This window comes from Pogonomyrmex barbatus, unplaced genomic scaffold, assembly GCF_055798465.1.
Source record: "Pogonomyrmex barbatus isolate J1 unplaced genomic scaffold, ASM5579846v1 scaffold15, whole genome shotgun sequence".
NCBI lineage: Eukaryota > Metazoa > Arthropoda > Insecta > Hymenoptera > Formicidae > Pogonomyrmex > Pogonomyrmex barbatus.
In genome coordinates, this window is record NW_028297111.1 from 3,124,926 (window position 1) to 3,197,014 (window position 72,089).

Below are 72,089 nucleotides of genomic sequence, written 5' to 3' on the forward strand. Positions count from 1 at the left end.
ATCTATTTCAATTTTATGAAATTTCGTTTGACGCAATGGGGTATATTGCAAAGTGGAGAAATATTTTACTAAATTCGACCCGTACGTGTAATTACATCCGGGTATTTCAGTTGGAACGATTCGAAGAAGCGAACTCTGCGTATCGCCAGTTATGTAAGACTCGCAAATGTCGCAATAAACGTACATTTTATCAGGGATACCGTGCCATAGACTACAGGGTTCTGCAGTCCAGAAAGACACAGTGCGTTCACTACCGATGGTATAACCGAGTTTCAAAAACGGCGTTAATTCGTTGGAATTGGATAACTTGTGACGGTAAATTGTACCGCTATCATCGATGTTGATCTTCAATATTTGAAAAATATTAGCTGGCAGATTTATATAATGAACGAGAGTACAGTTGTCGTCACAATCGGTGCTTATACGGACATTACCACCTGAGCCTTTTCGTAGTTCGAAAGTAAAATGCGAATCGCTGCGTCTGCACTCTTTATTAATCGCGTAGATAAGATCCTCTGTATTTTCATAAACCCCTGTCTATAAGTGCAATTCTTTCACCGTAAACTTATCATCATTTTTCTCATTTTTTACGCTCTTCAAATCAACAAATCTAATCTTATTATCATTTCGACGTATGTGAAAAAGACTGGCGGGAAATTGAATTTCGCTAAGCGCGACTTCCCATTCCCCGAATAAATATACGCCGTGAGGTAATTGAGTGGTGAAAGAAAGCATGTATTTCCCGGGAAATACTTCTTACTGCTATCGCTCGGAAGAACCATAAAAAATTGCTCCTCCTCCATCTTGGAGAAAAGTTAAACTCGAAGCGGGAATCCAACTGTCGAATTTACTGGGATATCCTTTCCAGCTAATTAGCAGCTGTTTATTAGCACCGCGTCCTCTGCTTTTTATCACGCGCTCGACGATAAACTCTTCCTCCCCCAATTTTTACTGATCCGTGCTAATTCTTGTTCATAAAAAATCCCATCGATGTGTTCACCCGATAAGTCGCACAATTCGTACACGCGGGGTCTTCGCCAATGAAGAACGCGACAAACTCGAAATATTTCCTCGCTCCACTGCGTTTCATATCCTTTCTCGAAAGTGGCTTTTGCTCTACTGACACGAACGAGATCGTTAACATCGAATTTAGCCTTTTGTTCTACTACTTTCGACGCCGCCTTCTCTCTCGCGCCTCTACGCCGCTCCATATTTTCGCGTGCGATGCGAGCATTTTCTCTCGTAACGATCGCCGGTTGCATCCTGATGGACGAATGATGAGTGTGATTGTAAGCGCGCACGATGTCTTGCAACACTTCGATGTAACGCCGCGTATTTTTATGTGTAAAATAGCGTCACATTCACTCCTTTAACGTTCTATTGAAGCGTTCAACGACGGCGGCTTTGACGTTCGGATTGCGAGTTACTCGATAACGTATGCCTCTTTCTTTTAAAAAATCTTGCATCGGTCGCGTGATAAATTCTTTACCCTTGTCGGTTTGCAAGTACACGGGTACTCGACCATCGCTTCTCGAGAGAATATTTTGGAATGCGCTTGTCACGCAATTGCTCGTTTTATCCCGGTTCTACCCAGACAAATTTACTAAGTACGTCGATAATCACGAGAAGATAAGAAAATCCGTCATTGTAACTTTTGAAATTACGGAGTTCGATCAAATCGGCCTCCCACAGATCGTCGATATTCGTTACGTTGTAACGCAATCGCGGAAATTTTTGTCTCGACGGACGGTGCAGCGTGTCTTGCGCTTGGAGCCAGCGAGCTACTTCTTTACGAGAGAAATTCGGTTTAGCAGCACGCGACAAGTTATCCGATGCCGAATACCCCGCATAGTGCGCTGGATCGTAATACAAATTTTCAAGCCTGGTCATTTCAATTCACTCCAATCGAGTAAGCGTCTCTTTCTTGCCTTTTGCGAAGGTTGTAGGGATATCGTCTTTATGAAAACGCGGCGAAAGAAACAATGCGCTCGCTCTTCTTCTTCGGTCTTTCGGCGTTTTTATCTCTTTCTCGTGCGTCGTATTCTTTTCCGCGTCGTCGCCCTCGACGTCGCCGGCGTTGACGTAGAAAGTTTTCTCGGTATTTTCGGAGTGGAACTCGCTTGTGGTGATGATAATATCTTGACAAATGTGATTGCTAACAATTCCTTATTTCCTACGAGTACAGCCGTGATGTTTTTCATACGTAGTAATCGCGCAAACTGACCTCTTCCTATTGCTTTCACGGTTTTTCTCTCTCGCATCGCGTTGTTTATCAGTTCCGCGATATTCGAATCTTTTATAACGTCACCATCGATAGTCACGATTCCTTCCTCGTCTCAAGTAATTCTCGCGGGTACTGCTTTATGGATCAAATGTTTCAAAAGTAAACGCCCCTTGGCGCGAAAACTTTTCGGCACCTTTTCTAATATGTTTTCGACGCTTTGCCGTTCGCGCTTACGCAGAGACTCGCCTCGTAGTATATTACTTACTTGCCTATCAAGATGCGAAAGTTTGCTCAATGGTTGTGATTCGCGTGCTGGTTCCATCATATCCCCCTCCTACGCATCTGAATTGTTCTCATCGGCTGCGTTACGCGTCGAATCTTCCTTTTGCGCTTTATCAAAATGGAGATATCTGCAAAGTACTTCTTTATACAATTTCCATGTCTCACTTACATCGCGCGGAGTGGGAGAATTAAGAATTTTGCTCATATCGGAATCGAGCAGTGACAAAGTCGTTCCGCGTGTTTGTACAGAATTAAAATTTTCTCCATATATCGTTTCCGAATTGTGCCTCATGGAATTTTCCCTGATGCCTATTTCCGTTTGCTGCTGTTGTCGGAGACGATGCTGCATTCTTTCGAGATTTTCCGTGGAAATCAAGACCATCTTTTCTCTCTCTCTCTCTCTCTCTCTCTCTCTCTCTCTCTCTCTCTCTCTCTCTCTCTCTCTCTCTCTCTCTCTCTCTCTCTCTCTCTCTCTCTCTCTCTCTCTCTCTCTCTGCGGCAAACGAATCAAGAGGACCGATGGGAAAAAAAGTTGTAATGCAGCACGCAAAACCAGGTCATCCTTTTCGAGCCACCAATTGTCAGCGTTACTTGAGTGGCAAGAGAAAAAATGGGACACGATGTATTTGTCGAAAAAAAATGGTTTATAACGAATAAAATTCGTTAGCCTCCCGTCATGAAATTCCGTCGCGATCGATACATCATGAATTTTTCTTTGCCGCCACAGAACGTTCTCGAAGGATACATAACACGCGATGACACGCAATGACTAGTATGTCAAGTGAGAAATATATTTATTTCAGAAGAATTTTTAGAAAAACTATACGACTTCTTCTCTATTTTGATATCTTTACGGAGGTAATTTCTTATAAAGAAATAATTATTCGGGATCTACCAATAATCTACCAATAAATGTCTGATTTACTGATAATCTATCAATATTTATTTATTTATTTATTTATTTGACTATACACTTACGTATATATATGAAATTTTATGTTTCATTATATTTAAATGAGCTTATTAATATTAATAACGTATTAATTACATTAATTCGAACAATTACATTAATTAAAAATTTAGAGAAAAATGTTTAATTTAAAACTGTCTTTCTTTATTTTAAAAAATTCAATCTTTAACTTTTTATCATTTTCAATTAAACATTTCTTTCTAATTTTTTAATTGGATTAATGTAATTAATGTGTTATTAATATTAATAAAAGTCATTTAAATATAATTAAAATAAATTTAATTAACATAAGATTTTATTATATATTTATAATTTAAAGTGTCTTTATATTTCTTAACGAAAATTTTACTTCATTTTGAGTCTATATTCAGTCAGTAATAAATTCTCGTCGTATTGAAAGTATCATAAAAATTAAATGACAGACGTTGAACTTCGAAATGCGATGAAATTAGCACTGTTGAACAAGCCGTCATAAAAACTGCAGTTTTCTGGCGATAAAATGAAAATGATATTTTTTAATGGAATGGATAGTATGTCGGGTGTTCGAACGTGAGAAACCTCAACGACGTGGATTTGGACGTGGCTATAAAAATAGAAAAATAGATGACAACCGTATTAACATTCCGATGTAAATAAATGTTGATGTAAATAAATTAATTAAATTCCTGTTCTTCATTTGATCTCGCTCTAATACTAGTGAATAATGGAAACTAATTGAAGGTGAATTGAAGTTATCCTTGTGTCAACGTACAAAATTAATTTCTATCTCTATACTCGACAATGCGGAAATGCGACATTTGCATATGAAATACGTTCTAGAATATTAAACTCACATTATTATTTCAATACTCGGTATTTCGATATTAATATACATATGTTCTTCGCGAAATTGTACATTTCGTGAAAAATTATGGATTCGAATAACTACCTCTCTCTTTTGTCCTTGTGTCATCGATAAATAACTCGAGTCAAATACGCAAATTCGTACATATGCGAGCGTACGCGCAATAAATATCTGTCTGTACATTGCGCTTAGAGACGACCACGTAAACGCCATTATAAGTGCATTACGAGTCCCATCAGTGTTATAAATGCACTCACGGAGTCTAGTACTTTGTGGAAGCATAGAGTACTTAGTGCGGCGCAATTGCGAAAATGACCTCGTAGTAGCGAAAATGCCTTCTGCGTGTGCGAAATTAATATATTTATATTTACAACAATATCTACTCTGTTTTCTTTTCAAACAATGATATTATCAGGATAACACGATTGTTGTAACTACTGTAGATCGGCAGAGCAGTATTTTGAGCAAAATCGGAATTATATGAATTATACTTTATACATTAATATTTTTAATATTGTGTTTACACAATATCATTTCTATTAATTAGCGACGAAATGCATATTATATGCAATGCAAAATGCCAAAAGCTTATATGTAATATATTTATATGTTATATTATAACACAATCTCAATTGAAAATATACATTATATTTATATTAAATGATAATCTTTATATAAAAAAGTAAAAGTTTTTTCAAAAAGCAAAAAGATTTTGATAGAAATTTAATGACGCATTTAGTTATTAAGTTATTAATATATTTAAAGGTATAATAATTGCAAAAACTAAATATGATACGTAAAGATGCTAGAATCTTATCCAAAATCAAAAATAATACGTAAGATATTCCGCGTGTGTGCGCGCACGCACGTATGTGTGTAGCAACAAAATATAATTAAGTTGAAAAAATTAACTATACTAAAACTGAAAATAAAATTTTGGCAAAATTAAAGTTAAATTGCTTTAGAGTAATTTTTTTTATTTAAAGCGAAATTTTTTTCTGCCCTCTTTTTAAAAAATTTGGGTTTTATAATTTTTTTTAATATAATATAAAACTCGAAAATTGAAAAATTAATTTAAAAAATTATATACACGATTACTTATATTTTCTAAAAATTGTGTTTTAGATGCTGCATCATGGCACGACTTTAGTGCATTGGGACTGTGAGAGTGGTACCTCGAAGACAGCATTGGTATTTGCGCGTGTCGATCGCGCCTGTAGCACCTTCGTGTGGGAAAAGCCACCCTGGAGTCTCCTGAAAACGGCGCAAGTTGGTGGTACCGCTTTCACAGAGTTTTCGCTGAGCGCGAATCCGGAGGACGCGATATCAGCGGGCTTAGTTGGCAGATATATGCAGCAGCAGGCTGACTGCGCTTCTGTCACTTTAGAAGAGGGATATCTTGATGTGGGATCGGTGAAGGAGATAATGATTGGCTGTTGCGACCGCGATCGAGAGGCTGATCTCAGGAGCATCTGCAAGAGATATGGCCTACCTGGCTCCGACTGCTGCATCAGCCTCATGTATGGCTTCAATCTTCCGGATAATCGACTGATCTTCCTACTTTGTCCTCCCGCTCTTAGCAAGTACGTATTAATTATCACTATACAGTCATTAATGTAAAAAAATGTGATTCAAGCAATATTTGCAATATTTCATGTCATGCACAATTCGATTTAAAAATTAAAATTTATTTTTAATTTATATGTATATGCAAAATTGAGAATATTACATACGTGTGTTTCTTTAATTTCATTTTTTGGAAAAATAAAGAAAAATCTCAGTTTACATATCCAAGATTATTTCACGGATATTTCTTTTCAATTTATTAATTATACTTTTGTGTGTTATTTGTGCCGTACATTTTAAAGCATTTGTAAAAAAATTACTGCGTAAATTCATTGATATACTTCCTAAAGGATTGGATTGGATAACATATCATTAATAATATATTAATATGTTCATAATATATTATTACGAGCAGTGGTATATTAATAACAAAATAATAACAAACATTCCGTATATATTTTACGCGATGCTAACAATTCCTTCTAATTTATGATTTATTGCTAAATTACGTACCGTTGAGATATATAGATTATGTAATTTATGTACGTTGCTTCATTTTCAGAATATGGTATATGGGATTGTGCTGGATATTGCGAGGCCTCAAACGTCAACAACAGTTAACAGATCGTAGATCACGCTGGTTGAAAGAAAAATATCTTCAATTGTACTTTTCCTATTTGGAACAGCCGACGGAAGGTTTGGAACAGCCGACGACAGCCGATGTTATTCGCGTTTTTGGCGATCGTGACTGGTCTATGACAGAAAGTATCGGCACGCTGTCACCAACGAGCAGTAGCACTCTACGAAGATGAAATGTTAAAGGCAAAAAGACAAAATCAATTGGCAACATTCATGCTTTAACTAAGGTTCGCACGAGGCTTATCTCGTATCTTTTACAATAAAAATTACAATAAAGATTAGACTTAGAACAAATATAGTTGCGAATAAAGAAAAGAAAAATCGCACCTCACGTACAATCATTTTCAGTAAATATAACTTAAAGTTAATCTTGATGTTTAATTTAGGATTTGAGTATAAAACAGTACGATTCCTCCTCTTCGGATGGAGGATTATGTGCAACACTTTTACATCATATCGCGGGAAGCAGAGAGTCCTTAACGAGAATCCTACCAGCGTCGCCGAGAGCAAGTCGTGACCGAATCCCGCCACGTAGCCCGCCCGGTTCCGATGACGTTTCACTTCCAACTTGCCTTACTCCGCATTTCAAAGGTACATATTTCTCTCATTTACTCTCTTTCTTCTTCTTGATTTTCAGAATATTTATATTTAGATCGAAAATAAAAAATTTTGTAATTATCGTAATTATAAATATTATTTAAATATAAATCAGAAATTTAAGAGAATTTTCTCATGCAAAACAATAAGCAATCTTTATAATTTTCTTTTTTTAAAGAGCAAAAAGAAATTCTCTTTTCAGTAATATATTTTGAAGACCTTAAAATCTTAAAAGTATATTTCTAAAATAAGAAAAAAAGAAAAAAAAAAGAAAATTTCAATTTGAAAGATTCGAAGAAATCTCACATGAAAAAATTATTTTTACGATTGGTCAATTTTCTTTTTATTCTTGCAATAACGTTCGCGTAGTTTGCTGTGTGTCGCCAGGGAAAAAGATAAGAACGGATCCGATGGAATACCGGGAGGCTTGGAAGCCCCTTGGCAGGTGAAAGCGCGCACTACTTCGATCATGTACGAGATGCAATTGAACTTTGTGGAATTTATCGCACTTTTTCGATCGTTCAGCTTACGAGCCAGGAAAGATTTGCGTGATTTGTTTGGTCAATTAGCGATTACGTGTCGTAGCCAAAGTGATGGATCGTTAAGAGACTTTAATATTCGACCGGTGGTGCTCAGACAGACTAGCGATGCCACTCCACAATGAATCGGTAGGCCGATAAAATAGACTTAATGTAATCATTAAATTTTATTTTAGTAAATTTTAGTATAGACAAGCCCTATGTTTAATTATGTTAACAAAAATGCGATAAGTTTATCTTAAATATAAATATATGACTGAAAACTCAACATTAAAAATAATAATTTTGAATAAATTGGAAATGAAAAGAAAAAAAGATTCAAAATGTATTTGAATTATCAAATTTTGATAATTCAAATATATTTTTCTATATTGTTGAAAATAAAACTGTAATAATATATCATAATTATATCAATTTATATATAAATAATTGTTTTCAAGTATTGTTTAAAACATTGTTTAAAACATAAAATCAATATTCAAATACGGTAGGTTTGTTGACGAGAAACAATTCTATTGACTGTCACGAATATAAGACGGGCAGTAACTTGCAAAAGAAACAGATCTTCGATGCCATCGCAGCGGCAAGTATAGTCAATAATTGTTCCGGCGTGGACACATCGAAATCTCAAGTCATCACTTTGGCGACATTCACGAAATTCTTGGAATCCCGGCAGCAGGAAAAGTTGAGCGACGAGGAGATCAAGGCATTGGTCAAGGTAAATGTTTATGAAGTCAGAGATCAGCGAGCGAGAAAATGTGTGTTTGATTAACCGCTTCATTTTTCTCTGACAATTTTTTTTCACGTAATACAGGAGATTAATATCCCCTAATATATTTTGCACGCTAGACCGTCGTATACGGTTGATATGTTGATGCGTTCAATCTTGAATGAACTGCTAGAATAAACTGCTTTTGTGTTGAAGACGATAAACAATCCTTCCTTTCATTGCGTTATACCGAACTCGTGATTTCAATTTGCCTTATCTGGAAATAGAAGACCCAACTTCTCCGTATGCTCATACGACTGCAATCGCGATGCGCTACGCGCGTATGAATGTACGATCCGACGTAATACAATCAAGCGGACCCGTTTACTCTCATTTCAGAGGCACGAACCAGACCCGGCACTTCGCACAGTGGTGTTTGTCTTTCGAGGGTTTTGCGCGGTATATGATGGACAAGGACAATTATGCCTTTCCAAACGAGTATGCGACACCGTCCGAAACCGAGATGCAGCAGCCTCTATCGCAATATTACATTGCCAGCTCTCACAACACATATTTGACTGGGCATCAGCTCAAAGGAGAGTCCTCTGTGCAACTATATTCGCAGGTGGGCTATGACTTTCGAAAATAAATTCATGTAATGAATAAAGTTTGTAAAATCAGGACATGAAACATTCTTATTATGACATCATAGTTTGCTTTGTCGTGATTAATTTTGAACTTGATGCTTGTTATTCATTAATAATCTCTCTTATTACTTAATGAGATATAAAATAAATTATTAAGTAATTCTTTTCTTACACATATATTCTAAATATAAAAAATGTATAAGTTTAAAAAATTCATTCTTTTACTTTACAAAATGAGTAATATAAATTTTCCTTTAAAGTCGTGTTTAATTCGAATAAAATCTAATGGCATGATAACAACATAACAACCTCCAGGTTCTCTTAACTGGTTATCGCTGCGTGGAACTCGATTGTTGGGATGGTGATGATGGATCCCCGTTGATTTATCACGGCCATACTTTCACTACCAAAATACCATTCCGCTCGGTCGTGGAAGCGATTGATCGAAGCGCTTTTGTTATCTCCCCTTATCCCGTAATCCTTTCCATTGAGAACCACTGTTCGCCAAGTCAGCAAGCTCGCATGGCTCAGATCTTTCAGGTAAAAAGGTCAAATTAATTGTCTAGCAAATTATTTTTTTTATAATTACTTATTATACATACATCAAATTACAATCAAACAACTTCTCTGTTTCAGTCTGTTTTTGGTGAAAAATTGGTAACGAAGTTTCTCTTCGAGTCCGACTTTAGTGATGATCCCCAACTGCCTTCGCCTTCACAGCTGCGTTATCGAATCTTGATAAAAAATAAGAAACTGGTAGTTGATCCTGCTGGTCCCTTATCACACACGCCACTCAGTCATCGTGGAAAAATGCTCATGTCGGATCGCGCATCCTCCATGAAGCAAATGCGAACCGACGTGAGCAGCACATCGGTTGTTGAATATTTCAGCGAAGATGAAGATGATGAAGAGGACGATGATGAAGATGATAACATTGATGGTAAAAATAATATATTATTGATATTAAAGCGTGCTTGGAAAATTTTTAGTGTTTTGGAAATGTTTTATAATAATTTGAATCGATCTAAAATCGATTAAATTGCGTATGTGTCATAAACTCAAATTCAATTCAATTAAAAGTGTAAAAAGAGCATAAAAAATATTAAATTATTAATAGAGTCACTATGAAATAATTTCTATATAATTATGTCTCTAATATATCTTTCTGAAGTATTAAGCATCTAATTATTCAAATATGTTTTAATCAGTTTAATTACAACTATAGTAAGCCAAAGCATACGGTGATCATTAATTGTATCGAAACGACGATTATAAATCACTGCAGTCGAAAACGCTACTAGTCTATAATACTAATTAGATTAATTCTTTTCCAAAAAGATATCGAAGTTTGCTGTTAATAAATTTTCAATTTTTTTGAAACCAAGGTTTAAATTAAATATGCTGGAATACTATATATTGTTTTATCCTATTTCCGTTCTTTGAGTTACAATGGTAAATCCAATTTTTCTTTTTTCTACTTGTTCTACAAGAAATATAATAATCATTAGCAATTACAATCTCATTGAAGCGAATCACTTGACGTGTAATTTACAGATAACTTGATTTCAAGCTATGAGAGATACCAAGGTGGCAATCAAGTACCGCATGGTCGTTTGAAATCGGACTCAGGAGTGGATGATAAATCACAGAAACAGAGCAGTCAAAGAGCCAAAGAATTATCGGATTTAGTCATTTATTTGCAAGCAATTAAATTCCGCGGACTGAATACCACAACAGTCGTCATGGGAAAAATACGTCATCAATCACATACGGGGCCAGTTCAAAGGCACAGCATCGCTGGTATAGGACCTAGTAGCGTAGCTTCTTCATCCGGATCGCCACAATCACTCTCGACATCCGCCTCAATCGCGAGCGGCGGTAGCAACATCGATAATATTTTTAGGTCAGTTTTACATTGCAAAATATTTTCTTTATTTTCATATACATACTTTTAAACTATTATTTGTCATTACGTTTTCTTAGATCACTTAATGTTGCTCTTGCGACGTTTTACGTTTCCATTTTCAAAATTATTACATATTATAATTAGAAATGTTTAATTCTGTAAATACAAAAGACAAATGTATTTTTCTGCATTTACGTTATAGATCTACTCGCGGAATGCCGGCCTGCTTCCAATGTTCGTCTCTGAATGAGAGCACGGCGAAGAAGATTTGTAGGAAGCAACCGTTGGGCGTATTGGCTCATGCAGAGACTCAACTCATTCGAACGTATCCCGCGGGGATGCGTATTGATTCTACAAATTTTAATCCTGTAATATTTTGAGCTTTCGGAATCCAAATGGACGCATTAAATTATCAGACCGATGACGCGGGATTAAATCTGAATGCAGCCATGTTCGAGCAAAGTGGTCAATGCGGTTACGTTAAGAAACCTTCGGTAATGTGGGACAAAGGACACATGATGTACAGGTAAATTCACATTTTGCCATATGTTTCACCAATTTCCTAATTATGCGACAATAAGAACATGATATGTGTATTTTAAGAGAGAGTGTATTTAGTTTATAAATTACAACTATCCTTAAATCTTTTTTATCCATTTTATATTATAAAAATTTATCTTTACTATGAAAAGATGTCTTTATCTTGGAAAAAAAATAAAATAGAGAGTTATTTCTAAATTATTGTATATTATTTCAAACAAATTTCTTGAACAATCAAATGTTTTGACAGACGGTTCAATCCTTGGGATAAAGAATTCGACGGATTGCACTCTGCGCATTTGAGTCTGTCAATAGTCTCAGGACAATACGTTTCGGTTACAAACTTCGTCACCAGTACGTACGTCGAGGTTGAATTGGTCGGTATACCGATCGACTGCGCAAAGCACAAAACAAAAGTGATCCAGAATAATGCACTGAATCCCATTTGGAACGAAAAATTCTGCTTTCAAGTTATGTTCAAGGATCTCGCCTTTCTGCGTTTCGGTGTCATCGAAGCGAGCTCTCATCATGTAATCGCGCAATGCGTAATACCACTAAAGTGTCTACGACCTATCGACACGTACGATTACGACCCTGCAAGAACAAGCCACTAGCTCTTTCCACGCTTTTTATCTATTCTCGGTTGGAAGAAGAGAGCTTGGATTATAACACGTGTTGCCGCGATCACAAAGAGTCATCTAAGCGTCTCTCATCAAGCAAGGAACCTGAGAAATTAAGTACCGTCGATCTTGGATCTTTGGGTGGCGTCACTCTGAAGAGACGAATGTTCTTCCTGATGGTTTACCATGTGATACCAGATGAACCATATACCATCCTGAAAGTGACTCAGGAGAGTACTACGCAAGAAGTGATGCTGCAAGCATTGCAGAAGGCCGGAATTTCGCCGGATCACGTGGACGAGTACATCCTAGTAGAGGAAGTGTCCCGTGGATGGGAGAAAAGAGATAAGGAAGAACTGCCAACTCAACGTGTGTTGAATCCTACGGAACATCCTCTTCAGGCACAGGCTTTATGGAAAGGACAAGGACGTTTCCTGTTAAAACGAGTGGGCGACGATCCAAGCAGTAGAGCATGGCTCGCTTCTATCAGAAGCACGGCCGGCCACTCGAAACTCAATGATTCCAACACGAGGGACCAATCTACCCATATATGGGATGAAGTAGATACTTTTCTGGTCTGTATTTATAACGTCTCGCCGGAAATCCCTTATGCGATTTTACGCGTACCGATAAGTAGCTCAGCGCAGGACGTGCTGGCGCAAGCTCTGATAAAAGCCAGAAGAATGGAAAATCCATTTAAATTTGCTTTGGTCGAGGAGTTGGAATGGGGTGGAGCGGGTGTCGTCGGGAGCGGAAATCGTCAACTAAGGGTGTTGAGCGATGAAGAGAATGTTTACACCACGCAAGCTTTTTGGAAGACCCTAGATTTATCCTTAGAGAAAGAGAACAGGCCCAGACGAAATTTATTGCCCGCAACTCTTGATCGACTCAGCAAGGGATTTTCTGTGGGCAGATCAGTGTCTCTGCCAGGATCTAGCAAGGAGAAGGTACCCGTTTCGGAAGCATTATCAGATCCCACTTCTGAGACATCGGCTGATGATGTCGGGACGTAGACGAGAAGTTCATTCTGATGGGAAAGATACGCATGAATCTGACATATTAAACGCTGCTTTTCATTTAAAGAAGATCTCATTCAGAAAACTGATGAGCTGGAAGTCATAGTGGCAATCAAGGGCGACGTCGATATCATCGATCTTCGCCGCTCGGAGAAGCCACTTGTAAGCTTGTGATCCATTTATTATAATCAGAATCTAATCCTGATCTCATGAAACATTTTCGATATCGACGATCCTGTCGAAGTGCGACCTTAAACCGAAATAAGAGCGTGAGAGGATCAAAAGATTTCATTTTGTCGGAAGTAAATACAATACAAGCGTCATGAATGCTCGTAAAAGTTACAAATTACAGTAAATCTTGGAATTGGATAATAAGATAAATGATCAGAACAGTAAAATATCCAAAATATCGCGATATTAAAAAATATCAAACAACTCGATTTTGCTATTGATCAGACGATGACGTTATACGAGAAGAAATATGACTTTTAAAATAAAAAAAATTAGTTTCTTTAGAGTATAATTCTTTGGAAAATATAAAGGAGATATATAGAGTATAATTCTTTGGAAAATATAAAAGAACAAATTAACAGTATATATATATATATATATATATACTGTTAATTTGTTCTTTTTTTTGAAAAATATCATAAAAACGTTTTCTTTCTCTTTCTCTCTTTCTTTTTCCTGTCCTTTTTTCTGTTTTCCGTTTTCCGATCATCTTACAAGGGCATGGAATACATTAAACTTTTTTATAAATATTAACAACGGAAGATTAACAAATCTCGAAATCACGCAACTTGATAAGTACAACAAGCATCACTCGTACTCTCTCATTATCGCGTATAATTTATACTAAATGATAAGCAAGAACTAGATCAAAGTACTTGACTGCAACGGTATTTACCTAATATATAGCAGCATCTTCAAAGAACATTATGTACATAGCAGTAACAAACAATGGCTACTAATAATTGTTAATTAATTATTGTAATTAATAATTAATGTTCGACATTCCTTGGATCTCTGACTAAACCCCCTTATCAAGAGAATTATCGATGATAAAAGGACAGTGTCTATCGAGCGTTTCATCTCAATTGCAACCGTTGTAACCTTCGTTGTTGTGCCGCCGCTAGACATTATAATGAAGGATGTGCAATTACCAACAAATTCGCCTCCAAAAGCGTGGACATTGTATGGAAAAAATTACGATTTTACACAGTCCTCTTAGTAAAGAAAAATCATGATCATAAATTCACCTAATAACTTGACTTTGTTTCGAATACCTTCGATATTACAAATTTCAATATTCTGTTATGAATTATATAGATTATATAAGTTGCCTAGTTTTTTTTATATAAATTATATGAATTTTTTTATCTTTATTCAAACTCGAAAATCACAGATAAGAGGAGTGATACAACAAGTGCGTCTACGTTACATTATTTAGTTTAATAATTTTAATTAACAATTTTATTAATTATCACCATTGACACGCATAAAATATTTATTGACAATTGTTATATTGTTTATGTGTCAGTATTATTTTTTTACTGTTGGACAAAACTGATTTTGAATATTGAATATTTAATATTATCTACTAATTATTTATTTTTTTTGTGTAAAATATAAATAAAGAAGAAAATAAAAGCGTAAATATACTTATAGCATCATATATAGGAAATGCAATATAAACGCAATGTTGTTATATCTTATGATGTCCTATATGTGTCCAACAACATCCATGCTCGACAATATTTTCAATTCTGTCATCCCCTTCCTTTTCAAGAATGAGTCAAAAAAAAATGTATTAAGTACGTTTAAAAGGTGACTATCGCATTAAGAGCGGCGCGCACACGCGAAACGATTACTTCTTAATATTTTGGGACCACTCTGATTAAGACACTACCGAGGAAGCTCCCAGGAGCCAATCCTAAACATAAACGTTATCAGTATTAAGACTCTTTGTTTTCTTCGTCGTCGGTTGAGAACACGAATCGGACTGGACGAAGAAAGAGGAAGAAAAGAAGAAGCGCGAAGAATGAGAGATGGGCAGAACAACGGATTACCGAACGGAAGATTATTCTCGAGAAAATCGGACGAGAAGCCAAATGAATGCCGAAGCTCACTTTAAATGATCTATAATTCGTGTCAAAATTTAGGACAGAATTCTATTTGAAGTTTTATGTGCCACGTAATACAAAAGAAAATTTGAAGAGAGAGATTCGGATTTTATATATATATATAAAATCTATATTGAACGTATATCAAAATATGCGATATACAAAATTATAAATATCTTTTATCCTGAAATGTGATACGAATTGTATATCGTTTAAGGTGGATTTATTGCGTTACCGGGCATATCCCTATTAATTGTACATATCCGTAATTCTTTGGTAGCTGGTTACATTGATATAAAAAAATCATGCGAAATACATATGAATATGAATATGATCGTATATACGTACATACGCGTTACCAAATGGCCATCGGCCGTGCGCTGCATTTTTGCATAGTGTATTTTGGAGCCAAAGGAAGAAAGAAAAGCAAAATAATTGTTAACTATGAAGGAAAATGCGATAGATAATAAAATGTGGGACGATTAAAAGAAAGAATGAAATTGACTAATTAATATTTGTAATCGACTAATTAAGGGACGTATATTCTTGCCGGATGCAATCGGGCTGGCACCGACTTCGCACGGTGTATCAAATTTGATCGGGATACGATGATCAGGTACAGCAAAGTACAGAAAAGTCTCGTTTTGCGTATTTATGAATTTTATTACATACATAATGCATTTATCTTGCAAGCGGTCGCTGCCCGCATCTCTCGTCGACGGCTTTCTCCGGTTCATCGTCAGCAAGATCGTATCGCTATGATTGTCGGAAGAAAATTATATATGCGAGTTAACGAATGCAGCAATTAGTTAAATCGCCGAATAACAGTGACTAAATATAGTTATCAGAGTGAAAGGAACCAGGTTAGTTGTAATCGTTTCTTGCCTATTTCTCTAAAACTTTATCTGGTTCAATAATTTTTAATATACTTAATACAATAATTAATTAATTTATCGTCTTAGAAAATATATATACGGCATGAAAAATACAAATAAAAACGCTCTACCATTTAATGTATTTTCAGAATGTATATTTTTAATCTTAATTAATTATTTAAAAATATCGATTTTACTCTGTTTAATCCCGAATTAGAATTTTGCTACTAATGTCTATGACATTTTTTTGTTTTAATCTTCAATTAGTGTATAAACTTCCGAGAATATTGTCGTATGTACATGTAAAATTATACCTTTTGTAAAATTCTTCAGATATAGATTGGTTAAGATTAAAAAATTTTTTTTCATTGTTAACTTTATTGTAAAGTATTATTAAACAAGGTGCCATCAGGTGTATTTCATGCATTTCATGCAAGCCGCGTGTATGCTTGAGGAATAAGATGAAAAACGATGAAAGACTTTTAAGACAAAACGTAAAAAAAGATGTTATCGCTAAAGCAGAAAAAACTCCTTTCTTAGTGCGCGTACAGTATGCCGTAGGATTTCGTCACATTTAAATGACAATTATTACAAAATAAAAAAGAACGAGCATTATATGAGTAGCCGCTAACATTAACAGAATTCTCTTTGGCGTTATTATGTAAACATTCGAGTAGCCTCCGTTCTCGTTTCGAGAAATAAAGAAAAGCATGTACTATCTGTTAAATAAAAAGAAGCATGCGACCATATTGGAAACTTATAGCGGTTTTACCATTACAATATATTAATATTATTGACATTGTTGAGAAAAAAGATCTACATGTAAATATATAAGCATAAAGAGCATTTTTATAAATAATTGCAGTTGTTATCTCTTTAGACGAGAAACTTTTCCTCTCCGTTTTTTCAATTTTCCCTTTCCTCATATATCCATACAAATTTAAATATAAAATATATCTCTGTATAACTTAAGAGCAACCAACTAATGAAAAATTGAATTTATTATGCTAATTTGAAGTCATTTAAATTGATTATGATAATTTAAAAAATAATGTAATTCTTTTAATTTGTATCTAAAAGAATTTTATTTTAAGTAAATTTTAAGTAAATTTTGACAGTTTAATTTATTATTCCATTTCTTTTGTAAAATATATAATATATTTTATTAGATAAACGTTATTATTATTATTTTGCAGCTATTTAATTTGTTATTAAAATTTATTATTTTATTTTCATGTTTACTATTCTTGTATTTTATATCATCTATGTTATATGTATATTGTAAATGTTGACGATTATTTTATTTTATACATGTAATAAAATACAAAGACTCAAATGTTAATTATACATTTGTTTTAGCAACATTTATTTTAACTTAATTAACAAATTAAATATGTTTTCTAATATTGAATAGTAACGCTTCTATTTGTATTGCATATACACCTTTAATATTTTACAACAAAATGACAATCTATCTTATCAGCACTCAACGAGAAAGTGTATATTTAGTTACTGCTTGCGATTTAGTTCACTTCGTGTCGCTGTTCTGATAAGGTTTTACGTCGTTATCGTCACGCTTCCAATACACAATGTCCGTAAGTATATAATATTCATGAAGTATATAATATTCATATTGATAATATTTACAGAAATATAGTCAAACAATCAAATATAGAAATTTACATAATTGTTTTGCTATTCCTACTTATGATATAGAATTACACACAGTGAAAAAAAACATATGCCTATAAAGATAATCAAGTGTGGAATTATACATATAAAATATTCTAATTAGTACCTTTCTGTACCGGGAGAATAGGCTATACTAAATAAAAAATTTTTATATTTTTACATTTTTTGTAATTTTTGAAATAAGATATTAATTTATGAATGTACATGTACATCGAAGAAATAATTCAGCATTCGCGCTCATGAAATCCGAATTTCTTATATACGATTTACTTTTCCTTTCTTTGGAATATGGAGAAAAAAAGGGGAAAGATGAATGATATAAAAAGTTCAGCTAAAAAAATAGATCTTTAATTAGGAGCATAGAGAAATGTTTGAAGATTTAATTTACAAATGAGAAAGCATCCATTTATAGTCACACATCTCGCAAACATCTCGCTGCTGTCCTAGAAATCGTGAGTGCGCGGATTTTATCATCGGCTAAGCTATCGGTTAAGATGCATAATGTTTTCTCGTATACGATAGTTTTACTGGACTTCAAAAATAAATAAAAAATCTTTGACATCGAATGCATTAGGGTAATGTTTGTATTGTGAATTTTTTTCGCTTTTCAAGAGTCTTATCGGAAGTTAGATTTTTTTTGCACTCCTTGAACACTTTTGTTCGGAGATATTACACATAGAAGAATTTTCTAGTAATAATATTGTAATTAGAGAACAAAAAAAATGAACCTTTTGTCAGCTTTCTAAAATTATTAGAGGCTATATGTTTACTAATCCCTTTTTCTTTAAAATAAATATTTTAGATATATCTGTTCATATAGTTGTGAGAGGATTTTTATCATACATAAATATTTATTTTTTAAAAAGGCGATGTTAAGATCTTTTCAAGCTGTCAATCTTTTTCCGTTTTTTTTTTTTTTTGAAAGTTATAACTAATATGAATTTTGCTGTTAAATGTTTAATTAAATTTAGATTAAATTAGATTTAGATTAAATAGTCGATTCTAATATTAAATTACAACTTTATAATAATTACTTTCTTTAAATATATTTCTTACTTTAATTTAAGTTTATTACATACACAAATTTGAGTCAGACTTTTGTTTAGGAGAATTCTTGCCTTCTGCTATTATCAGACGAAATAATTATCTTACTTGTTCTTCGATTTCTTGACTGGGAAATAGTTTTAAGAAAACAAGTAACTCTATTTCAACTATTCTATAATAACTGAATAGAGAATAGAGAATTTAGAATCATTTGAAAATAAGAAAGAGAAAGATTTTTTTTCCTCAAAAAAATCGTTTATTGAATTTTTAGTTTACATAAATAATCATGGTATTACGAAAATTACTATTATAAAAATTGTAGAATCATATGTAGAAAACAATTCAATATAACTCGCTGTTTCTCTCTTTCGCTTATGAGAAATTACTAATTATAGAACACATTGTATATTACACTTATAGATATCGATCACGCTAATATGAAATCGTATATGATATGAAAGTTTGAGTTGAACTCACTAGTTATGTAACTTTTCGCAACTTTTCTCATAGTCATCAGATCATAGTGCCACATAAAATGCCAGTCATTGTCTAGTAAACACACGATAAAAATTACAAAAAATAAAAAATTTAATATTGCAATATGTATTCCTGAGCTTAGAAATACATAATAGAAATTTTTTAGATAAATCCTTCTATCTTTATATCCTGAATACAGATCCTCTTTATTCTGATTTTTCCATAAGAATAAGAATTATAATGTATAATAATAAAGCTAATGAGAATCAGCGTTGCAAACAATGCGCAAATTATATGTTTACTCTTAACTACATTTATTAATAAAAAATTCCCAATTCTTTCAACTCAAGTTTTAGTCATCTTCAATAAAAATATAATAAGGATATAAAAATATAATAAGGATATAATAAGGATCTCTAAGTCCAATCGGTGAGTCCAAGCATAAAAAATAATGATAATATCTTTTTCTCACGTCAACTGACTAAAAGAAATTATTAATTACTAGATAAATTTTAAATGTGATATGGTACATTCAAATCGTTTATAAAATAAAAACGAAAGAATAATTATAAAATAATTACGCTAAACTTGCTTTTTTTAGTATTTAGAATAAATTGAAAAGTTTGGTCAAAGTTCACAAGGACGCTCTCCCAGTATATTAAAAAAAAAATGTACAAGATCTGTTGTAATAACTGTGATGTGTGCTATGTGAGACAGATTATGAAACAACGAGATTAAAAACGAGATTGAATGAATTGCATTCATAGAAAAGCTAAAATGCATTTAGTAATTACCGAAACTGGAATAAATTGCGGTCATAAACATCGGATAACGTTAAAATTTTAGATAGTGCACGTAATCTATGTAAGCGATTGATTTCCGAAATGCTTTTCATTAAAAGAAGATTAACAGAATAATAGTTTAAATTCACAGTTTGGTACTGAATATTTACATCGCATATGCTTCCATCTTGAGCTAGAGGTTTCGGACGCTCGTTGTTGTATTAATGTAACGAGATTTATGTTGCTCTCTTAGGTATTTTTTTTCTTTCTTTTTATTGTGATCTATTTGTATCTAAGTATTGGTAAATAACAATCATTTTATAATTATTCTTTCTTTTTTTATTTCATATCACTTTTTTATTTTATATTTCGATTTAAATATATTATCTCACATTTAAAATTTACTTATTAATTAATAATTTCTTTTAGTCAATTGACGTGAGTGACATATTATCATTATTTTTTTATGCTTGAGTTCACCGATTAAACTCATTATATTTTTATTATTAAGGATAATTATATCCTTTTTATTATTAAGGATATTATATCCTTATTATATCCTTATTATATCCTTATATTTTTGTATCACTGAAGATGACTCAAACTTGAGTTGAAATGTTTGGAATTTTTTTTATTAATAAATGTAGTTAAGATGTAGTTAAGAAACATATAATTTGCACATTATTTACAAATTCTCATTAGTCTTATTATTATGCATTATTATAATATATCGAGAATCTTTCTATTAATATTAAAAATTATAAAATAATTCCAAAACAGAAAGGCAATTTGGCTTTGATAATACTAGAATAAAGACATCTAGTAGGTAAACAAGGGGGACCCTAACCCCTCGGGGCGTCAAGGGGGGTAAAGGACGGGGGGGGGGGATAGTAGAATCTCCAGGGAGTTCATATCCGGAGGAATATCCTCCTTAGTCAGTAAGGATGGTTTTCTTTCCTCAGGGGGTTCGTAACCGGGGGAGAGAAGGTGGATCCCTCTGGCGGTCGTCGAGATAAATTTATTCTCCTCGGTCGGTAAGGCGATCGCGGGATTTCCCCGGGTCGGTTTCTCCTGTCTTCGACGCCGCCGTAGCGTTTTTCCGCGCGGTCTAGCGCCTTCCGCGTAACCCTCAGGCGCGTCTTCGACGCCGCCCTAGCGTTTTTTTCCGCGCGGTCTAGGTAACTCCGGGCGCGTCTTCGACACCGCCCTAGTGTTTTCCGCGCGGTCTAGCGTCTTCCGCGTAACCCTCCGGGCGCGTCTAGCGCCTTCCGCGTAACCTCGGGCGCGTCTTCGACGCCGCCCTAGCATTTTCCGCGGGGGATCTAGCGCGTCCTGTTTCGCGGGGATGTCGTGGTTTGTTACGTCGCCTTAGCATTTTCCGCGGGACGTGGCGCTTCCCACGTCTGGGCGTTTTCCGCGGGGTCTAGCGCGTCCTGTTTTGCAGGATGCTGCGATTTGTTACGTCGCCTTAGGCGTGTTTCATGTCTAGGCGTCGTCTATGAGGATGTAACGCGTGCCGCTCGTCCTGTTTTGTAGAACGTTGCGGTTTGACGTGTCAAGGTGATTCTTTCGAGCGATACTTGTCGCCGTGTTTACGATGGCGAGAACCGTTAAAGTAGCGAATCGGTGCCAGCTATGCGAGACACGAATGATCGATGACGATGAGATGTGTTGATGCCATTCGCTGGATGACCTAACATCTTCTCCATTGCGAAACGTGACGGCGTATCCATCGGTCAATGTGACGGAGTACGTCGTGAGAGGACAATATACTTCGATTTCTAATCAGTTAAAGAGGCATGGTTGTCGATTTCCGCCTCAGCGTGAGATTTCACCTAAAAAGGTAATAGAGGCGTGTGTATGTCATCACTATCGAGGGATGGCATACAATCTGTTAACGGAGGTAATCTACGAAAAGAAGAAACCGATCGAGATTAGCAGACGACAGGAGTATATGAAGGAGTATGGTGAAGTTTCATGAAAGCGGCTATTACGATGTATTTAACGACAACAATGACGACGAAATGTTTTTTTGCGCTCATCGCAAGTATTGGAGGAAAAGCGGTACCGTTTCGTCAGCCATGTACGAGGAGGAGAGAAAAAGAAGAAAGCTTGTTGGCAACAATTAGCACAATTAAGTGTGCGTGCATATAATTATGTACTATAATCGTAATATAACTATGGATTGTATATATGAATATGTATGAGAATAAGACTAATCGCGAGAGAGACGGAGTTTTTTCCTCGTTCGTTTGCGTATCGCGAGGGGGCGAGAGGCGGATCGGCGACGCGCCGGAAGTCTTCAATTAGCGATACCGAGGGTGACGTTATATTATCGGGAACGTATGAGAGACGAGAGGTGGTAGTCGCGCGAGAAGGAAATCGTCGTACGAGTTAATAATAACGAGAGATTCAATTTGCGATATCATGGTCAACGGTATCGGAAATGTATGAGAAATGGAGGTCGTGCGAGGAAGGAATCGTCGTAGGAGTGTTAATAATGACGAGGGAGAATATTTTATTACTTCATTGTTGTATTATTTTATCAGGAACGTAAAAAGAGGAAAGAGCTATTTGTAGGATGTTGCGGTTAGACGCGTTCTGTATCTAGGCGTTTTCCGCGGGATCTAGCGCATCCTATTTTCCGCGGCGACGGGAAGGCGCGCGTTCTGATTATGTAGGATGCCGCGCGTTTTGTCATTTCGGAATGTCGCAGTTGTCGCGATTTGACGCGTTTTCGACCCTCGGAGTATATATCTACTCGTGAGAGGCAGTTGTTTCCATTGTTAGGAACGTAATATATGGAAGAAGTCGCGCTTAACGGTGATTCGTCTTCGAACGAGAGCGACGATCCGCTTTTACGCGCGTTCGATCATAACGTGACGCATCGCGATCTCGACGACGATCGTTGCGAGTTGATTATCGAGAGTGACAATAGTTTAGAGTGTTACGAGACTATCGCGCCTGGCAACGACGAGGAGTGGATCGTGGCGAGAGAAAACATTTGCTGGAACGTGGCACGTATCACTTGCAACGGGAGATCGGTACGGAGAGTCCGCGAGAGAAACTATGGATCGAAACGTTGCTTGTTCTGAGCGACAGAGCGATGATCTACGAGAGAACAGCGAGAGAGAGAAAAGTTCGAGACGTTAAATTCGTCGTTCCTACGGACGGTTGGGGTAACACTGTGTGGGAAGTTGCGATATGGAGAAGAATCGCGATCTTTTCGAACGCGCGGGGATTGAAGGGGTGTACGCCTATCGCATTTGAGAACGGGAGTGTATCGAGTGTCTCCAAATCGTAACTTTCCATACAGGTATCCTAAAAATTTTCAAAAACATCCAAGAGAAGCACATCTGTTTTCAAATATAGATCGCTGTATTCGCCGAGAGTTCTCACGTGAAAACGCTCCCATATCCTTCGCGCGTGTTCGTAATCGCTAACGCTCACAGTTTCACTAGTTAAAGAACTGTGAAAGGCTTCGATCGGCGGTCACTAACAGTTTATCAATGCTATCGATGTACTCGTACGGAAATACGCCCTTGCGCGTGAGCAACTCGAAATCCTCCGCGACGAGATCGGAAAATTCGAATCGCGAGATCCTCAATTTTTCCCGATCTAGATACGAAGCTACTTTTTCTAAACTAGTATTGAGAAACTTAAACGAATCCACGAAACATAGCTTAACACAATTTTTCCATTTTCTGTATGCCGAATCGTTGACGATTTTTGAAAACGCGATGTAATTCTTCTTAGTCAACGGTAACAAATCGACTCTACCCTCGAAAGCGTTCGCTATATCCTTAATAATGAAATGTGCATCATAACCGGATAGATTATGAAAAAAAAACGGGAATAACGAACGCGTTCTGAATAGTTCAAATTGCAGCTCGCGTGCGCGGGTCCTCTGTACCGTCCGATAAGATGACAATGATCGCGCACGCGAATATCGTACGATAAGCTCCTTCCGCACACGTGACAATTTGTCGCTTTTTGAAAAGCGCTCCGCTCGTTCGGCGTGAGCTCCGACATCGGTACGCTCGCGCACAGAACCTTCTTCACGCGACACGCGAGAGCGCGCAGCTCCTCGACGAACCACGAGACGCAGTCGTCGCCTCAGCGAGATCTATACGCGGATACGATTCCGTTGTATGTGCTACGCAAATAATATCCCACGCTAAACGCCTTGTGGTGTTAATAGATGAATCTATCGTCGAGATTCCCAGTGAACCCCCTTGATCTCTCTTTTCTAAAACGCACTCCTCTGCATACACGACGAATCGTAGTCTCCTTTCTGTCGTGATTGTGAAAAGAGAGCAACTTGTCGTCCTCGCTCGGAAGAATAACGGCGCAGTTCGCTCTTCCGCACTCGACGCTATGCGCGACCAATTTCTCGTTCAAGTAAAAATAATGTAGACATCTGAAAAATATAATTTATAATTAATACAAAATTTATCTCGCGACGAGCCTAATCTTTCTTACGCTTATCGATCGCATATGTATTTTTTTTCCTTATGCTTGTTTATTTGCGACGTTAATAATAACAAGAGATTCAATTAACAATCGAGACAGGTGCTTTATCCATATGAAATGACCGACGTTATCGCCGCGCCGCTCGTTCGACAGATAGAGCAAATTTACGTGCGTAGACTTCTTGTTCCCCGTGAGCGACAAAGGAACGATCATAATACCGTTCCTTTCCCTTTTCTCTCGAATGGCAAACATTGATAGACAAATCGTTAAGACGTTCGAATCTAGCGATGTTTCGTTATGTCATAGGAAAATCGATACCATCGAAATTCAGTTCGATATCAACGAATAGTGAGGATACGACGATGGTCTGTCCGAGTGTAGATCAACGGGATATAGAGCGGCCATCGCCCACGCGAAACACGCGTTGTCGTTTGAACGTACGTTAATCACGGCTCTCTTATATCTTATCTTCGGAGGAAGTGACGTCCAGCGTGCATAGGGTTACACTTGTTCACATCGATCATCAAATTTAATATCCGAAGTAATGCCCAACCGCTATCGCGTTCCTTAAATTCCTCCAGCGACGTCAGAACAATATTCATAACGTCTCCGTCGTACTATTCTCGTAGATCGGACATACCGAATAGCTGACAATTTCTCGTGCGAATGCTCTTAACAGCGCTCTTATTATTCGCGACGAACTCCCCGTGAAACACGGTGTTGATCTTTAAACACGCGTGCATATCGAGATCGACTCGCACTCGCTCGAGCACCGTGGCCCTCGCGTCCTCGAGAAACCGTCGGGGTTCGATGTACTCGATGTTTACCACAGCACCTGTTCGTACGCGATTCGTGAAAACCGTCTCGATATCCACCCATTCGAATCCCTTCGAACCGTCGTATCCTGCATCTAAGTAACCAAAACGTCGAGCGACTCAAAGCTCAAAGCGAATCTCGCACCCTCCAACTGCGCTACTCGAGAGACCAAAGAATTTATCGTCCCGGTAACCGATCGACTCTATTCTCACATCTATCTCTCAAGACCTCGAGACACTCGATACACTCCCGTTCTCAAATGCGATAGGCGCACACCCCTTCAACTCCCGCCGCGCGTTCGAAAAGATCGCGACTCTTCTCCATATCACAATTTCCCACACAGTGTTACACCAACCGTCCGTAGGAACGACGAATTTAACGTCTCGAACTTTTCTCTCTCTCGCTGTTCTCTCGTAGATCATCGCTCTGTCGCTCAGAACAAGCAACGTTTCGATCCACAGTTTCTCTCGCAAACTCTCCGTATCGATCTCCCGTTGCAAGTGATACGTGGCCACGTTCCAGCAAACGTTTTCTCTCGCGATACACTCCTCGTTGCCAGGCGCGATAGTCTCGTAACACTCTAAACTATTATCACTCTCGATAATCAACTCGCAACGATCGTCGTCGAAATCGCGATGCGTCACGTTACGATTGAACGCGCGTAAAAGCGGATCGTCGCTCTCGTTCGAAGACGAATCACCGTTAAGCGCGACTTCTTCCATATATTACGTTCCTAACAATGGAAACAACTGTCTCTCACGAGTAGATATATACTCCGAGGGTCGAAAACGCGACAAATCGCGACAACCGCGACATTCCGAAATGACAAAACGCGCGGCATCCTACATAATCAGAACGCGCGCCTTCCCGTCGCCGCGGAAAACAGGATGCGCTAGATCCCACGGAAAACGCCTAGACACAGAACGCGTCTAACCGCAACATCTTACAAATAGCTCTTTTTTCTTTTTACGTTCCTGATAAAATAATACAACAATAAAGTAATAAAATATTCTCTCTCGTCATTATTAACACTCCTACGATTCCCTCCTCGCGCGACCTCCATTTCTCATACATTTCCGATACCGTTGACCATGATATCGCAAATTGAATCTCTCGTTATTATTAACTCGTACGACGATTTCCTTCTCGCGCGACTCCCACCTCTCGTCTCTCATATGTTCCCGATATTATAACGTCACCATCAGTATCGCTAATTAAAGACTTCCGGTGCGTCGCCTCTCGCCCCCCCGCGATACGCAAACGAACGAGGAAAAAATTTCATCTCTCTCGCAGTTAGTCTTATTCTCATACATATTCATATATACAATCCATAGTTATATTACGATTATATTACATAATTATATGCACGCACACTTAATTGCGCTAATTGTTGCCAACACGCTCTCTTCTTTTTCTCTCCTTCTCGTACGTGGCTGACGAAACGGTACCGCTTTTCCTCCAATACTTGCGATAAGCGCAAAAAAACATTTCGTCGTCATCGTTGTCGTTAAATACATCGTAATAGCCGCTTTCATGAAACTTCACCATACTCCTTCATATACTCCTGTCGTCTGCTAATCTCGATCGGTTTCTTCTTTTCGTAGAGTACCTCCGTTAACAGATTGTATGCCATCCCTCGATAGTGATGACATACACACGCCTCTATTACCTTTTTAGGTGAAATTTCACGCTGAGGCGGAAATCGACAACCATGCCTCTTTAACTGATTAGAAATCGAAGTGTATTGTCCTCTCACGACGTACTCCGTCACATTGACCGATAGATACGCCGTCACGTTTCGCAATGGAGAAGATGTTAGGTCATCCAGCGAATGGCACCAACACATCTCATCGTCATCGATCATTCGTGTCTCGCATAGCTGGCACCGATTCGCTACTTTAACGGTTCTCGCCATAGTAAACACGGCGACAAGTATCGCTCGAAAGAATCACCTCGACACGTCAAACCGCAACGTTCTACAAAACAGGACGAGCGGCACGCGTTATATCCTCATAGACGACGCCTAGACATGGAACACGCCTAAGGCGACATAACAAACCGCAGCATCCTGCAAACAACATTTAGACACAGATACGCCTAAGGCGACGTAACAAACCGCAGCATCCTGCAAAACAGGACGCGCTAGACTCCGCGGAAAACGCCCAGACGTGGGAAGCGCCATATCCCGCAGAAGATGCTAAGGCGACGTAACAAACCACGACATCCCCGCGAAACAGGACGCGCTAAATCCCCCGCGGAAAACGCTAGGGCGGCGTCGAAGACGCGCCCGAGGTTACGCGGAAGGCGCTAGACTGCGCGGAAAAACGCTACGCGCTCGGAGTTACCTAGACCGCGCAGAAAAAAAAAACACTAGGGCGGCGTCGAAGACGCGCTCAGAGGTTACGCGGAAGGCACTAGATCACGCGGAAAAACGCTAGGGCGGCGTCGAAGACGGGGAAACCGATCCGGGGAAATCCCGCGACCGCCTTACCGACCGAGGAGAATAAATCTATCTCGACGACCGCCAGAGAGATCCACCTTCTCTCCCCCGGATACGAACCTCCTGAGAAAAAAAAATCATCCTTACCGACTCAAGAGGATATTCCTCCGGATACGAACCCCCTGGAGATTCTACTACTTCCTCCTCCCCTTACCCCCCCTTGACGCCCCGAGTGGGTTAGGGCCCCCCTTGTTTTCCTACTATCTATTGTACTTTGTTTCAAATCTTGTTTAATCTTTTTGTTGAATAAAACACATAGAAATAAAAAGAAAAGATAAATTTTATTTTTAAGATAATTTTTTGTATGTGATGAAATATGTTATGTGTACGATAAGTACTTTTTAAATAAATTTATCAGAAAAGAAATTGAAATTTATTTGAAAATCGTAATAATCGCATTTTTTTACACAAGATAATTTTTCTTGTTTAATTTATATTAAATGAGGAACGAAACGAATATAAACAAAGCAAATTAATATTTTCAATTCAATGTAATATATCGTTAATGTAAACAAAATAAGTTTTTTATAATATAGTTGATAATTATTTTTATAATTGCAGCGATTATCATATACTTATAGAGGTCTTATTGCTCCTGTGTTAACTCCTTTCAATAATAATGGGTAATTATTTTTTTAATTTTAAAAAACTTTAAAAACAATTAATATCATATTGAAAGATATAATGATTTAATGATTGAAAGATATAATGATTGATATTCATTTAATAGATCGCTTAACTTAGATATTATACCACAATATGCAACATATTTAGCTAAAAAGGAAATTAAAGGCATCCTTGGTAAGTTATCATTAAATTCAATGATAATTATTTAAATGACATTAAATGCAATAAATTCCGGTCAAAATTTATTTTGCATAAAAATTATCTCAAAAGAAGGTATATAATAAACGATAATTCTTTTAAAATTAAAATATTTTGTATGCTTATATTTCTTTTTGCAGTTAATGGTACAAGTGGTGAAGGAATGTCAATGTCTGTTGCTGAAAGAAAACTTGTTACCGAAGCTTGGGTAAAGGCAGTTGGTTTCAAAAAAACAAAGCAACACTTGATGATTCAAGTAGGAGGCGCTCCTCTTCCCGATGTTATCGAACTTGTAAGTATAATTATTAATACATGCGGAGAATATTCATTGTAATTCTGTACTTAATTAACAAAATAGAAATAATAATTCTATAGGCAAAACACGCATCTAGTCTGTGCGTAAATTCTATACTATGCTTACCGGAGTTGTATTTTAAACCTACTACTCCTGAACAACTGATTGAATACTTGCAAATAATTGGTAATGCAGCACCAAAAACACCATTACTATATTATCATATCCCTATGTTGACTAATGTTAACAGTAAGTGACCGTTTGATATTTTAACACGCATATAATCTGAAATAATTATTACACACACACACACACACACACACACACACACACACACACGCGCGCGCGCGCGCGCGCGCGTCTTTATATTCTACATATCATGTGCAAATATTTTACAGTACATATGGGTCAGTTTCTTGAATCGATTGGTGATAGAATACCTTCATTTGTGGGTATAAAATTCACTAGTACCAACTTAGAAGAAGGAGCACAAGCACTATGTGCCGATAATAAAAAATATGCTATATTTCTTGGAAATGACCAGGTAATGATTAAAAGAACATTAGTTGTTAAGATTTAGGGCTAATGCTTTTGTTACGTCCGGGGGACTTCACTTCTTCTCTTTCGGAAAAAGATAACGGCTGCTAATCAGAAAACGAAGCGCCTCAAACGATCTAAAAAAACCCTAAATAAATACACAAAAATTCCTCTCAAGATACGTCTCACTATTAAAAAATAATTCTTGCGATAGACAGCTTTGTCGGCATCGAAAAATTTATAACATACCAATAAAAATAAAAAATATTAACAAAAAAATTCTAAATTCTAACGGATAAGAAACGCGTCGGATCGTTCGAGGGTAACACTCCAAATTGGTGGGGAAACTAAGGAAATGCCAATCAAGAAGAAGCGATTAGCGACTGTTGGTAGGCACACCAATGATTGAAGGTGTGGAATGGCGGGTGAAATTTTCACTAACTAATTCCATCATTCGCTAGGAAATCCGGAAATATAAAAACAACCACAATTCACAGAACACTGCTCCCCTCCTTCCTCTATACTCGCAATTTTTCTAAACTATAATTCGACAAGCCAACGCGGAAATCCATCACGCCCTCAAATATTCCCACTCTTCCGGAACCCTTTAATAAACCGCGACATGGAGCGGATCTCTCTCTTTTCTCTTCTCTTCGCTCCACGCCTTGATGGACCATTTGAGGTTGTCACCAAATTTTTTCTCAGTTAGAATCTGTGCGCGATACTTTCATTTTCGTGTGATTCGATCCACGATCCAGCCCAGGCATCACACCTCTCGTCCATCACCAGCGCCCGCCACAACAAAAGTAAGTCCATCTTTATCACTCTTTCCCGCGGTAGATTGGCTGTTTGCTTCGCGATCTTGATTTAATTGTTTTCTTAAAATACTTCAACACTCCAAATTGGCAAGCCACCGATTGACTCGATGAAGCTGCCTCCCCCGATTCCTCAACATTCCAACTTGACAAGCCGTCGATTGATTCGGTGAAGCTGCCTTACCACGATTCTCAATTCTTTTACCACTCTCTCTCTCTCACCTAACTCTTATATTTACATAGTGAATCAAACGAAAGCTATCCCGAACAAGCAAACGAAGCGGGCATTGCGACACCATCGGTAGAAGCTAAACAAACAGATTCGTTGCGAAATCGAACACGCTGAGGAAACGCTCGCGGAGTTAATTGAAATAGAACCGAGACTCTCTAATATTTCTTTGCAAGAATACGCCACCGTCCCCCGCTCCGCGGCAGATTTCGAGAAACAATGCACTCCAGAGAACTTTGACGTGGAGAAGACTTGTCCACCAATTTCTCCGCTCTCCCACCCATCCATCACCGGGAGCTTTTTAAAGAAAGTTTAAACCCGACGACCAGTTTGGGATCAATTCTCAAAGCACCAAGTTGACGATATTATCCCAATGTACATTTCCCGTAACCCTCTTCCCTATCTTATTCCTGTGAAAGCTTTCCGTAGCGCTCACCTCCTAATCCTCCGTCACACCTGCATCCCGATCCCGTTGACATGCTCGCAATAAGCAATTTTTTGCCCCAATTAGAACAATTGGGAATATAAATATCGGATTTTTTTTTATTTATATAAGTTGTTGTAACGAAAGGTTGTACCGAATTTTTCTATTACGTGAAGTTCTATGTATGAAAATTTTGTAAACAAAATTTTCCATGTACATTCTAACATTTGCGCTACTTCGTAGAATCGTAGAATTAAGATGTTATATTTTCCTTTTTTATTAAATAGTAGTTAACTCGAATTTCGTCTCTATTTATTTACTAAAAGAAAACTTAACTCCGAACCGTTCACGGCTCGCTGATGATCGCACGAGGTCCATTCTTGGTTAAAGAGTTTCGGTTCTCTGACTCCAAGATCTAAAACGGACCACCGATCGCGCTGGCGCAGGTAAGGGTTATAACGTCACCGACGCTGACCCGGTTCCTGTCCTCTTAGGACGCGTTCGATTCGCGGATCAATCCCACGACGTCGATCTATGAGAGCAACCACAGTTCCGTTGCGTCCTCCCGTAAGTTCTCCTCTTTCTGACCGAAGTTATTATCTCTTCTCTAGAATCTCGGACGTAACACTTTCCAAATAAATATGAATCATAAATAGCTAACTAAACAATTATCAATTAGTTACTAATTACGAATCTGACTTATTTTTTACTCTGATGTACGTTTTTTAATTGTAATGTAATAAAAGTATTTAATTTTGACTGATCTTCTAGTTAATAAATGCAGCGTCGGCATTGGGAATGGATTCTTTCATATCAACCAGTCTAAATATGTTTCCGGAACTTATATTGGATCTTCTTTCTGCTTGTAAAAATGGAGATACGTTAAGAGCTAAGGATATGCAAGAAAAACTTTCAAATATCGTAGTTGCTATTACGAAACATGGTAAATATTGTTTTTGAATCGAATAAGGCGTGTTGTTAAATCAATTCGATTTGTAGGTATTTATAGAATGCAGGCCATGAAGAAAGCAATGGCTTTTCTTACTGACATCGATACAGGATTACCTCGTGCACCACTTAAATCTATTTCTGCTGAAGCTGTAGAAATTATGACGAGAGATTTAACAAACTTGGGATATCAACCAAAAATTAAACATTACTAAAAATGTTTCTCTTTTCTTAGCTTATTATCTTAGATTAAGATATTAAGTTTAATAAATTATTTAACCATAAATATAAATAGTATAATATTTAAAAAAAATAAATGAAATAAACACGAAAATTAACATATCTAAATCTATAAATATATACATGGTGTCCGGCATTGGTTATATCATCTCTTGTATGTAAGTACAGCTGGTGAAACTAAGTAAAAAAGTCTTCTATCATTTTGCAATTTTCGCGATAATTATCGAATTATTAATTATTAAAAATTACGATATTAGCCCGGCTCACCGGTAAATACAAACGTGCGGTAAGATACTCCCGCTCGGCGATCATCGTTGATAGGCGCGTGAGGAATTGTTTACTTCGAGCGGCAATAGCTGTAGCCAATATATTAAAGAAAACAATTCCTCGCGCGCCTAGCAACGATGATCGCCGGGCGGAAATATTTGACTGCTCGCTTGCATTTGTTGATGGGCCGGGCATTCTGTATATATAAATATATACAGGGTGTCCAGCCCATCAACAAATGTATATAAATATATACATGTGTATATAAATATATATATATATATATATATATATATATATATATATATATATATTTAAAATTGAATATAAGATAAGGCTCCCGATAAAAGAATATAAGAATGGGGTATATAATGGCAATTATATACCCCATGAGAGCACAACGCAGTATTAAAAGCGCGTAAAATGTAATGATAATCAATGTAACATAATCAAAATAACATAAAGCGGATGTTTCGGCTGATTTTTTAGCCTTTCTCAGCGCAAGAGATAAAAAATACAAATAAATCTACTTAGACGGTGAACGAATCGCAAATTCATAGTCAATGTAGCAGCAAACATCGAAATTCATAACGCCGGTCGTCTATCAAATACGATGCATCTTCAAGAACAGTTACAGTAATTGTTATGACTAACTGCTCGATTACACGATGAAAGTTGAGAAATCCCAGATTGTACAGAGCATGATGTTATGATGCATTTATACTAATGTTTGTAAATGATCGGCGTTCATATACGAGATGATGTGAGAGATATGCGCAGATATATAATATAAAAAATAACTTACACATAAATTTAAAGCCGACAACGCAAAGAGAAAATTCACACTCATGCAACGGGACTTAGGCGGTCACTAACAGATAAATGAACCGCAATCCAATGTCGCAATGCCGTGACACAGGTAACTGTTGTCAATCGAGATAGCAATATTCGAACGCAAACAATTTCAGAAAGGCTGACAAAAACGGTCGAAAGATAATAATATATATATATATATATATATATATATATATATATATATAAGAAAAGACACGAATGTATGTAGCGGACAGGCGACGGTCGAAAGATAATAATAATATACTTATGGAAATAGATTAATATACATAATAAAAATGATAAAAACGAAAGCAACCGAGAGCAAAATTTGGTTATGAATGCATTGTTGCACTAAAATTAGATCAAAATAAAGTCATTGCAAATAAAATACATGTGTCCACAATAGAAAAGTAAAGAAATAATAAGTTAAAAAATATATAAGGAGTGTGAAACATATGTAAAATATAAAACCGTAAGAAAATAAAAATAAAAATAAAATAACGTTGAATCAAATTTTGAGAGCTTTTCTATTGCAGTCACATATATTTTCGGGAGGCACTCAGTATCAGTCTGCAAATTGATACCGTTCTTTTGTTTTTTGTGTAAAACTTCAGAAATTAGTCGTTTGTGTAAATGTGGCTCTCTGTCTAAAATCTCAACATTCTCCCAATTGAAATCGTGGTTGTATGCTAGCCTGTGATCAGTGATCACGGAGTGGTTATTCGTATTCCTCCGAATATGGTTCTTGTGTTCAGAGATTCTAGTATATAATTGTCTTTTAGTCTGTTCTACGTATGACACGTCACAATTATCGCAATTGATTTTATAGACAACATTGATGTAAGTAGATGGAGCACGAGAATCTTTGTGAAATGTTTAATAAAATTATTCAATTTATTGAGACTGCGATATGCTAGTTTAATTAGTTTAAGTTTTTAATAATGTTCTTAAATTGTTCCGAAATTGCAGGAGCGATATGATAAAGAACGAAACTCTCTCCAGTCCTTCAAAATGCTCAGTGTTGTCAGAATTTGAATTGATTTTATGGAAAAGGAACTTAAGGCGTTCGTAGGATGAAATATGAAATCTAGTGACAGCCATTGTCCAATAAAATCTCAACCACAAAATTTAAGTTTTTTCGGTGGAAAATCGGGTGTGATAATAAAATAACTCTATCAATTAAGCCAATGGCTGTGCCTCTTTTTTGGCATAGAAGATGGTTAGAGAGGAAATGTAAATATCTCCCCGAGAACGTTGCTTTATGATACCAGTCGAAAGTCAACTGATTATTGGCTAAGATTATGATAACGTTTAGGAAATTGAGCCTATGTCTCACATCGATTTCTATTGTGAATTGTAAACGAGAGTGGAAGGAATTAAAAATGTTCAGAATATGATTGAGAAGATCAGAGGGGGACTATCAAAACAATCCATCCACATACCTAACAAAAAATGGAGGGGTGAAAGACAAGGATTTGAGAGCTCTAGTTTCCAAATCTTGCAATACTAGGTCTGCAATGATGGGTGAGAGGAGGAATCCCATAGGCGTGCCAAATGTATGTTGATAAAACACTCCGTTGAAAGTAAATAGAGTTTATGAATCTGACTGCCGTGATAAATTCGAATTTGGAAATGGAACAATTATCAGCAATGTAATCCCATCTAGCAGAGACACTTTCAATGGCCAATGCAATTGGCACATTAATAAACAGCGAAAAGACATCTAAGGAAACCAAAGAGGAATTATTGTCGATGTGTACGTCAGAAAGTCTTTTGACCAATTCGAAACTATTATTGATGTGGCTATGTGGAACAGGAAAGCTTTTGAGCATGATGCAATGGATGAAAGTGGCTAAATTATACAAAGGACTGTTAAGGGAAGAAATGAGTCGGAAAGGATAATTGAGTTTATGGATCTTAGGAAGTCCGTAAGCTTTCGGTAAAATCCCATCGCTACATAGCTAAATGTCTGTAGGTAGAGGCTGAAATGAACTCGGAATCCTTCTACCTCTTTAATAAATCTCGCAAAGAAGTGAGCTCCTTTGTTGGATCTTTTTTAACGACAGAATAAGTGTTATTATCATTTAGAAGTCTTCAATTTTTCTGAAGTACACATCTTTGTCCAAAGTTACAGTAATGTTTCCCTTATCCGCACGGATGAGATTGTTGTTATGTTGTAGGAAATCTCTAGTAGTAAAAGCGAGATGGGGAAATGGCTGCCTTCACCTCCAGGGGCCCGATGTATCGGGGCGCGAGTTTCGCGTTAAACGCATCGCGCTTGCTGGAGAGGGGGTGATCGCGCCTCCACACCCACTCTCCAAGCTTTGGTTGCCAGTCCCGTCGCCTTAAGTCATAATTTCGTGCCTGTTGCTGGAAGGCTCGCGCCAGGTTGACGCGAACGAGCTCATACGCGTCTTCGAGTCTCTGTCTTAAGGCGTCGGGTTGGCTGGGACCGACGGTGGCTTCGTTACTTCTTACAATCGAGCATGGCTCCCGACCGAGATTCAGGTAGGCCGGCGAGTACCCGGTGGCGTCGTTGGATGCAGTGTTGAACGCGAACTGCAGTTCGGGCAATGTTTCATCCCACGTTTTTTGGTTTCGCCCCACATATTGCGCGATCATAGTTTTTACGGTCCGGTTTATCCGTTCGGTCGGGTTGCAATGGGGGGCGTAAGCGGGGGTGAAACGGTGTTTTATCCCGAAAGCGCTGAGGAGTCGCTCGACTTTCTTCGCCTTAAATTGCGTGCCGTTGTCGCTTAGTATCTCGGTCGGGCAGCCGTGTCGGAATATAATTGCTTCCGCGATGGTTCTCGCGACGGATTCGGCGGTGGCGCGGCGGAGGGGCCGAATCTCGAGCCACTTGGTGAAGCGGTCCTGCATGTTTAGGACCCACGTGTGTCCGCGGAGGGAACGGGGTAGAGGCCCGATTAAGTCGAGCGTCATCTGTTGCCACGGGCGGTCGAGTGCGGTTGCATGCATGGTTCCGGGCGGGTGTCGTGTCGGTACTTTGTACGCGAGGCAGTTTTCGCAGGATCGCACATACCGCGCGATATCGCGGTACATCCCCGGCCAATAGTAGTGGTACGCGATGCGAGTGATAGTCTTAGCCACTCCTAGATGTCCGGCGGTCGGGGCGTCATGGAATTGGCGTAAAATATCCCGCCGTTTTTCGGTCGGCACGCACTCCTTCCACTGCGTTTCACGGGGCACGTCGTGGAAGTCTAATGTGTGGAGTACATGGTGGTACAATCGTCCATCACGGATCGTGAAATCCGGAAAACGGTCGGGATCGCGCGTCACTCTGTCCCATGTGCGGCGGTACCATTGGCAGCGGGGATGTGATATGGCGGAGACGGCGGGTTGCCGAGATAACGCGTCGGCCACCCGGTTCAATGCGCCTTTCCGGTATCGTATTTCGAACGCGTATTGTTGCAGTTCGAACATCCACCGTCCCAGCCGGCCGGACGGTGATTCAAGTTGCTGCAACCATTTTAATGCTTGATGGTCGGTGATTACCGTGAAGCGGTAGCCCTCCAGATATCCGCGCATTTTCCGAATTCCCCAGACGACGGCGAGGCACTCTAGTTCGGTCGCGCTATAATTTTTTTCGGCGCCGTTCAGTGTCCGACTCGCGTATGCGATGACGCGTTCCCCCTCCGGAAAATACTGCGTGAGTACAACCCCGAGGCCGATGGTACTCGCATCGGTTTGTAGAGTAAACGGCCGTTCGAAATCGGGGCAGGCCAGCACTGGGGCGGTCGTTAAATTATTTTTCAGCGCGTCAAAGGCGCCTTGTTCCTCCTCCCCCCATTTCCATCGCGTGTTTTTCCGCGTCAGCGTAGTTAGCGGTGCGGCGACGGTGGCAAAATTCTTGATAAACCGTCGGTACCAGGAGGCCACCCCGAGAAATTGGATGTGCTTTACGGTTTGTGGAGTAGGCCAGTCGGCGATCGCGGTTGTTTTCTCGGGGTCGGTTTTTATTCCGTCGCGATTCACGATATGTCCGAGATATCGTAACTCTGGTACGCAGAATCGGCACTTATCGCGATTTATGCGGAGTCGGGCTGCCCGTAGTCGGTGGAAGACTTCGCGCAGATGCTGCAGGTGTTCGGCAAATGTCCGGCTGGCAACGATAATGTCGTCCAGATAAGCAAACGCGTGGGGCTCTAATTCGGGCCCGATTACGCGGTCGAGCAATCGCTGGAACGTTGCCGGAGCGGAATGCAGGCCGAAGGGCATGACCCGAAAATGCATTAGCCCTCGGCCTGGTACGGTAAATGCGGTAATTGGTCTGCTGCTAGGAGCGAGAGGTACCTGCCAATAACCGTTCTTCAGGTCGATGGTAGACAGGTACCTTGCTCCGCGCAGTTTGTCCAGCGTGGCGGAAATTTGTGGCAACGGATAGGCGTCACGCTCGGTAACGGAATTTACCTTACGAAAATCGATGCAGAATCGGTTTTTTCCGTCCTTTTTTCTGACCACTACGATCGGAGAGCTCCACGCGCTGGTTGATGGCTCAATTATGCCGTCCTGCAGCATTTGATCGACCTCCGCGTCGATGATCGCTTGCATTGCCGGATTCCGCGGTCGGTATCTTTGCTTAATCGGCGCGGGATCGACGAGCTTAACGCGGTGCTCAATTAACTCGGTTGGTCCCCCGACGTGGTCGAATTTACCTACTTCTTCCTCGAGGAACACTCGGAGTTGTTCATCCTCCGAGATCGGACAACTCTGCTTGGTCGGCGTTGTTCCGTAGGTATGTGAGTACGGCGGCGGTGGTCGTAAGACAATTTCCGATCCCGCCCATACGTCCATTCCGATGATCATGGCGTTGTCGAGTTGCGGTAGGATGCGGAAGGTATGCCATGTGACGCGACGAGATAATTTTAATGGTACGCGAATAGTGCCGGTGGTGCTGACCTGCGTCCCGTCCGCGAGTCGCACCTGACCGTGCTCGGCGGTCGGCAGGAAGCGGAGTTGCTCTAGAGAACGCGCGGTCTTTTGATCGATAAACGATAACTCGGATCCGGTATCGATCATCGCCTTGATTGGTCGATCGTGCACGTATACGGTCAGGTGCGGCCGCGGAGTTTAATTTATGGGGATCGAGACGCGGCCGCGATATTCTCGATCCTGTTGGCGTTTCCCGGCGGGTGGCAATCGCGGGTAAATACCCCCTCTTTTCCACATTGTGAGCAGAATCGAACGGGCGGTCGTCGGCACTCGAAGCGAGTATGCCCGCGTTGTCGGCATCGCCAGCAGTGATCGCGGGGGTTATACGCGGTTGCAACTGTGCGGCTAGCTTTCGCAGTGACTTCCCCCCGATGTTCGGTAGCTCGTAGCGTCTGTTGCTGTCGTTGGATCCCCTCGTATTCAGTTGCTCGTGCCTGCAGGGCGCGGGGGTTCGCGGCATCCTCCCGCCGGATGTAGATTTTATAATCCGGATGGAGATTGGCGAAAAGCAGATCGGTCTGCGCCCGCTCTCCGAAATTCCCGGCGCGACGCATGAGCGTTTGTAGGGCTATGGCGTACTGTGCGTATTTTTCACCGGGCTTCTGGGTGCGGGAGTAGATTTCACGCAGCGCGGCGGTTTTTTCTGGTTGCGGGCAAAATTGAGCGATGAAATCTTGCCGGAACGTTTCCCACGCGCGGACCAGTATTGGCGATTGTTCCGGTGCCACAACATCGCGTTCCCCCGTAACAATGCGGGTATACCGGTCAACAGTTGTTGCTCGGAAAAACCGCACGTTTCGCCAAGTTCCTCGATCCGCTCCAGAAACCCGATCGGATCGCGTCCGTCGAAAAAACAGCCCCACTTACGCATTTGCCCCATGATTTCGGCCGGCCGTGGCAACTCTGGTATACGGATCGGAAATTCGGGGGGTACGGAATATACGGGGGAAGCAAGGGGTGTCAGCGCGGGTGGCTCGAGAGACGTTCCCGGATGATCGCGCATGCATCTGCGCAGGCGCTGTCGTAGCGCTTCGATGGGCCCGGCGGTATTTTGTTGGATTTGTCCGAGCCGTTCCTGCAATTCGGCCTTCGTTAACCGGTCTATCCCGTCATCGGCCATTTCGCTTTTATTTCCTGTCTCCGCGGTCTTACTATCTTCCGGTCCCTGTTCGGGCGCCATATAACGGTCTCGCTTTTCCGCGCGGAGAGCGGTCAGTCGGTTACCAGGGGGAGAAGCGAGGACGTTGGAGACAGAAAGGCGTGATTAACTTGTGAGGCGAGATTGATAATAAATAACGATATTTATTTAACTAAGAGTGGTGCGATGGAATGCACCGAATCGTCGCGTTAAATATTCGTGGCCGTAGACGGGCGAGGCGGCGTTCGGCGCGCGGACAATTGTAAATACAAAATAAGAGATCGCTCGGGCGGTCGGCGCGATACTGATCGCGGTGCGCAGTTCGGTGGCGCGGGGCGCGCGCGGCGGCGGCGGTGTCGCACGTGTTGTCGCGGACCTTTAAATCGGCGAATTTAAACGGGCACGCGTGTCGCGGGTATTGTCGCGAGGGTGGATATTTCGCGAGGTCGGCGGATCGTTGAGATCGGAGAACGGGTGTGCCCGTTCCCTGCCGAGAGTGCTCGGCTGACGGGGGGTGTGCCCCTCGTCTGTTTGAGTGAACGCCGAGTGAACTCGGCCAGCCGGGGAGAGCCCAGGCTGTGTGCGGAGAGAAGGTGGCGGTGCCGAGTGTACTCGGCTGACCAGGGAGTACCCTGGTGCTCGGAGAGGTGGTATCGGGGAGAACCCCGGTACTCGGCGGTGAAATCTCGGAGCGGCAGAGTCGGGTCGAGCGAACTCGATGCGCTGGGGAGACCCCAGCAACTCTCGGCTTGCCGTGCGAGCTACGGAGACGGTTTTCGGCCAGGCCAAGCGAACTTGGCGCGTTGGGGAGAGCCCCAACAATCTCAGGCTTGCTGCCGGTTTCGGAAGATCGTTTCCTCGAGGCGAGCTCTCGGAGACGATCTAGGAACAGGAGTAGACGGAGCGTGAGTGAGTGCTTTTCTGTGGAGAGCGATGCCTTTTTATATCCGAGATCGACCTCGGTATTTTCGGTCGGATCGGTCGGATTGGTCGATCTCGGGGTTGGCATCCCTCTCCCCAGGAGCGGAAAAAAAAGGATCGGGGGGATGATTGGTTTTTTGGGTAGGGAAGGAATTCGTAGGGAAGGTAGCGGCGCGGTGCGGGGTGGTTGCGCGCTTGTGGACGCGGTCGTGGCGCGGTGCGGGACGCTCGCTCGGTTGCGTGGCGCGGCGTCGGTGCGGTGCGGGACGCTTTCGCGCTCGGTGGTACGGTGCGTGGCGCGGCGCGGGGGGCGTTCGCGCTTGTTGACGCGACGCTTGGCGCGGTGCGGGGAAATACCACGAAAACATACGTGTTTTCGCGGTATTCTCCGACGCTTTCGGAGTTCGTGTGTACAAGAGATTAAAAAGGAGGCATTGCTGCCTCTTTGCGGCCACTGCCGCACTCCGCCTGATGTTCGGCGGTCCCCGACGGATGGTCGGTCGGGGGAAATCCGGAGGAGGAACGGAGCGGAAGGGTGCGTTCCGTTACAAGCTTTCGGTAAAATCCCATCGCTACATAGCTAAATGTCTGTAGGTAGAGGCTGAAATGAACTCGGAATCCTTCTACCTCTTTAATAAATCTCGCAAAGAAGTGAGCTCCTTTGTTGGATCTTTTTTAACGACAGAATAAGTGTTATTATCATTTAGAAGTCTTCAATTTTTCTGAAGTACACATCTTTGTCCAAAGTTACAGTAATGTTTCCCTTATCCGCACGGATGAGATTGTTGTTATGTTGTAGGAAATCTCTAGTAGTAAAAGCGAGATCTTTTAAGTGTGTGTTAACTTCACATTTAGGGATCGAATAATTAGGTAGACTGTTAATGAATGTTAACTGAGCGGTTTCTAATGACCGTTTGTGATATTATAGAGAGTTTCATAAGGTTGCTCTCGATGTTTTTTATGAATTCTGTGGTCAGTTTTTTCCTATTATTGATAGGTAGACTAAAATTGTCACCCAATTATAAGAGATTCTGTACGTCAGGGGGTACAGGAGTGAAGGACAGGTTGACAAACCATTTATTAATGTGTAACAATGGATGCTGTTCATTCTGCTTGAACGTGTGTGGATCGATCACGATCTCCAAGTCAAGATTCTGTGCGTTTGTTGGAAAAATTAGTGGTTTAAAATAAAAATGACGTCCTCCAGCGAAGGAGAGTGGGTGAGTGGAGTGACTGTAGAAATAATGGATCGGTTTTTGTGTCATTCTTTTTAACTCTATGTTTCGTCAATAGATTATCAAATTTCTTGTTTAGTTTGTTATGTTGATTGGTAAAAAAGGAAAGCAGTGGTCCTCGTTGTCTAGTGAAAAAGAAATTGCAGGTAGATAGAGGGATGTAGTGATATAAACGTCGAGAAAGATTATAAATCTGAGTGTGTGTAGCTCTAATGTATGAGTATTTGTCGGACAGCTCAATATGCAGCAATCTCCTGTTAAAAAGAAGTCTACAATGTTTAAAGCCATTGACAGATTTACGACTGAAAAGGTTAGCATTAAACAGGACGTTGGACAAATGAGGCGGTATGATGTTATATTTAATACCTTTGCGTAAAAATTCCGTTCTCAATCTACTTTTAATAATAGCTTTGTTAAACTTAATCCATAATTTAAATAATCGGACAATATTTTGTCCAAAAAAACGAAATTAATGTACTGAAAAAAGAAATGAAAACGCATTTTTTCAGCCTCCGTGAAATAAATTGAATATAAGATTATTTTTATCTAATTTTAAGTGAGTGCAATAATGCACTCATAACCAAATTTTGCTCTCAGTTGCTTTTTATCATTTTTATTATGTATATTAATCTATTTCCATAAGTATATTATTATTACTTTTCGATCGTCGCCTGTCCGCTACATATACTCGTGTTTTTTCTTATATGTATATTATTATCTTTCGATCGTTTTTGTCAGCCTTTCCGAAATTGTTTGCGTTCGAATATTGCTACCTCAGTTGACAACAGTTACCTGTGTCACAGCATTGCGACCGTTTCATTTATCTGTTAGTGCCCGCCTAAGGGCACTCCCGTTACGCTCGAGTGTGAATTTTCTCTTTGTGTCGTCGGTTTTAAATTTATGTGTAAGTTATTTTTTATATTATATATCTGCGCATTCTCTCACATCGTCTCGTATATGAACTATACGCCGGTCATTTACAAACATTAATACAAATGCATCATAACATCATGCTCTATACAATCTGAGATTTTTCAACTTTCGATCGTGTAATCGAGCAGTTGGTCATCCTAACAACTACTGTAACTGTTCTTGAAGATGCATCGTATTTTGATAGACGACCGTTATGAATTTCGATGTTTGTTGCTACATTGACTATGAATTTGCGATTCGTTTACCGTCTAAGTAGATTTATTTGTATTTTTTATCTCTTGCGCTGAGGAAGGCTGAAAGATTAGCCGAAACGTCCACTTTATGTTACTTTGATTATGTTACATTGATTATCATTAAATTTTATGCGCTCTGCAATTTTATGTGCTCTTAGTACTGCGCTCTGCTCTCATTGCCATTATACCTCATTCTTATATATTTAAAATATTATTAAATATAAAAACTAGTTCATATCCGATATCTGCAGTCAATATGCAGCCTCATACCATTACACTGCCGCCACTGTGTTGTGAGACCTGTGATTTACGAATCTCACGCTAACTCGCAGAGCCACAATGCGCTTTGTTATTATTTATTACTTATTTACTACTTTATTATTTATTAATTATTTTTGTAAATAAGTAATAATTAGAGTTATAATTATAATAAATCGAGTTAAGCGTTTTCAAATATCAACCTTTGTATATATTCATTAGCAATACCTATCTCCTAATTCATTAAAGTAATATCTCAGCATATTTCTTCTCCAAAGTAACATTCTCATTACTCAAGCATTTACCAAATAATAAAACTTATAAAGTTTACATTTTTTATCCCAAATAGCAAAATGCCAGCACTATGCCAACATCCGATCATGATTTCGCAGCAGATTTCAAGCTGCTACTTTCTAATTAAGCTTAGTTTTTTGCAGCACATCTTCTCATCATACAATAACGACAAAAATGCGATAAAAATCGAGCATTGCTTGCTGTCTCATTGTAGCAGCAGATATATAACAAATATCGTACAAAGTTTGCCATATCAGATACTGGCAGCAGAAACGCAGCAGAAATCGAGCACAGTGTGCCGTCACGACGTGACGACAAAAACGCAGCAAAAATCGAATAGGCTAACATAAGGCCTGCTAACATAACTTGTTGGCAAATTAATAACAAAAGTCGAGCAAATTCTGTTTCGTAAATATTTAAATTGTTATTACTAAAAAATTTTGAAAAATGTCTCTATTATTTCTTCTATCTCTTATTTTAGAAAAATAATTTTTAATTATTTTACTAATGATGAAATTAATATTTTTTTTTTACAGCACAAATAAGTTATAAAAAACTTCTTAAAGATATAAGTTATGATTCTTTTGATTCTTATATAACGAAATAATGTATCAAATATAACTGTACTAACAAACTACAATGCGAAACATGCCATTTTCTTGGCAAGCAGAATCTTGGTTGCTAAAGTCTTTTTTAATATGAAATAAATTCAATTAATTATATTACCAACTACGTGCCGCTTTGATTTAGCAGACTTTCAATGTAGTGGCTCTGTAATAATTCGATGATCAATATTATTGATATCGATTAAAATCGCTTTTATCGTACTGCTTCTACTGCTTCTAGCATACGGGCGCGCGGCGCGCGGTTCAGGCGGCGATACGTTACCTCCCTCTCACTACAAATAAGAAGGGAGAATGTGCGTCACGGCGGGGCCGACCACAAACCAGTCATATACAGTCAATAACATGAACAATACAATGATACACATATATACACGTATATACACGTATATTACAATATACATATATACATGTATTCTCTCGAATCCCCACGACCGGTATTTCAGAGAGATGATGGCCCTATTCTCTCGATGGATGCAGGTCGGACTGCAGCGGCGACACTCTCCAACGCCATTGGCAAATATACAAATAATCTTCCTGGAGCGCGACAGGAGAGATTGCATCAAGCATGGCTCGAGCCCCCGAATAAGAAGGGAGGGTGTGCGTCACGGGGCACGATCACGAACTAGTCGTGAAAACTCGTAATTATTTTGCGAAAAAATACTATCTCAGCCAGGAATCGAACCTGGATCTCCTGCTAACCGGGCAGGCATCTTATTCCTTCGATTATCGAGGCACGTGATGATATTTATCGCAAATAACGTATTTAGAATAACACGTCAACAATACAATGATACACATATATACATATATTACAATATACATGTATTCTCTCGAATCCCACGACCGGTACTCCAGAGAGATGATGGTCCTATTCTTTCGATGGAATATATATATATATATATATATATATATATATATATTTATATATTATATTTATTTACTAAAATTAGGTATACAAAAAAGTTCTGAGCTTTAGATTTCATACAACCGAAATAACAATTTAAATTTTATATACCTTCCCGTTCTTTTACGGTTTTAAAGCGTTGACATTTGACCTTCTAAAATGTCATACGGTTTGGCGCTTGATGCACATAACCTCAAAAATCAGTAGTGTTCACGATGGCAATAACAAAAGAGCATATTCGATTTTCCATCCACTTCGCCCACTTCGTCCACTTTCATCTGAAGAAAAATACTGCTGAAGCCACTGCAATGATTTGTGCTGCATATGGAGAGAACGCTGTAAGTCATACTACATGTAAAAGATAGTATCAAAAATTTCGCCAAGGAGATTTCAGTCTTAAAGATGAACCGCGTGCTGGACGTCCTCAAAAGATTGAAACGGATGAATTGCAAGCACTGCTGGATATAAACTCTGCGCAAACTAAAAAGGAACTGCTTGCAGAACAGCTTGGCGTTACGCAGCAAACCATTTCCGTACGTTTATATACGATGGGAAAGATTCAGAAGAAAGGCAGATGGGTTCCGCATGAATTGTCCGAAGACAACAAAAACATCGTCGGCGTGACACTGCACTCACTTTACTTTCAAAGTTCCGGAAAAAAGATTTTCTGCACAAAATCATTACAGGCGATGAAAAGTGGATTCTTTATGATAACCCTAAATGTAGAAAATCATGGGTTGACCCTTCGACATCGACGCCAAAGCTCACGCCAAGAAAATTTTGCTCTGTATCTGGTGGGATTGGAAAGGTGTGTTGTATTACGAGTTGTTACAACCGGGTGAAACAATCACGGCAGACTGCTACCAACAACAATTGACCAATTTGAGCGATGCATTAAAAGAAAAGAGGCCATTTACTGGCCAAGGGCGTCGTAAAGTGATCTTGCTTCATGACAATGCTCGACCACATGTTGCGAAAGCGACTCAGGACCATATCTTTGCGTTAGGCTGGGAACTTCTCCCGCACGCGGCGTATAGCTCAGACCAGATGCGCCTTCCGATTACTACCTATTCCGGTCGCTGCAGCATCATTTGGCTGATGACACATTTCGTGAGATTTGAAAAGATGCGAAATGCATTGATGACTTTATCACTTCGAAGCCGGTGAGCTTCTATCGTCAAGGAATTCGCAAGCTACCCTAAAGATGGCAAAATGTTGATGCAAATGGGGAATATTTCGCTGATTAATATTTTTTTGTTTGTTTTTGAATAAAGATTGAATTTTACAAAAAAAAGCTCAGAACTTTTTTGTACACCTAATATATAATATATATATATATAATATATATATATATATATATTATATTATTGTGCAATATTACAGGTATTTTTAAAAGTAAAATTTTTAAAAAATTAAATATGTTATTTTTATTTTTATATAAAAATAATAATAAAAACACATATAAATACATATTTTATATTTTTATACTTTCTATGCTTTCTCATCCTGTACTTTGCAATTATAATATGCTAATAAGCATAGGAAGTATAAAAATAAAGTATGTGTATTTGTATATGTTTTTATTATTTTTATATAAAAATGAAAATACATGTTTAATTTATTGTTGTAAAATTTCACTTTTAAAAATACCTATAATATTGCATAATAGTTAAATATCAGAACGTTTCAAACTTTGAACTTTAAATTAATAAGAAGTATAAATTATATATTTATTAACAGATCAACGCAGAATACTCGCATATATCAGTATATTAAAGTAATATTTTATATAAAATTATTTAGTAATAGCAAAATTAACTAACATTATACTGGCATATAAAATTTTATTATTTCAAATTCTATAAAGAAAAGTAAGAAAAATTATAGAATAAAATTAATTCCTTGAGTAACAAAAATAGAACTTAAAATTTAGAAATAATACTTTATTCATTTATTATTAAATATATTTAAATATTCATTTATGAATAAATATGCATTGATTTTAATGATTAAAATCAATGCATATTTATTCATAAATGAAATATATCTTACTATAGTTCTTTTAGTGAAGTTTTATTTCCTTCTTACAACATTATCCTCATTGCTATGCCTGTGGCTTATTATATCGTTCTACCTATTTTTTTTCTTACAGAACATTAAATCTTCCCTCTCCTGAAATAAATTATGACATGCAAACGTTGCGTGAGCGCGTAAAGTCCATATTTCTAAAATTGTTATGTATTCTAATGAAACATATGTTAGTTTTCACATACTCTATCGCATACGCGAGATAGGCAAGAATAAAATTATAATGCAGCGCACGAGATATACTCCTATGTGTTGAAACTTGATAATACCTTGTAATATCTATGAAAGCAGTAAAAGCTATATCCAGAATAATAGATACGTTAACGTAATAGATTCCATCTTTACAATAATCAAAATGTGCATAAATATTTTAGATATAATACGTCCAGAGTTATATTACTATTATAGAAAACTTTTAATTTATTTCCTATCTTGCATTCATGTTTCTTTTTAATTTTTTTGCGAATATTGCAGGAAATCTTTACCACTAATTTAATTTAATTTTAATAAGTGCTGCCATCCACTTTTCACATTTATTGTATATTTTATGATATTTTTATCTATATATATTTTTCTACTTCGTCTCACGCAAAGCAAAAAAAAGTAAGGAAATACGTATACTTATAATAATTTCCCTTTCCTACCCTTTCATTGTAGTATCATTGCTGCAAATCTTTGAAGTATTCATTTCGTTTCGTATAACACATCTTGTGAAAAAATTTTATTTCTCATAGTACAACTTGCAATACAGATACGTAGCACAGGTAGTCAGTGCGAAGAAAAGTGATGCTAAAGGAAGAGTGCTTCATCGTGAAGTTAAGTTTGTTTCTAAACTGGTATTGGTTATTGTCAAAAAATACGATGAAATTTAAGATATTTTATGGGATATTATATCATTATTTGAGCTTGGGTATTTTGGTGATTAACTTGGAGGTACGTTTATATATGCAGTCTCAAATTATTTTGATCAAATTATTTTCACAGATTATTCTTCTAAGAAACAATATTTTTCGCCTTATAACTTCATCTTTTATAAGATTAATTGCGTAATTAATATTTATAACAAGTAATTAATATTTATTTATTTAACATAAAAAATACACATGATTAAAGTCCCGTGTTTTATATTAGCTATATCAATAATTTCATCAATCAATAATTTAATTATTTGCAGAATATTATTTTCAAAATGGATTATTTTTTCAACATAAAATCTTTTGAAGAAATTGTTATTCAACAATATATTGACAAATGTATTATACTTTACGGTATTTACGTCTGTTTTCTACTTTATTATGTTACTAACAATAACAATAATTAATTAATAACAATAATAGTAATATCTCCCGTAATCAGCCACTTCCAATATTAGCTGAATATCCGTTTAATGTCTTATCAATTGTTAAGATTTATTACATACATATATTAATTTACAGCCATAATAATAATAGCAAAACAATTATGCATACATATTTTTATTGCTATTTTGCTGTGGTTTACATCTAGATTTGAGGGCAAAAAGTTAAAGATTATTGTAGATTTCAATTTTTCACTTATATCAATTTTTCAAATATATTAAAGCATATATAAAAGCATTAAAAATTATTTAAATAAATACTAACATTTGTCTTATATGAGTAAAATATAATTAAAAATTTTATTTATGTGACTTTTAATACAACACATTTATGCAGATATAGAGCAGATTTCAATTGCTGCTCATTTTTTCGTTTATTACGTTTATATCCTGCATTTAAGTCGTCTAAATTACTTTCAATTTGATCTAAAATTATTTAGGTCTCTTGTAAACACTTGGTAAATAATTTGACCAAGTTTCAGATTAAGCCTTGTTTTTTAATGACCTGACCTAAAATAGGTCACCTATAACTTAGATGTAAACGCGCACTCGATGCTACTCGACTTAAAAGCTTCCCAGACAACACGCATCTCAAAAAGACATCTCTAAACGACGTCGTATGAGAGACGTCTTTAAGGGGATGTTGGACTGACGAGCGAACTCCGACGAAAACGTTCACACATATGCACATCTATGCACATCTATGCACATCTATGCACATACGCACATATGCCCATACATAGATACATTTATGTATACATACATACACTTATCATACATTTCTGTACACACATGATACGCATATAAACAAATTTTTGTGATACTTCTCTCGTAATAAGTGTCTATAAGCCTAATTCTAAGAACTTAATGTTGCTTCTTCATGTAACCTTTTAGTCTAGCAATATCAGTTTTGTAGGTACAGGTAAACTGTAAAAGTTTCATTAAAGCAAATATTTACGCGATTTGACAGCTTTGGATGTTATTTTAAGATACTAAATGATAAAAAAGATCTAAATTTAAAAAATTTTTCTCGTTTTTGATACAAAAATTATATACTAGACACAGTATAATGCATAAATTTTAATTGTGGAAAAGGATTTTCAGATTAAGCCTTGTTTTTTAATGACCTGACCTAAAATAGGTCACCTATAACTTCGATGTAAACGCGCACTCGATGCTACTCGACTTAAAAGCTTCCCAGACAACAACTATAAAGTTAATAAAAAATGAGAGCAATACAAAAATTATTGCATTTTGTTGATAATACAGACAAGTCTACCATTCGTTTAACATTAAAATGAATCACTCTTTCAGACTTCATTATTTTCGTATTAAATCTTTTAATAAAGGAAAATTTTAGTTTCTGAACAATAATATATGTAATTTTATAATTATTTAGTAAATATAGTATTTTTCTCCACGTAATCCACGTAGCAAACTATATAGAGTGTCTCGTAACACTGTCCTCATCGCTTGTGAGAAGGTAGACGGAAGCGAGATAAATGAAAATGTCTTATATTTTGCGATATTCGTAATAATTTTCGAGTTATTAAATATTAAAGTTACACAAATAAGAGCGTGCGGAAAAACAGCGCTCGACCGCCTGACCCACAGATGGCCCAGCGTATCGACATTGGCCGCCCGGCGCTCGGCGGTGGGTTGGACGCGCGTGGCGAGGGGAAGGATGAGCCATTCATGCTTCTTATCACGCCGAGACTCGCGTCAATGTTATACACGCGATTATAATTATTAAATATTTTATTCTTTATATATTTAAGCTTTTTTAATAACGTAATGTTTATAGCTTTTTTAATAGCAAAAAATCAAATTAAATAATGTACTAACGCGAATCTAGCATGACCATCTCTCATTCTAAAATACAAGAATACAATAAATATTAATATTTTTAACAACAGTTCCAATTAGTACTATTCGAATCTCATTATTATTATGTGTATTTTAAAAATAAATGTAAACTATTTGTTTTTCACACTTTTAATCACGGTACGATTGGAGAAAAAGTGTCGTGCTAATTACTTATCACAATTTTAACAGAATTTTTCACTCTACAATCATTCTCTAATTATTTTGCACATAAAAGCAATCAAGTGTTCATAATTATAAAGTATGGTTATAAAAAAATTTATGGAAAAATAAACTTTAGTGTCGCATAATTTTAAAATAAAATATAAAATATCTCGTGTTTTTCTGGTAACTGTACTTCAATAGTTTTATACAGAGAATAATGAGATGAATTGGTGCAAAAAAGACACGAAATTGCTTTACATAAAAATTATTTGCAAAATATAACTACATATTTCTTTCATGAAATCTCACAGGATTTAGAGATTAAAAAGTTATTGAAAAATATGCGACCGCTGGAACTCTTCTTAAAACATGAATACGAAATTCTGCTAAAAGAACTATCGAAAACTGTCGTTAGAATTGCAATAAATAATGAGCGCAATATTATTTTTCCGAGTATAATATGAAAGCATAAAAAAGGGTATCAAGTATTTATGACGACAAGCTTTGCTAGCGATCAAGCTACCGATTGAGCCTACTTAGAAATTGATTTACTCTATTCTTGTACTTTGGAGGGAAAGAGGTTAAGCTACATTCGCGAAGTTAGTATATTATTTGATTTTTTGCTATTAAAAAAGCTATAAATATTATAAAGAATAAAATATTTAATAATTATAGTCGCATGTATAACGCGATGTGACGCGAGTTTCGGCGGATAAGAAGCGTGAGCGGTGGCTTATCCTTCCCCTTGCCGCGCGCGTCCCACGCACTACCGAACGCCGGGCGGCCAATGTCGAGCCGTCTATGAGTCAGGCGAGCGAGCGTGTTCTTATTTGTGTAACTTTAATATTTAATAAATTATATTTAATAAATTATATATTAATATTTATAAATTATTCGAAAATTATTGCAAATATCGCAAAATGGTATAAGACATTTTCATTTATCTCGTTTTCGTCTATCTTTTCACGAGTGATGAGGACAGTCCTACGGAACTCTATATAATACTTTTGAAACTTTTGAATTTAGAGTAAGTTAATTAATTATAGAATGTAACTTGTAATATGAAAAATTATTTTAAACAAGCAAAAGCTAAAGAAAGAGATATATTTAAACAATATATCAATAAATATATCATATTATATAGGACTATATTAACTACTGTAATCTTAGTTCATTTCCTTTTGATGCTTTAATTTGATCTTGCATGTTTCAATTAAAAATGAAATATTTATTTTACATTGTATCAATCCACTACAACAATGATCTACTTTTATATATATATATATATATATATATATATATATATATATATAAAATGTATCGATATTTGTAAAGTATATCGACAGCTTTTTTCGATACACAAATTTTGTATAACACCAAATATTTTAATTAAAATATGAATACAAGAATATCTTTCTCAAGAAATATTAGAATAAAAATATCAAGATATAAAAAATAATATAAAAAATAAATTAGATCAAAGTAGCATTAGATCAAATTATTTAGTTACTATATTTGTTGCATAAAATTATAAATATGCTAATTCTAATCTTTATTGTAACTCTAATTTGAGAATTTCATTATTTCATGTTCATTATTTTTTTTACGTTTTATTTTAGAAAAAAAGTTTATTTTTAAAAAATTTTTAGCATAAAATTTTTATAGTTATTACATCCAAGTTTTGAAACGATGATTTTGATTTTAATAACACGAAAGGATGATCGAAGAAGTCTTTCTCCTCGTAGGTCGATATTGCGAGATGTTGACCTGCGAATCGAACGCACTTTTTTGTCGCAGGGTAATGAGTCAATGTCTAAAACGCTATGACACCCACCTGTGACATATATTAATTGGTCTGTTTTCAGAAAACTTAATCTATAACGGTTATAGATTATAGTATAATCTAGAATAGAACCTTCCTCGTGTGATTCTCTGATTAGCGGAAATGCGTGAGGCTTTTGTAAATAAATAAAATTTAAAGAAATTGAATGTTTAATTTTAAACATTACTAGATGAATTTATAAAAACAAAAGAAAGAAATAAAAATAAATTCAATAGTTACAAATACAGATTGCGGATAATTCAGAACATATAAGTACACGAGTGAATATGCGAGAGTATGTATGTATATATATATATATATATATATATGAGAGTGTGAATGTGAGGTGGATTTACAAAATTAAAAGGATCATTAAAAAAATTGAGGAGTATGTTTTATATCGTAACAAGTATATAATCCTATTCGGAGTAATACATTTGTTTAATAATTTTTAAATTAATTTAAAGTATGTATGTATGTTAAAGAGAATTATTTTTAAGGATTAGTGTATTTTAAGGATTATTAAAAAAAATTGAGATGTTTTCTTCTTTGCAGCCTGGAAAGCTCGAGGGATCGGGAAGAGGAAGCGGAGACGATTTGTCACGATTTATATTTTTTTAAATAAATTTCGAAGCGCGCGTGAAATCCGTTTTTTTTATTGTAATGGAAATGTTTTAACGCCCATTTTTATTGTAACGGAGATGTTTTAACTCCGCTTTTCTCAGGGGGGAGGGGGGGATAATCCTGTTCGGTTTAAAATGATGAAATAGAATAAGTAAGAAGAAAGACTGATGAATATTAAGGGAAAATATAAGGAGAGTACATAGATAACATTTATGTGTTTATATACGAATAATAGGAATTCATCAAACTTGTCGATAACCGCGAATCCATGGGACCCTTAGGATGAGTTTACCCGAAGGGTAACACAAGAGTAAGAAGAAGAATTCATCGAGTTAATCAGCAACTGCGAATCTTAAGAGTGAACCTGTAGATCAGCGGCAGGAATAAGAAAAGGAATTCAAAAAGAAAGAAGAAGAGAGAAAGAAGAAGTTACTAATTTTTTCAAGAGAGTGAAGCGAACAAGTAATTGCTAAAAAAAGTAGCGTCACGCTAAATTAAATTAAACTAAATTGATAAGAAGATAATTAAAAGGATGACTTACTGCTGTTTGTTCATAAATATTTTGAATGAGATATTTTGCAGCCCTGCAGATGATTAACAGAAGTTTCAATACTGGTATCAGCACTGTCAGCACTACATTTGAAATCATGTACAGACTCTAAGAGTTCAGAGTTTAACTTTCGAAATTTGGGTTGAAATGTTTGACAGCAGTCTTCAGTATGAGGACCGATGTAAAAGAAAATGTGACCTTGGTCATGGATTTATAAAAGAATTTTGATAGATGTATTGGTCTCAGGGGCGTACTGGAATTTTTGAATCAATTTCCAATATTGCGTAGGATAGGAAAGTGCTTGGGTTGTTTTTGTGTCTTTTCTTGGCGAATGATTGAGCAAGTTTCCAGAGATTTCTCTGTTTTTCTTAGTTTCATATGTTGATTTTTCTTAAATCGTTTATTGGCGTGTTTATCATCGGCTACTAAGCGAAAACTTCCGATTGGATTACATTTTTACTTTCGTCTCCAGATTCGAAGATAACAGCATCAGACGATTTCAGAAAGCTCATGCTTCTCGTCGGCATATTCTACTTTATTAATAGTTACCATAAAAATTTTTGGAGCGGAACTCATATTCACTCATATTCACAAAGTATTAAAGGATTTTATTGTTTGTAGATGATTCTGTCAACAGAATATTTCTATAAAAGTGATAATTTCTGTTAAAAAACAGTTCCACTGTTTTTTGGTTGGATTTTGCGTTTTATATATTTCATTGGATTTTGCGTTTTATATATTTCCAAAGATAAGGCTTTGAAAAGATTGTGTTCCGGCTCTTTGTTAACAATAATTCAACAACAAAAAAAAATGTTTTAAGTTCTTTGACACATTGTTTGTTGGTCGATGAACAGCCGTTAGTTTTTAATTTATTAAGAAAGAGAAGATTTGTGGAATCTATCAGATATAACAGCCTTCTCAAATAATTATAATTTCTATATAAATTAATTATTATAAACAGTAATAAACAATTTTTATAAACTGTAATAAACAGATTTGCGAAAGAAATGAGTAATTTTATTGCATACATAGTATTACAAAATACCCATTCGGTATCTTTTGTAAAGATATTTTAAGACTTCTTATATATTATCTTTAACCTTTGTGTTATGTGGACATTGTAATGTTAGTTATATTTTTCAAAATGTGTCTACTCTTTTCATAATCACTTTTTTCACTAAATTATGCTTATTTGAAGTTATGCGAAATTTTGATATAATATCTGTGTGATAATTTTGTCGATGAATGTATAAATTCAAAATAAAAAGATAATTGGGCGCTAAAAGATCCATCTGTATTTAACTTATCTTTATGTGTTTAAATACATTCTTGATCTGGAGACATTTATAAGTTTGAAAAAAGTTTTTAATATACAGGGATATGATTTGAAACGGTATGACTGTGCGCAGATAGAGAGACTAAATTGAGCAGAAATCTTTTACCATTTTGCGATTTTGGCAATCAGTAATGAGTAATTATATAAAAATCGTCGAATGAACGTGTATCTGCACAATTGGCAAATGATAAGCGCAGAGCGAAGTGCGACTACCCAGCGTTATACGCACAGTTGTCAGGAATGTAGCGAGATGTTAGACGTATTTACAAACGAAGATCTGCTTATGTACACTTCCAAACATTATTGCGCTTTTAACACCGCAAACATGCCTAATGTTACGTGATCACATCTCGTTGTGTGCTTTGTCAGTGAGCCGGGCAGATACGCATTTACTCGACGATTTTTGATAAAACTCTCTCTTTACTAAAACTTATATATCGGATGACTTTGATTTTGATATATGTTGTCATGACCCTGAGTAACTTTGCCTTAACAATTAGAGGGCGGTCTCTCATAGTTTCTGAGATATTTAAAGTTAAATATGTATAGCTAAAAGTAAAACTGCATAAGTTGAGCGACTTCACGGATTTTAATAACCTTGACATATATTGTCAAGGCAATGTATTCCGCTCCCTTACAGCTCCATTATCAAAAGACTTAACGTAACCCAACCTCTATAATGATAATAAAAATCATTGTGAAAAATTGTAAATTCATTAAATTGTAAACCCATGGAATCTCGCTTCATTAACATGTTAAAAAATATGCATGACGGAAATTGTGTTCTGCCCCTCTTCCTTCCCTACGGGCGGTAATTAAATATCACAATAATGATGTGGTATACGATGATATTTATCTATCATTGTGATATGGGTTGAGTTAGATTAAGTCTTTTGGTAGTGGAGCCCTCTCGTAAGGGAACGGTGGAACGTACTGTTTCCACGCATACACTTTTTAACACAAAGCAAAGTATAATACAGTATGTACTCTAAGAAACCAACATTCAAAAACATTCTGCAGTTCTTAATTTTATACATTTTAACTTTAAATGTCTCAGAAACTATAAGAGACCGCCACCTAGTTGTTAAGTCAAAGTTACTCAGAGTCATGATCTCAACAATATATGTCAAGATCAAAGTTATCCGAGCTACGTAAGTTTCAATAAAGATTTATCCGATTTTTTATTAATAATTATAATTATAATTTAATTAATAATTCATTACTAAAATTATTGCGAAAATTACAAAATAATAGAAAACTTTTCTGATTCAGTTTGACCTCTATCTGCATGATCGTTATATCATTTCGAATCACATTCTGTATAAAACTGTATACGTATTTTATATATACAAAAATGATTGTTAGAATTAAATGCAGAATATTCGCATATATAGGGTGAATCAGAATGAATCAGCTTTATAGCTTATGAAATAAATTACCGAATACATATCTAATCGACTTAGCGGCATAGATGTCAATTGTGTGTGAACTGTTGAGCGTAAAATACAGGCACGTCTGAAGGTGATAATAATATTAAATTGCGAAATTCTATTTTCTTTATAGGAAGAGATATTTTGCCACATATTTTTTGTATATAGAAATAATAGTCTAAATTTAGTATCTTCTTAATCCTTTTCTAGTCAGACACTTTCAAATACTTAATATAGAATTCAATATATTAGGATAAGAAGAAGTATATGGAATCTTACATATTATATAAAATAATATATGGATATACATTTCATACCCGGATGTGCATTTTAAACATATATTATATAGATTGTTGACGTGTTATGCACGTTGATATATTTTTTATATTTGCGTATGCTCTTGTATATATAAAATATGACTATAACATATTCTTGTTTTTAAACCTTACATATTGATATAGTATCTGAAGAAGTCTAATTGTATAAGAATTAAGATATTAAGGTATTAAGGAATTAAGGGTACTACATTTTTGCTCTTATTCCGTATATAAAAATATGTGGCATAATATCTACGAAGAAAATAGAATTTTACATTTTAATCTAATTTTAATGTACTTTTGGACGTGTTTATATTTCGCGTTCATCAGTTTGCGTAATTGACATCAGTAGACCTATTCTCTAACTTCTTAACGACAGTATCGTTGTCGTTGCACAGGTATAATATATGGGGAAAAAACGACATCACTAGCTTGTGAAACTGTTGTTAGAAAATTGGAGAATAGACCTACAGTATCCAGTTAAGTTAGACATATCGATTTTTTATCCCATAGGATAAAAAATTGATTCGTCCATTCTGACCCTATATATATATATATATATATATATATATATATATATATATATTTTTTTTTTTAAATAAGAAAATCAATTATTAACAACATTTTTATTTTATTAATATTAAATAACTATATATATAATATTATTGTAATATATCAATATGTATATATGTATATATATATATATATATATTACAATAATATTATATATATAGTTATTTAATATTAATAAAATAAAAATGTTGTTAATAATTGATTTTCTTATTTAAAAATCTCATTGTAATAATTTATATTATATTATAATATTGTAACTTATATATTTATATATACTTATATTATATTATATATATATGTATATCATAGCAGAATCATGCGAGAAAAGATTATACTGAAGGAAGTAATGTTCGTCGTAAGGTTGAGTCTGTTTCCAGTTTGGGGTTGGCCGGTCTCAAAAGATGCAAAATTTAAGATATTCTGTGTGAAAATGTATCAAACTTTATGCATTATTATATCAATGTGTCATGAAATACCATTAATATATGGTGCTTTAAATAATCTAAACAAACCTGTCATTTTAGTACAACAATTGCTTCTGGCAAGCGGTTGTATGCACGTCATTTTTGACTTCATCTTTTATAGACTTAACTATCATCATTTACAGGTAATTAATATTTATCCATTTAACATTATAACATTTAGGTACAAATTAATTATGCAAATTATATTTTACTATTATATTTATTATATTAATGACGATATAATTATTTGCAGGATGTTACTTTTAAAATGACAGATTACTTCGATCTGAAACTAAAATCGACTGAAGAAGTTGTTATTAAAAAATATATCGACAAATGTCTTATTTTTTATGGTTTTTGTATGTTTATGTTCTATTTGATTACAATTGTAACACTTGTGGCACCTTCCGTACTAGAGCAGGATTTTCCAACATTAGCAGAGTATCCGTTTAACGTGTCTAATCAACCGTTGAAGATGATCATTTATGTGCATCAATGTATTTCCGGACTAATAACAGCGGGACAATTATGCACAAATAATTACATGGCTCTTCTACTGTGGTTTACATCGGCAAGATTTGAAATGTTGACCGAAGAGCTAAGAAGTAGCATAGATATTCATCAGTTATTCAAATGTATTAAAACACATCAAGAATTACTCAAGTAAATTTATAACTGTTGTTATACAGATAATCTAATTAAGAGTTAAATTATGTGAATATTGACATTTACTTATTTAGGTATGCAGCAAAAGTAGCATTTATTGTCCGATCTTTCGCATTCACAACAATATGCTGTAGCACATTTTGTATAATAATAATCTTGCTTTTACTTATTACTGTAAGTATATAAAATATTATGTAAAAATCCCGCATATTTTATATAAAAAAAGTGGCTTCGATCAAACTAGTTGAAATTGAAATATGTTTTAGTTTAGATAGTTGTGAACAAGTTTCCTTTAACAAAAAGTTCAAAAATCAATACTATAAAAGATATTATCAAGATATTTAGGAAGTAAGTGCCATTGAAATTGAATCCATTAGAGCCCATGCCTAGACCACTAAGCCAAAAAATAATTATTGAAAATAGAATCGGAACACAAAAAGACATGTCTGGCATAAAAAACATATAGCAAAAGTCAATTTCGCAACTAATTGTTATAATTAAGTGATTAAAAATTAACTGTAAAGAAAAACTGATTAAGCCAATCAATTGTACAAAAAAAAATAATTTAAAAAATATATACAACTCCTTCTTAAATTCTTCTTTGTTTATACAAAAAAATAATAAACAATATTTAATAAAATTCATTTCAATTACTTCCCATAACCAGATCAGAAAGGTCTAAAAGAATAACTAAAAAATAACTATTAAGAATGGGATCAAAGTATAAAAAACATTTCTAACATAAAAAACACATTGCAAAAAAATTTTTACAACTAATTGTTATTGCTTACTAATTATTAATAAACAAATAATTTTTTATAGAAACATAGAACGATTTATGAAAGAGAAACATATTTCTTTAATAATTTTTTTATTTTTTTTTCAATTTTTAATAATGTTAATAATGTAACAACAACAATTAATTGCAAAATTGATTTTTGCAATATGCTTTTTATGTCAGAAATGTCTTTTTATGCACCGGTCCTATTTTCAATAATTATTTTTTAGTTATCCTTGATAGTCTTCTAGATATAGGCTTTAATAGATTAAACTTTAAAAGCACTCACTTCAAATGATCGTATTTTTTATACTATTAATGTTTGAATTTGTTGTCAGAGGAAACTTTTCAGCACCATCTAAATTGAAATATTTCAATTTTAGCCAATTTGAAGCCATTTTTCTTTTCATATAAAATATCCTTTAGAGATCTTATAAATATAAAATATCATATAATATTATAAAATATGTTTAATGTTATTTTTTTTTAATAGCGTCATTCTGTAGTGCAAGTAATTCAGTTTTCCGGATTAGCATTAGTATGTTTCTTTGAAGTATTTATGCTTACTTGGCCGGCTGAATATTTGATGTACAAGGTAAATTATTTATTAAAAATTAATGTATTATAAATAGAATTATTTTAATAAATGTTTATTCTCTTTTCATAAGAGCAATGCTACTGCACAAGCTGCATTCGATGCATTTCAATGTAATCAATCAATTAAAATGTGGAATTGTCTACAAATTATTGTAATGAGAAGTCAAAAACCAATTAGGGTTAGAATAGCTTGTCTTATGCCGACATTATGTTTCAATTATTTTACCACGGTAAGAACAAATTTTAAATTAGTTAAATCAATCAATATGATTATCATTATATTGTCCATATTAATTATTTGGCATGTTATAAAATAATATGTCCACAGATTTGTTATCAGTGTATTACATATGCGCGCGCTCACACACACACAACGTACACAACGTACAGGGTGTCCCGTAGCACTGTCCCTATCGCTCGTGAGGAGATAGATGGGAGCGAGATAAATCAAAATGTCTTATACCATTTTGCGATATTCGTAATAATTTTCGAGTTATTAAAATTGCAATAAGAGCGCGCCCACCTGACCCGTAGGACGGCCCAATGTTTAACATTAGCCGGCGATGATTGGACAACGCGCAGCGAGGGAAAGGATGGTCCTAGTCTCTCGATAAATTACCGCTCACGCTTCTTATCATGCCGAAATTCGCGTCAACGTTATACACGCGATTACAATTATTAAATATTTTATTTTTTATAATATTTATAGTCTTTTTAATAACAAAAAATCAAATTAAATAATATACTAATTTCGCGAATTTCGCGAATGTAGCCTATGTAATCTTTCCCTCTAAAGTACAAGAATAAAGTAAATATTATCACTTTAAACGACAGTTGTAGTCATAAATAATCAGCGATACTATTCTTTTGAGTGTCGTACCGTGTTTAATATAAAAAGTGTAAAAAAGTGATAATTGTTTAAATTTTTTTTTGGAATTACACATAATGATGAAAATCGAATATTAATGTTATTCGAGTATTGACTGCAACTGTCGTTTAAAGATAATATTTACTCTATTCTTGTACTTCAGAGAGAAAGATGTTAGGCTACATTCGCGAAATTAGTATATTATTTAATTTGATTTTTTGCTATTAAAAAAGCTATAAACATTACATATTGTTATTAAAAAAGCTTAAATATATAAAGAATAAAATATTTAATAATTATAATTGCGTGTATAACGTTGACGCGAGTCTCGGCGTGATAAGAAGGCTCGTGAACAATGGCTCATCCTTCTCCTCGTCGCGCGCTGCCTAATCATCGCCGAGCGCCGGGCGGCCAATGTCGACATCTGGGCCGTCCTACGGGCCAGGCGGCGAGCACGCGCTCTTATTCGTGTTTTAATACTTAATAACACGAAAATTATTGCAAATATCACAAATGGTATAAGACATTTTGATTTATCTCGCTCCCGTTTACCTCCTTACGAGCGATAGTGCTACTACAGAGACAGTGCTACGAAACACTTTGTATAATTGAATAACTGTAATATATTTTCATTTTAAAATCAATGTATATTAAAATTGTATTAGTTACAGTTGTTATTATTAAAATTATTTCTAAAAGTGCTTCTAAAAGTGTTGTTGAAAATTAAGAATTTAATAACTTGCTGTATTATATTTTTCAAAATATTTGCAAACAGATGTTTAAAAAATTTAATATTATCCTTCTAGTAATATTATTTTCCATAATAATATCATTTCATGTGTAAAAAAAGTTTTTATAACGCAAAAATAATAAATATATATTTATTTTTATTACAATACTGTTCGACTATAGTTTCCTATTTTACAACTCTACGAGTAGTTATGAATGAAGATAATTAAAAATAAACATAATATTAACATGTATGTGTATAATCAAAATAAAAATAAGTCACTTTATAGCAATTAATGTTTGCACGTAGAAACTTCAATATTGTGTTATATAATTATTGAAATAAAACAAGTAAGCACTAGCAAACTGTGTTTTTTAATTTATATATAATATTAATAATATTTTATTTTGATATACTGACTTTGTAATGATTTCGCTCTAAATAACTTTTTGTAAGAAAACGCCATTACAGTGGCTCTTTTTTTATTTCACATTGAAAACTTTTCACATAGAAAAGATTAAATATCATAACTTTAGATAAATATAGAAAATCTAAGATATCTATTAAATTTATATTATTATATAATTTATATTAATTCATGTTTTGCAATAAAATGGTACTTGTAGCGATACAGCTGTGTCCAGTTTAATTATAGCATAACACACGTAGTTTAATTTCTTAATGAAGAAATTTGAATTAACAGACTGACGCTTGCATTACGAGAAAGTATAAGGTCCATAGAAGACGTTGATTTTTAACTCAATGCAATACAAAGTGCAAGAAACTAACAGATCGTTTCTTCTTATTGACTTGCAAGAAGAGTAATTTTGTCTTTTTATTTGATGATTTTTAGAGCAATATTCTTCATGGAGAATAGATTACAAATATGATCTATTATATATCTTATCCAATGCAAAAAGATTTCATAAAATAAACAACACCATATATATTATAAATGTAGAGCATGTAGATTTAAAAATTAATAATAAAAGATATTAAAATTATTATAAAATTAAAATGTAATTACATACAATGTACGATATAAAATATATACATTTTTATATTTTCTTCCTTAATTATATTTTAAATTTATAAGATTTATAAGATTTATTAAATTAAGTTTTATAAAATTAACGTTTGCTACGTTTTCTACTTGACTTTTATTTGATTCATTCTTTATTTATATTGTGTCATATTAGTATATATTATTAGTATACATATACATATATACAGAGTGTCCCAGAACTGAGGAACGAGCCGCAGTGGGAGTGTAGAGCCTTACCTTCCTCTCTCCCTCTCATCGCACGCCACGCGCCCATAAGCTAGGAGCAGTAGGCCGTACTATAGCGCGGCGTCATCACTCATTGATTCGGATATTTTATTTTATAACTCGAAAATTAGAGTGAATATCACAAAATAATATTAGATTTTTTTTGTTTCCCTTGATTTCTTCTACACTCCCACTGCGGCTCGTTCCCCAATTCTGCGATACCCTGTATATATACAGGGTGTCCCAAAACTGACGCATTTTCTTTCAAGAGTAGATTCTTTGGAACATTCTAAGACGAAAATTCTAATACGAAAATATCGAGGCTATAATAGTTTTTAAATTATTGGCGGTTAAAATTCACTAATCACGGAGCTGATATTTCGCGCGCTCAGATATGGTGAAGTGGTAAAGGTTTCACCACGAGGCTCTTATACCATCGAGAACAGAAATCACAGAAATATACAATGACATTCTTATTAAGAAATTATTTCTGTTTCGAAACTTATTTGTATATCACACAATTAATATCGCAATATAATATCGTAAAATATCTGTTTAATAACGATATATTGTACTACGTGATAACTGTTAAAAAAATTCATTACAATGTTTATTTACCTCATATAATAATGTCAAAATGATACAACTAGTTCAGATAAAAAAAAGTTATTACAGTTTATTGTTTAAATGTATAAATTTATGTATATTTATTAAAATAATTATTAATAAAAATGTTAGGAAAAACAAAGGCTCTCTCGGAAAAATAAAGGTTTTCTCCTTACGATTTGGGTTGTATGCATATTTCTATCCTTATAGATAAAGCAATAATAATCAATGCACTTTATCATTTGTCATATGATTATGCATTATGCCTTTATTTCAAAAGATGTGCAAAAAAAACGAAAACTAAAACAAAACTGGTGAGCGCTACGAGCTTTTTAACTTAACTGAACTTTTTTTCTGCTTACGCTGATAAAGCAGATACGCGCCATATACCTGCCGCAATTTTGTCGTCACCTCGTGACGGCACATTATGCTCGATTTCTACTGCGTTTTTGCTGCCAGTATCTGATATGGCAAACTTTGCACGATAGCTGCTACATATCTGCTGACACAATGAGATAGCAAGCAATGCTCGATTTTTATCGCACTTTTGTCGTCATTCTATGATGAGAAGTGTGCCGCAAAAAACTAAGCTTAATTGGGAAGCAGCAATTTGAAGCACTGCTGCGAAGTCATGATCGAATCTGCTGGCACAGTGCTGGCATACTGCTGGCATTTTGCTATTTGGATATATATATATATATATATATATATATATATATATATATATATATATATACAGGATGGATATATATATATATATACAGGATCCGGTCATATCATCTCTCGTGTGTAGAGCTGGTAAAACTGAGTAAAAAAGTTCTGTATCATTTTACAATTTTCGCGATAATTATCGAATTATTAATTCTTAAAAATGACCGTATTAGCCTATCGGCAAATGCAAGCGAGCAATAAAATATTCCCGCCCGGCGATCATCGTTGCTAGGCGCGCAAGGAATTGTTTTCTTTAATATATTGGCTATTGCCGCTTGAAATAAACAATTCCTCACGCGCCTATCAATGATGATCAATGATGACCGGGCGGGAGTATCTTACCGCACGCTTGCATTTACCGGTGGACCGGTATCGCCTAATATCGTGATTTTTAATAATTAATAATTTGATAATTATCGCGAAAATCGCAAAATAATAGAAGACTTTTCTACTTAGTTTTACCAGCTCTACTTGCACATAAGAGATGATATAACCGATGCCGAACATATATATATATATATATATATACAGGGTGTCCCAAAAAAATGGCCAAGCGATTATATGCAGATAGAGCAAACTAAACTGAGTCAAAAAGTTCTGTACAATTTTCGCAATAGTTAACGAATTATTAATTTATAAAAATAGTCAAATTGCAAGCGCGCAGTGAGATAAAATCGCCCAGTGAGACACGCATTCGCCGTTGCTAGGCACGCGTAGAGCACACTACTGCAGGCGCACATAACATACGTAGATGAAAGTGTAATCAATGCCGCTTGCAATCAACAACTCCACGCATGCGTAGCAATGGCGAACGCGTATCTCACTGGGCGGTCTTATCTCATCACGCTTTGCAATTTGACTATTTTTATAAATTAATAACTCGTTAACTATTGCGAATCGCAAAATAGTACAGGACTTTGCGACTCAGTTTAGTCTGCTCTACTTGCATATGATCGCTTGACCATTTTTTTGGGGACACCCTATATATATATATATATATATAAGGTATACAGGGTGTTCCAGAGTTAAGATACAAATCGCATTGAGGGTGTAGAATCAGGGGAACGAAAAAGTCTAATACCATTTTGTAATATTCGCTCTAATTTTTGAGTTATAAAATAAAATAACGAAAATCGCAAAATCCTGTACTATTTTGAGAACCAATGACGAATCCGAAATACGATTTACTACACCTAGGGAGAAGTTACGTGTCGCTGTTCAGGCAGCGAAACGTCACCTTCTTCTCATTACGCGCCGTGAGCCTACAAGTTAGATGCAGTAGGTCGCGGTGTATATATATATATATATATATATATATATATATATATATATATGTATATGGAGCGATGACACATTCTAATTGACAACATTTTACACACACACACACACACACACACACACACACACACACACACACACACACACACACACACACACACACACACACACACACACACATATAAATAAATATAAAATGTTGCCAATTAGATTTTGATTTTATCATGTGAAAGATTTAAATATTAATTAACATTTATTTCAGCAACAACAGAACATCTTTTATTCAATACATAAATTAAATATGTTTTCTAACATTGAATACTTCTATCTTTGTTATATACGCTTTTAATGTTTTATAAACAAGGCAATCTATCTTATCAGCACTTAATGAGAAAGTGTATATTTAGTACTGCTTGTTGTCTTAGTTCATATTCACGTAGTTCATGTCGCTGCTCATAAGATTTACATCATAGTTACACATAATGTCCGTAAGTGTATAATATTTATATAAGAATATTCTCAAATATAATTAAATAATCAAACAAATGTGTAGAAATTTAAATAATCATATTCGTTTTTCTACATATTATACCTATAATTACTACACACACACACACACACACACACACACACACACACACACACACACACACACACACACACACACACACACACACACGCACACGCACCGCAAAATGAAGAAGAAATAAAGACAATCAACTGTAGAATTATAAAGTATTTTATAATTAGTGTGAATTAGTGTCACATATGGGCGTATAAAACAGGTTATACTAAATAGAAAAGTTTTCTATTTAGTAGTTTTCTATCTTTCTTGTAATTTTGGCAGTAATTAGTAATTTATAAATATTTGTGAGCGTCTGCGTAAAAAAACAATCTAGCATTACGCACGCTCATGAGTCTGTCCTTCTTAATTGAATTTGCATTGTTTTTTCTTTTTTCTGAAGATTCTAAAAGATTGAGTGAAGATTCTAAAAATTTGAATAATTCTATAATATCAGAATAAAAGAAATCTATTTATTACACTTATTTCAAGACTTTTTTTGAAGTGTGATAAAATATATATGTGTGTTGTGTATGATAAGGTTACTTTTTTTAAGGCTCTTCAGTACTCAATTAAGAACTCTGCGTTGACGATAGCGATGTACCGTCACGGAAAAAAAATAGAAATTCATCCTTGTTTGTCTTATACTTGTTCTTGTTTATCTTTATATAACTGATGTGCGGACAACGAAACTTTTTATTGTAGCTATTTTTGTTATTATGTTCTTAACCATGCAGATGTGACTTGTTTTATACTTACCAGATTCGTAAAAATGAGTGGCAGCTAAAATTATATTCGGACATTAAATATACTTTTTCTACTTCTTTCAACAGCTGTCAAATCGTGTGTTTTTCTGTTTGAATACACTTCATTTCATATGCCTTTTACTAGTTATTCTAATTATAGGAAGAGAAAGGATAGCAGTTGCCTATTTTTACAAGTATCTTAAAGCCATATCAGATGTTATTTCAGTCAAATATCTCTTTATTTACGAAATTAGTGCAATAAACTTTACTATGTCATTTCTCGCCTATGATGTTACGATTCCAATATCGCCGCGGTGACTATTCAGGAGCCTTAAATTTTAAAAATTTATTTAAAAAAATAGAAATTTACATATTTTTTTATCTAAAAATTATAATAAATAATTTGTTTACACCTAAAATAACTTTTTTAATTTAAATGGAAAATGAAGTAAGTGTAAACAAAGCAAATTAATATTTTTAATTTGTATGTAATATATCACTAATATATCACTAATGACAAAAATAAGTTTTTGTCAAAATTTTTGACAGTAAATAAAATAAATTTTTTATATAGTTGATAATTATTTTTATAATTACAGCAATTGTCATATACTTATAGAGGTCTTATTGTCCCTGTGTTAACTCCTTTCAATAATGATGGGTAATTATATTTTAATAAAGAGTTTTAATAACTATTAATAATTATTAATATTACAATAAAAGATAATGATTGATATTCATTTAATAGCTCGCTCAATTTAGATATTATACCACAATATGCAACATATTTAGCAAATAAAGGAATCAAAGGTATACTTGGTAAGTTATTATTAAATTCAATTATAATTATTTAAATAAATTAATCACATTAAATTCTTGCTAAAATTAATTTTGTCTAAAAATTATTTCAAAAAAAGATATACGACAGATGATACTCATTTTAAAATTAAAATAAATTTTGCATCTCTTTTTACAGTTAATGGCACAAGTGGTGAAGGAATGTCAATGTCTATTGCTGAAAGAAAACTTATTACTGAAGCTTGGGTAAAGGCAGTTCTTTTGAAAGAAACAAAGCAACACTTGATGATTCAAGTAGGAGGCGCTCCTCTTCCCGATGTTATCGAACTTGTGAATATAATTATTAATATATGCAGAGAATAACATTCATTTCAATGATTCATTTCTGTGATTGATTAAAATGGGAATAATATTTATACAGGCGAAACATGCAGCTAGTCTGCGCGTGGATTCTATATTGTGCTTACCAGAGTTGTATTTCAAACCTACTACTCCTGAACAATTAATTGAATATTTACAAATAATTGGCAATACAGCGCCAAAAACACCATTATTATATTACCATATTCCTATGTTCACTAATGTTAACAGTAAGCGATGTTTGACATTCACGATGCGCATAATCAACTGAAATAATAATTACTATATATTTATATATTTATACATCATATATTTGAATTCTAAATATTATGCGCAAACATTTTGCAGTACACATGGGTCAATTTCTTGAATCGATTGGTGATAAAATACCCTCATTTGTGGGTATAAAATTCACTAGTGCCAATTTAGAAGAAGGAGCACAAGCGCTACGTGCCAATAATAGAAAATATACTATTTTTCTTGGAAATGATCAGGTAATGAACGAAATTATTAGGATTTAAGGCTTTATAAATAAATGATGAACCATAATAGCCAGTAACTTTGCCTGATCAATTATTAATTAGTAATATATTGGTTTATTTTTTATTTCGATATGCGCTCTTTAATTGCAATATAATAGAAATATTTAATTTTGTAATTCTTTAGTTAATAAACGCGGCGTCTGCATTAGGAATGGATTCCTTCATATTAACCAGCATAAACATGTTTCCGGAACTTATATTAGATCTTCTTACTGCTTGCAAAAATGGAGATACATTAAGAGCTAGGGATATGCAAGAAAAGCTTTCAAATATCGTAGTTATTATTACGAAACATGGTAAATATTGTTTTTGCCTTTGACAAAGTATGTAGTAGTACTTTAATTCGATTATTTGCAGGTAATTGGGTGCAAACTATGAAGAAAGCAATGGCTCTTCTTACTGACATTGATGCAGGACTACCTCGTGCACCACTTAAATCGATTTCTTCCGAAGCTATAACAATTATGACGAGAGATTTAACAAATTTGGGATATCAGCCAAAAATTAAATATTACTAGGAATATTTTCTTTTTCTAAACTTATTATCTTATCTCAGATATTTTAATAAATTATCTAATCATAAGCATAAATGGTATAATATTTTTTTAAAAAATATATATATATATATATAAAAGTATATATATATATATATATATATATATATATATATATATATATACATATATAGAATAAACAAGAAGATTGGCAAAGATGTCTATAATAATCAAAAGTTATAGATTTTATGTTGCGAAACATTTTGTTTAGATATGCATATAGTATTCAGTTTTTCTTCTATAACTATTTTACTATAAAAATATAAGTGAGAAAAAATAATTTTTATAAAGCAATTTTTCACTTTTACTCTTATATATTTTTCGACAATAAGGTATTTTAGATATTATAATTGTAATTAAATTTTGTTTCTTCTTTGTTTATTAAATAAAATAATTTATATCCCTAATTATGATATAAAATTTTATTAAAAATTATAATGAACTTTTAATTATTTATTGTTTATTATCTCCTATTAACTATTGTGCTTTATGAGTTTTATGATTATTGACAAGATTTTAAAGATTACATATCCATCTTCTCTATGTATTCCTTATGATTAATTGATTCAAGTAAGTATTTATATTTTTATAATTTATATTTTTATCATATCAACATTCACAATTAATTTCGTAGCCAGTTTTTTATATATAAAAAAACGTTTTTTTTAAATATGCAAGATTTTGAAAAAATATTATTGACAAACGATTTACAAGATAAGATCATATTTAAAATATAAATACATAAATATATATATATATATATATATATATATATATATATATATATATATATATATATATATGTATATATATATATATATATATATATATATATATATATATATTATATATATTTTAGTATATTATATATATATATAAGTTTTACAGATACTGTGAACAAAAATATAGTGGAATTCATAGGAATAATAATAGGAATAATTACATCTGATTTGCGAAATGCCATTTTAAATTATCCAATGCTGTTTTCTTGCATTTGCTATCGCCAAGAATGCACGCCCATTTTTCGGCTTCTTGCCTCAAATATTTAGTAAGATGATTTTCGTTATGACTTTCCTTGTATCCAATTTTTTCAAGTAGCTGACTCAATATTCAAAGCATTCTCTCCTAAATGTTATAAATTAACAAAAACATTCTATAACATTTATTCTTCGGAAATGTTGCTAAATTATCGGAAAGCATTTTATTATTCAATTTCTTAATTAAAGCATTAGTTTTTTAGAAAACTAATTAAAAAATTTAAAAAATTAATTTAATATAAAATGTATACTAAAAAGTGTATTTACATTTTTACCTTGAAATCTTTTTCTCCATCATCGCGTGGAATTGGAATGATGTATGACATGCGTTCAAGAGCTTTAAACATGGGATACCATGCTATATAATCTACTTCTTTATGTATATATTTTATAAGTTCCCAGAATATGAATGGGTCGAGTTTGCCACTTGTTAGAAAGTGAAACGCGTCATCGATGAGTTGAGCACGATTGAGAACATTAATCTTTCTATGATTCTTGGAATCAAGATGCAATTTTTAACCAATTGTCCTTAGAATAATTTATACGATAATACCCTATCACACAATAATGAAATGTTATCATTAATCATTGTTTTCTTTGATATTAAATTTAAGATACAATGTTCTGAAATGTTATCTTCTTTATTTGAACTATGAACTTAACATAACAAAACAACATAATAAAAATTATTTTTATGTATAGTAAATTAGCTTATATACAAATAATAAAAGAAGCGTCACTTATATTTATGGAATAACATAAATTTTATGTTGAACTATCGTCGGTTATAAACTTTACAATCCATTTAATGTATTGCAACATCAAATTATTTACAAAAATTATATTTTTCCTTAAATAATGTAATAAACATAAAAAATTAAATTAATATAGTTATATAAACATTACAGATTAGATTATATTATTATATGAATATATTCAAACGTTCAAAATCATTCAACATACGTTGAATTTTGCTAAACGAGTAATTATTTGTGGATCATAAAATCTCAAAAAGTTGAAGACACGAATAAACTTTAATAATAAACTTTATGATGTTACATTTCATATGTTATATTAATATGTATTAGTTTCAGAATCATGCATATAAAGATACGCATACATCTGCTCTCGAAAAGAAGCAAGAAATTGTTTTTTTTCTTTATAAACGTTTAATCTTAATAAAAATTGAACAAATTAATGGAATCTGAAGTATAAGAAAACTTTCAAGTATAATTCACCAGTCTTTTGCATGTTGACAATTATCCATATGTCTTCCATCTTTATTTTAGATCTATATGTGCGTTGCATTGTCACCAAATACCATGGCAAAATCATCGTAACATCGTGATATAGTAGCATACTGTATATTGAAGGTGCATATATATTCCATTTCTTGCAAGACTCTGTTGTATTAAATATGGGAATTGCACTCGTTGAAGAACAGGATATTCCTTTCTTTTTATCCTTTTATTTTATAATGTTTTATTACATCACTTATGTTAAATCGTTCCTCATTTATTGTTAGTGAATCATAGACATACAGCGTGGCAATCCAAAATACATTTAAACCTCCCAAGCTTATACAGATATTTAAAAATTAATTCTACTGGCATTGTACATTTTATAATAGATATTAACGAGAAAGTTATAAATATTAATAGATATTAACGATAAAGTATTATTCAACGTGTAAATACTAATTTTTCTAATTTTTCTAATTTTCACACTTATTAAGAGCTACAGGAGTATACTTATAGTTATAATATATTTATAGTTCATGCCAAATTCGTACAAAACGTTACATTTAACGAAACATCTTTAGCTCTTTAGAGTATATGTTTACTTTCATCTGTACTTATGATAAAATAAATGAATGGATGGTCCAAATGGATGATCCAAACATTTTTACCACACATATTTATTACTAAAAAAGTATTAATATTTAATAGATCTCGCAATCTCACAATAAAATAATTTGTTCTACGTTACATGCAATCTCTCAGTCACTAAAGTTCATAAAAAAGAAAAATATTTTCCATGTATAAAATTAAATGAAATGTATGTTAATAAAAGAAACATCATATAATCACGATCTTCTGAGTAAGCAAAATAATTGTACAAATAATGTACAAACGATCACCGCGAATATTATCATGATTAATATAAATAAAAAATTATTAATAAAATATTACATAACGAATGAGAGAACCAGGGGAGAAACAGAAAAATTTAACATATAAAGTTGATGACAAAAGTCTCAGATAGACTATATTGAATTACATTTTAAATCTTAAAATAAGAAATAAGAATATTTTTAGATATTACATAGCGACAAAAATTACGTGTTCTTATTTGTTATAATAGAATCTATCTATTAAGAAATATTTATTTAAAAAACAGCTATAAAAGTTGGCACTAAAATATATGCCTCTGATTACAGAACGCATTTACATAATAAATCTTTGATTAAAAGGTGGGAGAATTATGAGAGATGAATTTATTTATAGAAAAAACTATTCCTTTATACAAAATTAAAATTTTGTAGAGAATTTATTCATAAAGTTTACTGTTTATTTGAAAATAGTAACAAGTTTTAAGTTACCATCA

At 35.0% G+C, this 72,089-nt stretch overlaps 3 protein-coding genes across 4 annotated transcripts; all 3 read left to right on the forward strand.

Moving 5' to 3' along the window:
* The first annotated feature begins 5,430 nt into the window (after positions 1–5,430).
* Positions 5,431–16,956, forward strand: LOC148937244 (1-phosphatidylinositol 4,5-bisphosphate phosphodiesterase epsilon-1-like). Its single transcript, XM_089073442.1, is given in 15 exon segments — positions 5,431–5,903; positions 6,449–6,752; positions 6,912–7,077; positions 7,080–7,116; positions 7,492–7,790; positions 8,153–8,379; positions 8,770–8,795; positions 8,797–8,995; positions 9,333–9,557; positions 9,654–9,957; positions 10,572–10,920; positions 11,126–11,449; positions 11,714–12,030; positions 12,033–13,062; positions 13,064–16,956. Coding segments are annotated over 15 exon segments (4,407 nt in total). The 5' UTR covers positions 5,431–5,445; the 3' UTR covers positions 13,206–16,956.
* A 647-nt stretch (positions 16,957–17,603) lies between these two features.
* LOC105425148 (N-acetylneuraminate lyase-like) lies at positions 17,604–32,288 on the forward strand. 2 transcript variants are annotated; one of them, XM_011635760.2, is made up of 8 exons: positions 17,604–17,692; positions 28,443–28,504; positions 28,612–28,682; positions 28,847–28,998; positions 29,082–29,250; positions 29,400–29,545; positions 31,778–31,949; positions 32,006–32,288. In XM_011635760.2, the coding sequence occupies exons 1-8, from the start codon at positions 17,687–17,689 to the stop codon at positions 32,167–32,169; spliced, it is 942 nt and encodes a 313-aa protein (XP_011634062.2). In that variant the 5' UTR covers positions 17,604–17,686; the 3' UTR covers positions 32,170–32,288. The 2 variants fall into 2 exon arrangements, with proteins under 2 accessions (XP_011634062.2, XP_011634064.2); XM_011635762.2 differs by lacking the exon at positions 28,612–28,682 and having other exon boundaries at positions 17,606–17,692.
* A 32,966-nt stretch (positions 32,289–65,254) lies between these two features.
* Positions 65,255–68,481, forward strand: LOC148937245 (N-acetylneuraminate lyase-like). The gene is made up of 8 exons (XM_089073456.1): positions 65,255–65,371; positions 66,791–66,852; positions 66,940–67,010; positions 67,168–67,319; positions 67,411–67,579; positions 67,698–67,843; positions 68,016–68,187; positions 68,249–68,481. Exons 1-8 carry the CDS (start codon positions 65,366–65,368, stop codon positions 68,407–68,409), a joined length of 939 nt encoding a protein of 312 aa, XP_088929582.1. The 5' UTR covers positions 65,255–65,365; the 3' UTR covers positions 68,410–68,481.
* Positions 68,482–72,089: the final 3,608 nt, after the last annotated feature.

Excerpts from the sequence above, each read along its gene's own strand:
- LOC148937245 (XM_089073456.1), top strand. Across the intron at positions 66,853-66,939 it reads ACTCCTTTCAATAATGATGG|CTCGCTCAATTTAGATATTA; the intron begins GTAATTATATTT and ends TTCATTTAATAG. Across the intron at positions 67,320-67,410 it reads TTCCCGATGTTATCGAACTT|GCGAAACATGCAGCTAGTCT; the intron begins GTGAATATAATT and ends ATATTTATACAG.
- LOC105425148 (XM_011635760.2), top strand. Across the intron at positions 29,546-31,777 it reads TATTTCTTGGAAATGACCAG|TTAATAAATGCAGCGTCGGC; the intron begins GTAATGATTAAA and ends CTGATCTTCTAG. Across the intron at positions 31,950-32,005 it reads AGTTGCTATTACGAAACATG|GTATTTATAGAATGCAGGCC; the intron begins GTAAATATTGTT and ends TTCGATTTGTAG.